Genomic DNA, 54,232 nt, shown 5'->3' on the forward strand with positions numbered 1-54,232 from the left:
TATTTTTAAAATTACTCTTTTTTTAAATAATAAAAAATATTTTTAAAACAATATAAAAAATAAGTTTTCGGCTAAGTAAAAAATAATTTGGGTTTAAAAAAAATATTTTGTGGGTTGATTATAAACCAATTCAATCATAAAATTAATGAAAAATTATGTTTTTAAAATAATTAATAAATCAATTTTTTTTAATCAACTAATAAAAAAAATTAGTTTAAGTAAAAAACCTATTTAAAATTGGATCATGTGAATAACTTAAATTTTATTATAAACCGGTTATAAATTGGTTCGATCCGGTTAATAACCAAATCCAAATTAATTTTAAAAAATAACCGGTTTGTTATTGAAATGGTTTTGGTTTAGAACCAAAACCATCAATTAGGTGTGGTGTGGTGTGGTTTCCAAACCATGCACACCCCTAACTAGATTTGATTTCATCCAGAAAAAACCAAAGAGGTCTATTATAGTAACAACAACTTTAACATAGATAATGTTATTTCTCCTCAACAATTTTTTTGATTTAAACAAAAAAATATTACCAGCACATATATTCTCATTCTTGAAAAGGCAATCATGTACTATACGTCGAAACTAACGGTTGTATGTGAAGATCAAGATGCGTGCTGGAACAATTAACTCACCTAACGCACTTCTGTCTGAAACTTATGTTTATTCAATTAGTTAATTGTTGTCAGTACTAAAAGTAAAAAAATATGCCGTCAGGAATAACTAATTCAATCAATAATGTCGATATTATTATACTTTCATTTAATGATATTTTGTAATTTCGTGAGATAAAAAAAATAACAACCTCATTTTTGAGAGATCACTTGATTGATGATTTATTTTTTAGTACTTAGTTCGAAACCCGGCATGAGAAAACAACAAAAAGTGTGCCGTGCAGCATTTCATTTCAATCTTTTGGTTTAGTTTCACTGAAAGAACACGTGGGTTAAGAGCCTCATTCGTGGACTTAGACAGAAAAGAAAGTTTAATAAACAAATAAATAATAATAATAAATGAATATTCGCATAGTGACAATAAGTAACAATAATAATAATAATCGAAGACTTAATCCTCTTACTCTCTCCAATCTCCATAGCTCACACTTTTTCTTCTCCCTCACAAACCAATAATCGGATCCTGAAATTCATTCCTTCCTCCATGAAATTACTGCTCAATTAGGGTAACTACTCTCTCTCACCTACTACCTAATTTCAATATTAGCTTCTGTTTTATTCTTAATCCTGAATATTTTCATGTTTTTCGTTCACTTTTATTATTGTAACCTTCAATTATTGGTAATGTTATTTTCTTCATTTTGGTGATGATTTGTTTGGGAAAGTGGATGAAAAAGGCAATTGATAGCGATGAATGAGATTTTAGTTGAAATCCATGCATTAGTTCTGTTCTGTGTAGAATCTAGATTCATTTCTATTTTTAGTTTTATTTTTTATTTAAAAATTTATTCTCTTTGTGGTTTGTTAAAGTACGTTATTGTTTATCAGGATTAGATTAATTGATCTTCAAATATGGTGAGGAAATCTATTTCACAGATTATTGAATTAATTTCTAATTTTGACTAAGTTGACCCTAATTTCGCCGGGGAGTGACAATTTTTTTTAAGCGTATGTTTGTCTGGTAAATCTTGTTTACTGCACAGAAATGGAATCTCGTTTAGTGATAAAAACGGTGTGTATTGCTTGGGATTTCTCATTGGTGTTATAATGAAACAAGATAGAATGCATGTTTTAACCAATTATTAGAATAAGGATGCATAGGAGATGCTTTTAGCTTTGATTGTTTTTTAAACCATTTTGTTTTATATTTGACAGCATAACCTGCCTTTGTGAAAATGGGAAAACCAAAAGGGAAAAAATCTGATGGAACCAAAAAAAAGATTGACAGTGGTACAAAATGCAATTCTAAACAACAGGTGAGTATAAGTTTTGAAGACTTTTTTCTTTTCTTGGGAGGTTTTCTTCTCTTACTTAGCTAATGCCTTTCACACTTGTCACTTGGTTGATGTATATCATAATATCAGACTGCAGAGAAAGATAATGAACATCCTGAATGGTTGCCTGATGGCTGGAATGTGGAATTCAGAACCCGAAAAAGTGGTCCGGCTAAGGGAACTGGATATAAGGTGGTTAACAGATTCTTTTAATTAGCTGTTTGGTATTATTATTATTATTGTTGTAGTTGTTGTTGACCATTAGCAACTTTAATTAGACCGGCTTTTTTTCCAGTTTTCTATAGTTAGTTCTTATCACTCTTTCCTTAAATACCAGCTTGTTGTCACTCAGAAAGCCACCATTTCACTAATGCATGGATGACCTGTTAAGTCTACATGCACAGTTCTAAAGTTTCTGGCCTTGAATCATGAATAATTTTGTGTACAATTGTCTGCAGAATAAACTTCTATCCTGCAAATCTGCAATCTTACTCATAATAATGTTCATGACTTTACCTTATGGTAACATACTATTATAAATTGTAGTTTTGTTCCTCCTATCTATGTGTATGGCCTGTGAACAGTTGCCATAAATTGGTGAGCTGGATTTTGGGACCTATCTTTAGTGACCACCATGCTCAATTAGTTTGCAATGGTTGTATTCATTGATAGAAGCTACACTCCTCAATAGATGTGAACATGTGATTTTTGTACTCCTTGGTGGTATTTATTTTCTCTTGATCTAATGTTGGACCAACTTTTCAGGCATATTAATTACATGATAGTGTTACTGTTTAGTACTCATTCTCTTCAATAATTAATTATATATTGGTTATTGTTGAAACGGGCAAAGAAAAAGTTACTTTTAAATGTTCTCAATGTCACGTATTTGTGAATATTAGCAATGTAACTTATCACTCACTGTAAAACTGTTTTCTTGTTACAGTGTTATATTGATCCATCAAATACACACAAATTCTACTCCAAACCCGAAGTATTGCGACATCTTGAAACTACAAAGGACAGCAACTGCTCTTCCAAGAAGACGAAAGGAACTGGAAAGCATCCCCCAAGCAAGGAGGAGGAGGAGGAGGAGGAGAAATGCTCTAGCAAGCATTCTCCAAGCAAGGGGGAGGAGAAGCGCACTAACAGTAACCGACATTCTCCAAGCAAGGAGGAAGACAAATGCATTAACATGCATTCTCCAAGCAAGGGGAAAGAGAAATACATCAACACACAGTCTGTAAGCAAGGACGGAGAGAAATGCACCAACACACACTCTCCAAGCAATGTTTGTACCTCTATACCTTTCATATCTCTATCTTTCTTTTTCTGTTTGTTATTAATGAACTTTAGTTTCACCATCAATTCGGCAAATCCTTTCTTATCACTGTTCATTACCCTATTCTATGTCATTTCATAATTAGAACTGTGTCTGGCACAAAGCCATAATATGTTTGGTCATGAGGGGGCAGCCCGGGAGCCGGGGGGGATCATCCACACTGGGCTTAAGAACAACCATACAAGTGAATTGGACACCACACTTTTACCCAAAACCTTAAGACATTAGGTTTATGGGTCATTTCACTTATAAAATGCTCAATCTCCACTTTTCTATCAATGTGGGACTTAACTCACCCTACACTTGCCACAACATAATCGCCCTAGAATTTAATTGCGGGTGTTTTGTTTACAATATTTGTTGTGAAGAAAGGATCAAGGCGCGGAAAGTAACCTGCGTGTACAAACATAATGAATAAAGTGTTACAGATTAAAACATGAAAAATGCGACCTCCCATGAAAATGGCTGCCTCAGCTTAAGACCTCACTTTTATGTGCTTGTGTCAATTTGCTTCAATCATGTTTCTTTTGCTCGATACTATATATTGTAAGTATTTCACGTTATAGGGTGTTTTTGTGTCTCAGTTTGCGTAAATTTTAATGTGTTGTGATTTATGTACATTTGGGTGCGCTATTAGTGCAATCCTAATGCATATGTTTTTGTTGGAAAAAAAATAAGCAGAAAGTTTATAAATAACATGCAGATTTCATGATATTGATTATTTGATGAGCTTCTATTTAATCCATTAACTATTATTAGAAGTTGCTAGTTGTCTTCATAAATTTGTTTTCAAGTATTTAACTTTTATAGTTTTGCTATGCTCTAGGTTACGGGTGAAAAGTCCACTGTGGAGGATCTACCACCTGGATGGATTAAAGAAGTAAAGATTCGGAAGCACAGAAGTGGCATAAAGAAAGATTGGGTATGAAGTTTCTTTTTATATTAGGTTGGGGTTCATGATTTGCTGTCCTCTCTCTTCCAAAAAGGAGGTCTTTATTTTATTTTTTTTGACGCAAAAGGAGGTCTTTATTAAGAAATAATAAAAAAAAAAGGATATTTACGTAATATAGCGAGTTGCAAATGCCCTTTGTGGTTTATAGTGTGATATGCTACATTTAATAGTTTTAAAAAGTTTTATGCTTAAACAAATTATGATTGGGTTGCACTTCCAACAGTTTTATATTGATCCAGTGAGTGGATATGTATTCCATTCCAAGAAGGATGTAACGCGTTATCTCGAATCTGGAGATATTAGCAGATGTGCCATGAAACCAAGTAGAAGACAACATCAAGATGAAGACAACTCAACTGTAAGACTTCTTTGCATATGAGTACTATCTCATTATTGCTGCTTTTATTGAGTCATATTAGTTCTAACTCCAAACTTGAAAGGTTACATTTTGTCAATTCTACTATATCTCTCATTAATCATCTTTCACATTTTCCATAAAATGATAATTAAATGGTTAAAAAGTTTGAAGATGAATTTATGGTCATACACACATCCTCCACTCCCCAAAAAACTTGCTTATTCCCAAAATGAAATTAATGACACATGATGGCCGTAAATCTAAATTTAAAGGACATTGATTTATGTTGCCTTTATTGCATGAGTACAACACATGTATATGAGCAAGTTAAAAAGGGAGAGAAGTCTATGGCTAAACTTGAAAGTTGGACAACACATGTATATGAGGGGAGTCTGGGGGATCATCCACATTGGGCCAAGCATAACCACACAAGTGAGTTGGACATCACATCTTTGCCCAAAACCTTAAGGCAATGGGTTTATAGGCCCTCTCACTTATATATTGCTCAACACGTACTTTTCCACAATGTTTTAAGAACCGGACCGGACCGGCCGGTTCAACCGGTTCAACCGGGAACCGGACACAGCAGCGGTCCGGGCTAGTGCTGAGAACCGGTAGTCTGCAGAACCGGAAAAAAACCGCTTGAAACCGGTACGAACCGGCCGGAACCGTTCGAACCGGTGAACCGGGGGCGGTTTGAAAAAACCGGCCGGTTCGGAATCTTTTGAAAATTTTAAAAAAAAAAAAAAAAAAATTCAATTTTTTTTTTCGTTTTCTTTAATTAATATTTTTCTGAAGGAAACAAATGAGTAGTAAGGAATTAATCCATAGTCTATATTGGAAAACCTATATTAAATACAATTTAATGCCTAGCCTATAATTTGAGTTTATTGGAAAACCTATTAAATACAATTGATACAATTTAATATAATTGATATACTTTTCTGATATGCATTGACCAACATTGTTTACATGTCTACCTTATTGATATGCATTAATATGCATTCATTGATATCTTGATATTTGCCTTAATTGTATAATATATTCTTAATTCTTAACAAACAATTTTAAGTTTATATGATTATGTAAAGTTTATATGATTTTGTCCAATTTAAAGTTTAACAATTTATATGAATTATGAATTTCGAATTTATGTATAATTATTTGGTATAAATTATGCATTTTGGATTTATAATTTCTTTATTTTAAGTTTCTAAATTTTCTATTTTGTTAATGTTACTTTATTAATTTGTTTATTAGTTGTGAAATAAGAAAGTTATATGAACGGTTCAATATAAACGGTTTAATAACGATTGAACCGGTCCGACCAGTTGACCCTTGAACCAGTAGCCACACCGGTTCGACCTCCGGTCCGGTTCTTAAAACATTGCTTTTCCATCCAATGTGGGGATTCTAACTCACTTTCCACAACAATAATCACCTATACTATCAGTCATGCATAATGATTACGAAAAATCAATTCAAGTTAGGAATATATACCAGTAGTTACATTTCGCGTACTAGTGTTGGAAAACTTTTGAGAAGTAGGGGTGAAATTCAAACGTTTAACGAGAGAATAGAGGAGCAAATTAGCAATTGAAAAAAATAATGGAGCATATTATTTTTTGTTGAAAAGTTTCCTTTCTTTTATGGCTTTAATGAGGAGAGATGCTAAATTGATGAAGTGGGTTGGGGGGGGGGGTGAGAGATGAGGGAATAATTTTATCAAACAAGCTATTCCTTGGTGACCCAAAAATGTCCAAAACGGCAAAAGTATTAAGAAACGCTGGGAGTAGTGTTTTGTACCAATGTAGTCCTTTATTTTTTTTATCACACACCATGTTAGCTATTTGAGTAATGCTAGCATCACACTCCTATAACACACTCCAATCATAATTTGACACTACATCCACTTTTTTAATTCATTTACCTGTTACCGGTTTGCTTTTTTTGAACCATTCATTTTATTTTTTAATTATTTTTTACTGTTAACCTTTCATCTTCTTTATCAACTACCCCTGAACTGGATTGTCTCTTTCATTGTTCTCCTCTGTTCAAAGGAAATTGTTGCTCTCGGACCTTCTTTTATTTTTCACGCCGCTCACACAAGTTTGAAAGGGTGTTTGCCGAAGTGACGGAGAAAGTTTTGACTTATTCCGGCAACGAAAATCTTAAATTTTCTGTTTCAAATTGTAACTGTTAACATATATCATAGTAAAATTAGAGTTTGATTTTGTTGTTGATTATACTGCAAAACGTTTTCCCAATTTGCTGTGAACTATTGGGATTTTTAGGTTGCTGCTATGCTGTATAGAATGAGGAGAAAATAAATCAGGAAAGTGAAATTAGAAAAACATTGTGTGTAAAATAAATAGAAACTTTATTGTTAGTGTAACAAAATCAAAAAGGAAGGTGAGATTGATTTTGTTCATATCCTGAATCTTCATACGAAGCAAGGAAAAGTTACACAGGAGGTTGACGGTGAACAAAAAAAAGGTCACGGGAGAAAGAAAAAAAAATCATTTTTTTAAAACTTAGCAACCCATTCAACCGGTTAACTGATCAAGAAATAAAAAAAGTAGATGATGTGGCTAATTATAAGTGGAGTGTGTCAAAAGTGTGTGTTAGAAGGTGTGACCATAGCATTACTCTAGTTATTTATGTTTACAAGCGTTTGCACTGTTGGACCAACCTACATCCCCCATCCCCTTTTGTTACATGTTTGTGTGGATGACAACAAAGAGAACACAATCTTAGATAAAATGAAAAAGATCATGTTAATTTTGCTGTTACTTTGATTGTTTAGAGATTGCAGCTATTATTTTGATTCAACTTAGATGCAAGATCAACTTGACAATGAAATTTGGTCCAACTTTGTTGACATTTTTAAAGATAACAGATCAAGTTGAAATGAAAAAAAAAGACCAACATGACACGAAAAAAGATAAAGAACTACCTTGATACTAAACATATAAGATAAAGGACCTCCATTGCAATTTTGTTTGAAAAAAATATAGGGATTCTACAATTACACCAGACTTGAGGCTAAAATTCAAGCATGATATGAATTTAATTTTTTAGTTACTTCCGGTGATTTCCTTTATTATGATATGCCTAACTGAATGATGTGCTTTACAGATTTTCATTGGCATTAGTTATTGCAAAAACAAGCATGCTATATAATGTGGATCTTCTGATCAATAATGTTTCATGCTTGCATTTTAGAATTTCAACTGTGAATAATTTCATTATTCTTCTTATGCTTTTGTTCAATTTAGCCATCACCTGCTGCCAAGAGACAGAAACCAAAGCAGTCTACTACACCCGTGCAAAAGAATTTTGTTGGTAAGAAACCATAAATTAAATACAATGTAGGGACTGCTTAATTCTTCAAGTTCAACCAACTTAGGGATGAAGAATATGCCATTTATACTTAATGCCCTCTTCTATGTATTTTAACTTTATACTGCAGCCGAAGAACTAGTTGAAAGCTTAGAATTGCCGGATGTTAACAACTCAAGGAAAGGGCAAGATGTGAATGTGCCATCTGGAACAATGGTTTCTCCTGATACGTCAGGTGAATCCTTGAAAGTGGGTCGTCGGTTTTCACAGAGACTAGCTGGGGTTGAACCTGTCAAATTGGCTGACAATGTGACAGTGACTAATGATCAGACTCTTCTAGTTCCAAAAAGAAATTTGAGAAAAAGCAGAACCACTTTAGCCGCTGATATGGAAAATAAATCACCTCAGCATTTCAATGGTGTCCCAGAAATTGAGCAACCAAAGGCAACAGACACAGGCAACACACTTTCTGAAGTAGTTTTCAAAGAACAACCACGTCAGCTAGGAAGAGATAAAATAGAAAAAAATAAACCAGAACTTCATACCAACTCAAACAAATCCAGTAAGAAGAAAGAGCCCCGCATTCCTTGTCGGGCGTCAAAACGACTGGCGGGATCTGAACCTGGGCTGATGAACTCCATATCCTGTGAAAAAACTTCCAAAAATAAAAGCAAAAGGTCCAAGGAAGTCATAGCTGAATTGCAGAAAAGGGAGGGTGCGCAAATTACCGAGCTTACAGATCATGCACCATTAAATGGAGAGTCAGGAAATAAAAGAATAAAATCTCCTAAAATCCTACCTGCTGGAGACAATCAACCAGAAAAACTTGAAGTGGATGACGAGAAATCAGAACCTCAGCTGTCCTTTGCATTCCACTACTCTTGGTCTGACCCATGTTTGGATTATGCAATCAATACCCTCACGGGCGTGTTGCCGCCAGTTGAGAATTCTGTTGATAATGGACCCTCTACAGTCCCTGAAACTGATATTAAAAAACCTGCATTTGACACTGTCACCAGAAGAAGCAGGGGCTGTCAAAAAAATTCAGATAATGGACCCGCTACCGTCCATGAAACTGATATTCAAAAAACATTGTTTGACAACCTTACCAGAAGAAGCAAGGACAGTCAAAACAATTTGCTTGACAATGTTATAACAAGCAGGGACAAAAACCCACCGGTGCCATCAAATAAATCCAAGAGAAAGAAAGAGGTCCAAGTCCCTATGCGGTTGTCAAAGCGACTTGCTGGCGTTGAACCGGAGGCAAGTCCTTCTGATAAAGCTCTTGAATATTCCAGTAGAAAACCATGCAAAGAAAAACCCACTGCAAATGTAGTTTTAACTAATGGAACATCTGACCATCTCTATGGTGGTGAAGAAACCAAGCTTTTGAAAACAGAAGTGCCAAGAGAATCATCAAGAAAAAGTAGTAAGCGACTCGCTGGCATTGAACCAGAGGCAAGTCCTTCTGATAAAGCTCTTGAATATTCCAGTAGAAAACCATGCAAAGAAAAGCCCACAGCAAATGTACTTTTAACTAATGGAACATCTGACTATCTCTATGGTGGTGAAGAATCCAAGCTTTTGAAAACACGAGTGCTAAGAGAATCATCAAGAAAAAGTGGTAAGTTATATGATGCCCAAACTGTTCAGAAAGAACCACAATTGCAGAAAGTTGAAGCTAAAAATATTAGTGATGGTAGTTCAAAGTCAGAGCTCACCTTGCCATTTGGTGAATCTTGGTCAGACCCATGCCTAGAATTTGCATTCAAGACTCTCACGGGTGCTTTGCCGGTTGATTCTACTGCAGAGATTTTTAAAGTAATGACTCCTGGTGTTGATAACCCGCCAAATAATGAGTTTTATGGGAGAGTGACAACCAACATGAATGGAAAAACTCATGACAACTCAAATCATTCCCGAAACATGAAAGAGTGTAATATGGATGGCCAGTCTTCAAAGCTACTGCTTGGGCAACCTGAGTTGAGGACTAGCTCCACATCTGGGAAAAATGTGCCTGAATTTACCAATGGAGAATCTCATCATCATGAAGACAACATAATAAGGAATTTGGAACCTGTGTTGAGGACTAGCTCCATATCTGGCAAAGATGTGCCTAATTTTATCACCGGAGAATCTCGTAGTCATGACAGCGATGACATATTTAGGAATTTGTTTGGAGAACCTCTATATGTTGAAGCTGAAAACACAACCCAACTTCTGCATGATTCTAGAACTAATGCATACTCACAAATACATGAAGAGCCATTAAAGAAAATTGACCAGGTTGCTGAGGGCGAATTATGTACATCGGTGCAACCACCACCTTTTCAAACTGAAACGTTAAACCATGACAATACTGGATTACAGTTCTGTGAGTCTTTTATGAATTCTTGGTCAGACCCATGCCTAGAATTTGCATTTAAGACTCTTACAGGTGCGATTCCAGTAGAGGACAATTTAGCAATTCCAGGGGGTATCCAGGAACCTGCTAACTGTCATGATGGAAGGGATGATGTATCAGCGTTGCCAGATTTTGGATCTTCCAATTTTTCACAAAGTGATTTCTCATTTCACTTTGATACAGGAGTGAAGTCCACACCAGGGCAGCAGTCATCAATGAGCTCTTCATTCCCATCTCTAGGCCTGCAAGGTTGTCCCGGAGTTGATCCACAACAACAATATTCCCAGTTCAATAATAATTTTCAAAGAAGGTAAACTCTTGCTTTTGTTGCTGATACCGGGATAACTGTTATTAATCTCTGATTGTAATTTTATAGACTACCAAATCATTTTCATTAAGAGCCCTTTTGTTTCCTGGTATTTGTGAATACATTCTAAAGATAAACTCTGGCTTGGTGTTTTGCAATGTGTTGAGAAGATCTAGTTTAGGTAAGCAAAATGCTAGGAGGTTTAGGAGTCAGTCCAATAACTGTTGTAAACTATGTTATCCTTTACTGCACTATCTAACTAACAACTGTAGTATTATTATGTATATCCATTGTTATTATATGGTTCAAGGTAGCTAGTAGTATCTTATCCCCCACCTGGAGGTGATGTTATGAAAGTAATGAGCTTCAGGCCTTGCTTTCAAGAAATGACTATACATTACCAGCTCATTTAAATGTTTTATCAGGACTACTTGTTGCTTGGCTCCGAAACATTATACAATTTGAGTGTTAAATGTGTTTTTATGGAGCAATTGTTCTAATTTTCTTGGAGTTATTAACACTATAACGCGGCAGGATGTGTTTGGTTTGAGAGAAAGAAAGAGGGAAGAAAGAAAAATACGGAAACCAATAAATGCATTTGGACTAATTATTCATGCATTCATGCTCAATGTTTTTGTAATAATCAACATTTCCCTTGAAGAATTTATACAATAAACTCTGAAAGATCCAAATCAGAGTAAACCCGCCTAATTTTTTAGTGATTAGTTTTACACTTTTACTTTGGATTTTTATTTTTTGAATTAATTAATTTATGGAAAATGCTAACGATTGCTCCCAGAACACTCTTTTAAGAACCATAAATAGTAACTTTTTATGAAAATTTTATGAAAAAATGTAAAGTCAATGCATTGAAAATGGAAATGTTAACTTTTTCAATAAAAATAGATTCTTTAATTTGAATTTTTAAAGAGTGTCCTAGACTCGTTAGCAAGCCCCTTAAATTTTATAAAATTGATCTTTTTCCTTAATGTTTTAATGTTACAACTATTGCTCAATGTTTTTATTATTTTTTTAATTATTTTTTTATTAATTTTATTATTATTTTCACTGTTGGGTACTTGGGTTTTTATCTCTTCATTTTTTTTATTATTTATTTTTCTATTACTATAATTTTTTAATATTTTCATATTTTGGGGTGTATATAAATTTATTTAATGTCACTTTTTTATTTATGTTTCTAAAATCATACACCAATAGAAAAAATGAAAAGAATACAAATTGAGAATTCCAACTCGATTGTGTCTCTCTGATTTATTTGTTTTTTTCCCTACAAAATAGTAAGTATTATTTATTTCAGGGCATTGACCCAAAATTAAAAAGATTTCGAGTCAATACTAATAGACTACCCAGTACCCATCCACCACGTAAGGAGAAAACAATAAATTAATGGGCTCCATGCACATGTTCTCGTTTTTTCTTTCATGTCTCACTCACACACACTGGCACATGCTCATCTAAACGAGATTTTATTTTATTTTTCTTTCCGTCTATTTATTTATATCAAAACATACAAAATTAAGTAACTTAAGAACTTTTTTTTGGTACATAGTAACTTAAGAATTTGATCTAATGATTTTGGAACACTAAATTCTTCATTATTCAGACTAAAGTGTCATCTTCTCACTTTAAATTTAGGAAAATGTTAAACAGTGCTCCCAGGGCATTAGTTAAGGATACAAATATAGAAGTTTTATCTCGTAAATTGTGCATTCAATGTTTTAATGATGTGAAAAGTTATTCTCTCTCATCATTAACTTTATTATTTGTTTCCTTTTTTAGTATGCTTAACTAGTGCCCCAGAGGCACGGTTTAGCATGACCCTTAAATTTATTATCAATAATAAAAATTTCTCACCTAAAATATTATTAATTATTATCAATAATAAAATTTCCTTTTTTTAGTTGTTAATGTTAAGGACCGCTAGTTGTCCCTTTTGTTGTGAATCTGATGGCTCATATAGGGACCGAAGTTCCCATTTTTTTCCTTCTTCAAAGTTGTGTCTGTTTTTTTCGGAGACCAAATTAGTCACAGAATTTTTCAGAGAGTAAATAAAATTTCAATAGCTTTTTCAATTACTAGAAGTGTATAACTTACAAAAGAAAAACTAGAAGAAATGTAATTAAAATAAGGTGTTAAAGAATTAGGATATTATTACTCTCCCCTAAATTACGAAACATATATTTTTACTCATATATTAATAAGGTTGTCTATTTTTCGATAATTTGTATGAGACATATATTTATACTCAAATATATTAATACTAGGACCTAATTATTTTGATGATTTCTATGAAACCTACAATATATATTACTTCCTACGTTCCTTCTTAAGTACTATCGTTTTAGAAGAATTTTTTTGTTTCTATTTAAGTGTTGTTTTGAAAGTTTAAGGTACAACTTGTCAATTATACTCTTACTTTCCCAATAATTCCACTTCACATTTTCCATAAAATTTAATGGAGAGAAAAAGAGTCTATATACTAAATTTATTTGAAAAGAGAAAGTAAACGAGAGATTTTTTTTTGTAACTCTAAATTTAGTGGAGTTTGATTCTATGGAAAGTTAAATCGATTACGGTCATTTTTGTATCAGTTTGGTGAATTATTGATTAAAATTGAGTTACCAAAATTGAGGTACCAGTTTGCTTCTGAGCCTCAACTTCAAAGCTTCGCACAGAACTCAATTTTGTTCAATAATTCACCAAACTTGTACCAAAATTATCGTAATCGAGTTAGCTTTCCACAGAATCAAACTCCACTAAATTTGGAGTTACATAGAGAGATTAATTACCGTTTTAGTGAAATAGGGGGTAAAATTCCGATTTATTTAAAATATGGGGTAAAACTGCATTTAAGCCTTTTTAATATTTGTGAAATTGTCAAATACAAAAATTATTGTAAGACAAAAGAAGTAATAAATTTTACATAAAAATAAATTACAATAATTACTTTTGCTACAAAATTAAATAGTTTTTACATGTAATACATCATGACAATGATCTTCTCCACAAAAAAAAAAAAAAAAAAACATGACATTGATGAGAGGGCCTGCCTCCCCCATGTAAATCCGTCCTTTTTTTTTTTGATAAGCAAATAATTGAATTATAAGGAGTATAAGGTGTACTCAACCCTTACAATTCGGAGAACCTCCATTATATACTATGGAGGCAGGCTAATGGATCAATACACCAATCAGAGAACGTAAAACAAGAATTGTTCCCTATACGACCTATAAACCAAAACCACGTAATAAAAATAATCTGATCCACTATGACTGACACATTAGCAACAACTCCTCTAAACATTGTGTTGTTTCGAGCACGCCATAAACTCCACGTGGTAGCTAACCAAATTAGATGGCGGCCTTTAGCATTTTTATTAGTCTTCACCAAAGCCCCAAAACTGTTGAAGTGGCTCCAAACCTCCTCAAAATTTATATAAGTCACTTTCATCCACTTAAAAATATTCTTCCAAACACGTAGTGAGAAAGAGCAATTAAAAAACAAATGATTAATGTCTTCCTCTTCTCTATAACAAAAAGCGCAACACCATTCACGATGATTAACAATAATCCCTTTCCTCACTAAAGCCATACGGGTCGGTAATCTTTCTAATAATAACTTCCATCCAAAAACATTTACTTTTGATGGAACATCATTCACCCATAACTGATTCAAAGCATGCACAACATTCTCATCTACTATAGTTGATTCAACACTATTTAGAAGGAATTGATATGCCGAATTCACAGAAAAATTACCGTTATGATCTGGTATCCATCTCATGCTATCCATTTTGTCCTGCTTAGGACTAATATCGGCCAACAAATACAATAACTCTTCTGCTTCTTCTGACTCGATTGAAGACAATGTTTCAGCCCAACAAATATTCCAAAACCATTTTCCATTATGTTCAAAACCTGTGTCTGCTACTAAACAATTTGGCATAGAAGTTTTAATATATAAAGCTGGATATAAATCCCTCAAACAATCAGGTCCATACCACTTGTCTTTCCAAAATCGAATTGCATTCCCTTGTCCCAGCACGTTACTTATATTTGATCGGAACCATTCGCCATTATCTTGTCTGCCTATCTTCAATAAATCACGCCACCAAATCGATTGTCCTCTACCTTCGCTAACCACCTGATCCAAGAAATTTGAATACAAAGAGCCATATCTATAAGCAAGCAACTTGGACCAACTAGAATTTGGTTCACAAATCCCTCTCCATTTCCATTTGCTAAGTAAGACTTGATTAAATAAATTAAGATTCTTGATGCCCAACCCTCCTTTTTCTTTAGGGAGACATATAGTATCCCAACTCACCCAACAAATCTTCTTGTTCTCCGAACTCCCTCCCCACAAAAATTTCCTTTGGATATTAACCAATTCTTTTAAAACACAAACCGGGGCTTTGAAAAAAGAGAAAAAATAAAGTGGTAAACTCGATAACACCGAATTTATGAGAGTAACTCTACCACCAATTGATAGATTACGACTATTCCAACTATTAAGACGATTTCTCATAGATTCCACAATAGGATTCCAAGTTATCTTTCTCCTTGGGTTGGCTCCAACTGGAATTCCTAAAAAGCGGAATGGAATGGAATCCACTTCACAGAGAAGGAAAGAAGATGCAGCTTCTAAAAAAGAATCTTCAAGATTGATACCGTACAATTTACTTTTAAAAAAATTGACTTTCAGACCTGACACTAACTCAAAGCTGCGCAACACAGTTTTTAAAGTCCATAGGTTGTCCCAATTACCCTCTCCTATCATAATAGTATCATCCGCAAATTGCAATGTGTGAAATAATAGTCAAATTATGCATGCATAAGTTAACTTGACTTTTCAATTTAATTAATTTTCCACATACGGCATCTCAATTTTATTTGATAATTAAGCTCACGCTGCCTATATAAACTAACTAACCCTCAATTCCCATTTCTACTCACAAATCTTGTTTTCTCATCTTGTGATCATTAGTGATTGTTTTATCTTTTCACTCTCCAAAAATGTCTCTCATAAAAATATCATTGTCTATGTTAGCTCTATGCTTGGTATCAGTACAAGCAGCAAGGTTTGACATAGTAAACCAATGCTCCTACACCGTATGGCCAGCGGCCACACCCAGCGGCGGAGGTCGGCAGTTGAACTCAGGCCAAACATGGCCCCTAGACATCCCAGCTGGAACTTCATCAGGCCGAGTTTGGGGCCGAACCGGTTGCAGATTCGACGGTTCTGGCCGTGGAAGTTGTCAAACCGGTGATTGTGGTGGCGCCCTAAGTTGTAGCTTATCCGGTCAACGTCCCCTCACTCTTGCTGAATTCACACTTAACGGTGGAAACAATTTGGATTACATAAACTTATCTGTAATTGATGGTTTTAATGTTCCAATGCAATTTAGTTCAACTTCTAATGGATGCAACGTAGTACTAAACTGCAGGGAATCATCATGCCCCGATGCTTATCAAAATCCCAATCAAAATGAAAAAGTGCATTCATGCCCCGGTGGTACCAACTATAAAGTTGTATTTTGCCCTTGATTAAATATTATTGAACCTAAATGTAATATTGTGTCTGCACTCTATGTGTAGTATATATGTACAACAATAATAAAATATTGCTTAATTTACTCGTGAAATTATAAATATATAATTTCTGGAGTAAGGCAATTGATATATATATGGAATAAATTGTTTTACTTATGATAAATGAAGCTTTCGTGGTATGTTTTGTTAAATAATATATAAATAATATATTATATTAAGGGTAGTTTAGTCTTTTAAACTCTAGTATTTATACCTTTCTATTGTTTTGTACTCTAAGACTTTTTGGTTGTTCCTAATGAAACCCTAGCCACTTTATGCTTTCCCTTTCTATGGATCCTCAACATTAACATGGTATCAGAGCCGGGTTAAGGACTGCAATGTGGGCATTTGACCCAGGACCACGCTAGGCGTGAGGGTGGGTGTTGAATATGTTGTTGTGTTGTTGGAGATTGTTTGAAGTCCCACAAATTAGTCATAGCCGAATAAAATTCTTGAATGCTCATATTATTTTGCTTAAGAGCTCTAATGTCACTTTCCAACTAATAACGTTCAGCAAAATTAGACTGCTTATACAGCCGTTCCAAATGGTCCCAAACCTCTTTAGCAGTATCATATTTTGCTAATTGCATACATATTGACTGACAAACAGAATTATTGATCCAAGTAATGATCTTCGAATTACTAGCCTCCCATGTATCTAACTCTTTTGCATACTTTGCTTCATCTTTTTTATCGGTGGGCTTAACAGATGTTCCATCAACATAACTCCACACCCTTTTTCCTTTCAAAAAATTTCTCATTACATAACTCCAATAAGGATAATTTGATCCTTTTAATTGGACACTAATAGATTGAAGAGAATCATCCTTATCACTAGCCATTGCAATAAACTATGAAAGAACCAAAGGAAACAAAAAAAATAATTTGCCAAGGAAAGGAAAAGAACACCAAATCACAAGTTTGCTCCCAGTATGCGTAACAAGCTAAGTAGCAACAAACAATTCCAAATTACACACTTAATACTAAATCAAAAAAGTGCCAAGGCTCGTAAACAAATTCACTCCCAAACAGCAACACGTGACAATTTCATTCAAGAGAAGTATTAATCCAAAAATAATTGAAGGATAGAAACAAACCAAACTCTTTGATAAGATATAAAATGATTAATGTTAGTGTTCGTTTAATTTTAAACAAATCAAGTGATTGAACTTAATTAAGTGATTAATGGATTTTTCTTAGGACAGATTTGTTAGGAGAACTCGGGTTCAGTTTCTGAACGATTCTTTTATAAACAACATTATTTATTGTTTTGTTCGGTAAAAATAATTAGTTGATCAATTGGTAGCTACTAAAAATATTATATTGTTGGTATTAGAGTTCGTATCTCAAATCTCCATTTCTCCATATTTATAGTGTACGACTCTAGTTACTAGACTACATAATTGAAATGAGAATACATAATTAAGAGTATTATAGAAAAACAAAATTAAGAGCAGATTAAAACTCTCTTGAAATCTCTCGTGAGTTCTATTCAAATAATAGTTGAAGCTACTCTCTTACTAAGCGTATGTTTGGAGCATATTCAAATAAATAAGTTTTTATGTATTATTCATAAGTATATTAAAGTAATTTATGAAAATCGGTTTATAAAAATATAATTTTTGTTGATTAAAAAAAATATAAATTTTGTTAGCGAAAATTTATAATTTAATATAAAAACTTATTTACTTGTATAAGTTATTTTCTATAAGCTATAAAAAATAAGTTAATTCAAACGAGCTCTAAATCTACCTTTCTTTTGTTGGAATTTAAATTTTTCCTTTTTTCTTCTTTCCACCTCTATTAAATTGACCACAATGACTTTACCTGTCCTGAGGAATTAACATTAAACTTTTTTTTTTTTGTGTGTGCCCAAATTAACATTGACTTACTGATACATGTTATTATTGAGTTTTTATCATCAAAGTTGTATTCTTTTATCATCAAAGTCGATTTTTGCATTTTAATAGAGCCGAGGAAACCCTATAGTCAAAAAATAGATTTTTTATTGAGCATTGTTTTAACTTACACGTAGGTACTGACTGGAATATTGGATATAAAATATCATCCGAAAGATTTATAAAACAGAAGAAAATTCAATATAGCTTTCTTTGTTTAATTATATAATCAAAGACATTAAAATCAAGTAATTAATAAATTTCACTAAAAGATAGACCATTCAGAAAAATTTGAGTTAAAATTTTAAATAGAACAATTTTTAATCAGACTTTATATATCTTAGGCCAACTCCAAATTTTCAAGTCCTCATTTTCCAAAAAATTGAAGGATTAACACAAAAAAAAAGTCAAGTTCAGTTTGGCAAGAAAAAGAATAACAAGATTGTTCAATTTAGTTTCCCACATGCATACGGCATCTTAGAATTTCATAATTAAGATCCTGTGACCTATATATAAACTAAGGCATAATTCCCACATTCTACTCACAAAACACAATTTCTTCTCTTGTGTGATCTTGTGAATTAGTTGTTTATTTCACACCAAGAAAATGTCTCACATAAAAATATCACTATTGTCAATGTTCACTCTCTGCTTGATTACTTCACAGGCAGCAAGGTTCGACATAGTAAACCGATGTTCCTACACCGTCTGGCCAGCAGCCATTCCCAGAGGCGGTGGCCGACAGTTGAACTCGGGCCAAACATGGCCCCTAGACATCCCAGCTGGAATCTCAGCAGCGCGAATTTGGGGCCGAACCGGTTGTAACTTTGACGGTTCAGGACGTGGTAGTTGTCAAACCGGTGATTGCGGTGGTGCCCTTAGTTGCAGCTTATCCGGAAAATCTCCGACCACCCTTGCTGAATTCACACTTAATGGCGGAAACAATAAGGACTACATTGATTTGTCTGTGATTGATGGTTTCAACATTCCAATGCAATTTAGCTCAACCTCTAATGGATGCAACAAAGTACTAACCTGCAGGGATTCTAATTGCCCTGATGCTTATCATCAACCCAATGATGTTAAAACGGTTTCATGCCCCGGTGGTACCAACTATAGAATCGTCTTTTGCCCTTGAAATATTATTGAACCTATATAGCTCGCGCTATTGTGTTTTCTACAGTGGAAGTAAGCGAGGGCGTCAAATATGAATCTGATCTAAATAGTATCGTCTGCACTACGATGTACAACAATAATGCTTAGTTTATGCGTGGAATTATTCATAAATAATTTCTGACGAATACAATATATGGAATAAATTGTGTTACTTATGATTAAAACTATTAATACTATATAGTTCAAGTTATTTCATATTTGCACCATATAACATTGTCTTGTTCAGTTTGTTTCCGATCATCCGATGCTTGGCATTTGCGCTCCCTACGTTGTCAAGCAAATTTTGTAGTAATTAGTAGTTGACTAAAAATAACTGATAAAAATATGATTTTAAAAAATAATTAATGTAGGATTCATGTAATATGAATCACAATAAAAAAGGGAGAGGGTTGTGTGGATTTCGGATCTTAATTATGTTGAGGAGGCAACTCGAACATTTGTTTGGGGGTCTTTCCTGTGGGGACTACTTGGAGTCTTGGATCCAACATCTCCCGGATTATGAGATTTGGATCCTTGCTTAAATTTGGGATAGCTCCATATTAAGTTATCGCCTTTTCTTGGCAACTGGCGAGAAACAAGGTCCTAACTTTGGAAGAATCTTCTCCAAATATGATCATACAAAGAGGACCACGGAGCAACACGTATCTTTTTCGTCTTGTTCTAAAGTGGGCAAAACTTTTATTTATTACTTGTGATTTTGTTAAACAAACTTGGTATGGGATTTTTGTGTGGCAGCTAATTGCGATGCCTCTAAATACGTTTCATTTCTTCAGGTTATAATTCTCGACTTAAAAAACACATTTCTCTAAGTTTGGCATGTGGTGGTGGCATTTTGTTATAATATTCGAATATCATTGTTTTAAGTCTTTCAAATAACCTATTTGGAAGGCTCAAAACGATAATTTTCTTAAGTATGGTCGTTTGTGTTAAGCAAATAATGGTGACAAATATTCAATGTAGTTCATCTTTTGAAAATGACTATTGGGATTTGGGTGAGTCTCACGAGGGAATAGAATAATTGCATGCTTTGTTGATGCATTAATGATATTAGCCGTCCGATCTGAATCAGTGACTGATATTTATTGGCGGCAAATTAATCACAGTCATTCAATCTAAAATATATCGTTGTGGTTCAAATTAGTGGAAAATTGTGTCAAAATTAACGCAAATCTTAATCTGTCTCATGAGACTCGTTGGAGTGGTTGTCAAACCATTCTTATGCTTTGATTAGATAGGATATGTTGCTTCACTTTTGTCTTGGCCTCCCACTATCAGTATCTAGTGTTGGTATGTTGCTTATACTAGCTAGTACTAGTCTTGGGCTCCCGCTATCTCTTTAAAATAGTTTGAAGGCACATTTATCATTTTTAGAAAATTAATTTTATAGTAATAATTAAAAATGGAGAACAAAAACAATATTTTATTAAAAGTTTTTAAGTTAGTAAGATTCACCTTTGAACTAGATAAATGTCTAGCATCCTTAAAAAAAAAAAAAACATTTCGTCTAGCATCAATATTTAATAAATAAATAAATAAATATATAACTAAACTAGAAAATAAGTAGTATTAATAATTTGTGGCAACAAATTTATGATGGTTTTACATGAAGAAGTCTTCTTCAACCGATTCATTCATAAAAAATATTGATATTCAAACATGTCTTGAAGGTGAGCTCCTCCTAATCTATCTTTCAATCTTGGCTATGTGCCCTTGGATCCATCTATGAATTTTAAGTATGTATCATCATTGAAGATTTATTCGTTGCGTCACGTCACTAAATTTTCTTTGAGTCACAAAACTTATACTAGTACTAGTCCTTGTTAAAATAGAAAAACTAGTAGCACTATAGACACTAAGCTTGACTAACGAACGTATCACGTACGTACGAATTGGATCGGACAAAATGTGAGATAAAGTTGATTCTTTATTCTATAATCAAATGCGGCTTCTAGACTCTAGAGTAATGCATGATAAAGTCTAAACTGTTCAGTTTGCAAAGACTATATGCACATTTCTTAGACTTTTCAATTTTCCACCGTCTCATTAACGTTATCTAGCCTTATTTAAACTCAGGCTCCACATACTCCCCTTACACACAATAAAAAAATACTAGAACGTAGTATACTCTCTTGTCAAAATGACCCCTCTCATAAAAACCTTCTTGTTTTCTCTCGTCACTCTCTCCTTCACCTATACACAAGCAGCAACATTCGACATCACAAACAGATGCGGCTACACCGTATGGGCCGCTGCCGTACCGGGCGGTGGTAAACAATTGACCACGGGTCAAACATGGACCATCAACGTCCCTGCAGGTACCAAAGCTGCTCGTATTTGGGCCCGAACTGGATGCAGTTTCGATGGTTCAGGTCGCGGTCGATGCCAAACTGGTGACTGTGGCGGACTACTTAATTGTCAAGCTTATGGTACACCTCCAAACACACTGGCGGAATATGCTTTAAACCAATACATGAATTTGGACTTTTTTGACATTTCTCTCGTGGATGGATTCAACGTTCCAATGGATTTTAGTCCAACGTCTAATGGTTGTACACGTGGCATACAATGTAAGGCTGATGTTAATGGACAATGTCCTAGTCAGCTTAAAACACAAGGGGGTTGTAACAATCCATGTACGGTTTTTAAAACCGATAATTACTGTTGTAATTCTGGTAATTGTGGGCCCACCGATTATTCAAAATATTTTAAGGGTAAGTGTCCTGATGCTTATAGTTACCCAAAGGATGATGCCACAAGTACATTCACTTGCAATGGTGGAACCAATTACAAGGTTGTCTTTTGCCCATGAAGTGATGAACATGAACCATACACTAAATATAGAGAATAAATTGAAAAAGGGAAAGGTGCATGATGTGTGTGCACTTTAATTGTGAGCTTATCTATATATGATGAACAAATCTAAATGATGTATGTTTGAGATCATTATAAATAAATTTTCATGAAATTCAAAGGTAAACACATCATCGCAATTTTATTGAATTCAAAATTTCTTGAACTATGAATATTAAAATAGATTTCTGTCACTGTCAACATTTCGTCTAGCATCAATGTTTACTAAATAAATAACTAAACTACAAAATAAGTGTACTAGTATTAATAATTTGTGGCAACAAGTTTTTATGATGGTTTTAGATGAAGAAGTTTTCTTCAACCGATTCATTCTTTAAAAAATATTGATATTCAAACATGTCTTGAACCTTTTAAGGTGAGCTCCTCCTATCTTTCAATCTTGGCTCTGTTCTCTTGGATCCATCTATGAATTTATAAGTATGTATCATTGAAGATTTAATCGTCTTCAAACTTTCTTTGCGTCACGTCACTAAATTTTCTTTGAGTCACAAAACTTATACTAGTTCTCTAGTCTTTGCTAAAATAGAAAAACTTATAGTACCGACACTAAGCTTGACTAACGAACGTATCACATACGTAGTATAAGTCATTGAATAAAACTTTCAAAGGATTTAATAACATTTATGGCGCTGTACCGTAAGCACGTATAGTAATCATTAATCAAGAAAACTGTCAAACTCAAACTCAAGGTTGTCAGAACCGGACCGGTTATCGAAGCGGCGAGCTCACCGGTTCAAGGTCCAATTGGTCGGACCTGGTTCAATCGGGGTCGAACTATTTTTAATTAAATATATATTTTAATTAATATATAAATAAAAATATATGAATAATTGCTCAATATTTCATAATTTCACACATTAAAAAGATAAAATATCACAAGTCAAAATAAAATAAAATTTATAATTCAAACCAAATGAAAAACAGATGAAAAACAAAAACATTTCCTATTCCTACGACGTCTTTGTTTTGTTTCAGATTTTTTTAAATAAAAAAAAAGTTAAAATGACGTTGTTTTGCCTTGTTTTTTTTATAAAAAAAAAATCTGCAAAACCGCTTAAACCGCCCGGCCGGTTCGCCGGTTCGACCCCTGTTCACGCGTTTTTTTGCCGGTCAGTTTACTATCCATTTTTTGCTCAAAATCGAACCGTTTTCATGACCTGTTCACGGTCCAACCGGTCCGACCGGCCGGTCCGGTCCGGTTTTGATAACCTTGGTCAAACTAGTAAAAATAAAAAATCAAATTAGTCATACATTTTTGACACGTTTTTAAATAGGTTTATGAGATTATGAATATTTCATTTTGAGTATGTTAAACCGTTAAATTTTTATGGGTCATGATAAACAGTGTCTCCGAGACACTAGTTAAACATAATAATAAAGAAAATAAATGTCAAAATTAATTATGGAAAGATACGACGATGATGAACATTCATCATAATTTCTAGATTTCTTTTTTGGAGAATGTTAACTTGTGCCCTTAAGGCACATGTTAAGAAAGCAAAAATAGAAATTATTAAATGCTAATTTGTGCATTTTGACTTTTGAAGCATTAAATTTCTTATATCATTAAATGTTGAATTTCTATTTTGGTATATCTTAACATGTGCCCTAAGGGCACATGTTAACAAGACCCTTCTTTTTTTCATTTCAATTGAAAAATATTAAAACAAATAAATTTATCTTATGTGGTCTCTCACATCATCGTTTTTTTGAATAAAAACTTATATTAATGTTTTAATGTTTTGAATAAAAATAAATTATTGATATGAAAAAAAATATATTGCTTTTTTTTTATTTTAATGCTAGAATATTGATAGCTCGATCAATGTTTTAAATGCTACAACTATTGATCAATGTTTTTATATATGTTATACTTAAATTTCATTGTAAATTTACACTAAATAATTTGGTGAAAACCTCTTCTCTTACCCTACAATGGATTGTGTCTCCATGCTTTATTTTGTTATGTTTTTTACGAGTTGAGATCCTCTTCATTTCTTATGTTTTCCATTTTTTATGTTACCAAAGTTTTAAAATATTTTGGGGTGTATAAATGACATTTGGACTCACTTGATGTCACATTTTTGCATTTATATTCCCAAAACCAAGGTTATCAAAACCGGACCGGCCGGTCGGACCGGTCGGACCGTGAACCGGTCATGAAAACGGTTCGGTTTTGAGTAAAAAACGGACAGGAAACCGACCGGCAAAAAAACACTTGAACCCGGGTCGAACCAGGTTGAACCGGTGAACCGGTCGGGCGGTTCAAGCGGTGTTGCAGATTTTTTAATTTTTTTTAAAAAAAATAGGGCAAAACGACATCGTTTTAATTTTTTTTTTAAAAAAAAATCTGAAACAAAACAACGTCGTCGTAAGAATAGGAAAGATTTTTGTTTTTCATCTATTTTTCATTTGGTTTGAATTATAAATTTTATTTTATTTTAACTTGTGATATTTTATCTTTTTAATGTGTGAAATTATGAAATATTGAGCAATTATTCATATATATTTATTTATATATTAATTAAAATATATATTTAGTTAAAAACGGTTCGACCCCGATTGAACCTGGTCCGACCAATTGAACCTTGAACCGGTGAGCTCGCCGGTTCGATGACCGGTCCGGTTCTGACAACCTTGCCCAAAACTATATAATAATGGAGAAAATGGAAAGAATTGGAAATTGAGAGGATCCTAACTCGTTTTTTACGGAAGAAATGTTATTGATTTCACGGCATTGACCCAAAAATAAAAAGATTTCAAGTCAATAATACAAAATTACAAATTAATGGGTTCCGTGCACATGGTTTTCCTTTCATGTCTTCAATTAATTTGAATTGTCTGATTATAAATGAACGGATGAGATTTATAATAGTGTTAAATTATCAAAATCTAAATTGTGTAATAAGAATTGTTGAATTGCATGTGAATGGCCGAGATTCACCACTGCGGCAAACAGTGAGTATTTGCAATAACGATGAATCTAGGTTTGTCTTTATCCCACACACTCACACATGCTCAATTGTTTCTTTTTTATGTTATTTAAATGATATTATTTTTATGAGTTTTTTATGTTTTTTCTTTCATGTTATTTAAAATTACCGACTTGTAAGATAAGAAATGTCATTAGTTATAAACTTTAATCACGTTTTATTTTTAATCAATGTAAGACCTAATTTATCCGGTAATAATCAAGAACAAAGACTCAATTTAGTCTCTCACAAACAAAAAATGACATTTTTATATATGAAACAAATTAGTCTATGTGTTTTGTCTATATAGAAGTATCATATATTAATATTGATATTATTTTTTGAGAGAGACTCAATTGGATCGCGGGAAAAATGAGATCAAATTGATTCTTTTCTACAATGGCTTCTAGAGTAATGCATGATAAAGTCTTGGCGTCCAATTTACGAAGACATTTCTAGTTAGACTTTTCAATTTTCCACCGTCTCGTTAACGTTAACTGGCCTTATATAAACTCAGACTCCACACTCCCCCTACTCACAAAACAATACTAACACATTACACACTCTTTTCAAAATGACTCCTCTCATAAAAACCTTTCTATTTTCTTTTTTTCTCATCACTCTCTCCTTCCCCTATACACAGGCAGCACAATTCGACATCAAAAATAATTGTAGGGACACCGTATGGGCTGCCGCTGTGCCAGGTGGCGGTAGGCAACTAAACTCGGGAGAAATGTGGACCATCAACGTAGCTGCAGGTACCAAAGCGGCCCGTATTTGGGCCCGAACTGGTTGCAGCTTCGACAGTTCAGGCAACGGTCATTGTGAAACCGGTGACTGCGGCGGATTACTAAATTGCCAAGCTTACGGTACACCCCCTAACACACTAGCGGAATACGCTTTAAACCAATACATGAATTTAGACTTTTTTGACATTTCTCTTGTAAATGGATTCAACGTTCCTATGGATTTTAGTCCAACGTCTAATGGTTGTACACGTGGCATTCAATGTACCGCTGATGTTAACGGACAGTGTCCTAGTGAACTTAAAACACAAGGGGGTTGTAACAACCCATGTACGGTTTTTAAAACCGATAATTACTGTTGTAATTCTGGTAATTGTGGACCCACTGATTATTCAAAATATTTTAAGGGTAAGTGTCCTGATGCTTATAGTTACCCAAAGGATGATGCCACAAGTACATTCACTTGCAATGGTGGAACCAATTACAAGGTTGTCTTTTGCCCATGAAGTGATGAACATGAACCATGAATGCGTACACTAAATATAGAGAATAAATTGAAAAAGGGAAAGGTGCATGATGTGTGTGCACTTTAATTGTGAGCTTATCTATATATGATGAACAAATCTAAATGATGTATGTTTGAGATCATTATAAATAAATTTTCATGAAATTAAGAAAAAAACGATAAATCTTCTTACGTGATCATAACTAGTTGATTAAATTTGTACTATATATAGCGTAACATTATTAGCATTGTGTTTCGGGCCTTTCTGCTACTTGTTTGATACGTAGGCGGCGGTGATATGGTTAGAGTTGGGCATATGCTCTGTCAAGTGTCAACAATGGGGAAAAAAATGTCTACATACAACTTACCTAAACAATATAATCAAATTGTGTAAAAAAAAAAAAAAAAGCCAAATAAATAGATATTTGCAAATGATACTCATAATTTTCATTTTGAAAACACAAGAAGAAAACTTATATTAGAGATTGGGCCTTATCAACATGGGTCTGTACAAAGTTTACATTAGGAATGGAAAATTGCTCTTTAGGCCCATCTTGTTGCTCTCAGGCCCCCCTTAAATCCCAAAATACCCCTAGTTTTGGACAGAATCATCTGGATTCTACAATCCGAGTGAGTTTTATTTCGGAATTTATATTCCGAAAATGGTGAACCATCTGGATTCTGCTATGGATATATATATATATATATATATATAGATACAACACCAAGAGCAACAAATGTAGCTTTGGTAACCATCCTCTTCCATTCCTTGGTTGCAAAACGATGAACCATATACAATTGGTTCTGCTTCTGAAAATGATTAATATGCATTCTGTCTGTCTAATACCCTATAACTTTCGAACAAAGAATTAAGAGACTATAGAAACAAAAATAGCATGACACCTATTCAAACCCATCCATTTGATAAAATCGAGCAGAAGAAGGAGATGAACAGTTTTGTTCCAAGGAAGAAGAAGGTGAACAGTATCATTCGGATTGTAACTCTCGAAATACAATTTTTCCCCTGTATGTTGCATGATTTCGGAATTTACATTCCAATCTTCCATAATTTCAGATTTCATAATCCGAATCTCTTGTTAATCAGAATTGATATTAAGTCTTGCACTCTTGCCTAAATCAAACAGAATTGAAATTACTGATCTTCATAAACACACTCTTGTTTGTATGGATACTCAAACACAGTCTTAGAACCACAACTCATATTCTTGAGAGTTCTATGGATTATATGAAGATAAGTGACGGAAATCATCATGACATCAGTGATGTCTGGTGGTTTGAATTTTCTTTTTTCACTAGATAAGTTTACAAAAAAAATCCAGTAAACTAAATTGTCTAAATAAAAAAATGTGTTAGTACCGTAAATATTATGCGGGGTGAACTGAATTCGAAAATGTTAAAAGTAAGGTTGAAAAAAAAAATATTTGACCCAAGGAAATGAAAAAAATTAAATGTACAAAATTAAATGTAAAAAAGGATAAAATTGGAATATTTTGTAGTTTGTAAGCATGGGAGTATAATTATAGGGGTTGAAGGGAAAATTTTCCAAACAAAATTATTATATGAAATTAAAATGACATTTCAACACAAGGTATGTAAAAGATGTTGTGGACTCAACAAAAGAGTCACATTACATCAACAAAACGAAAGGGACTTAACCAACAAACCAAAAGATAAGAGCACAGAACCTTAAACCAATACAAACCAAAATCTCAAAACCATATCGCAATACAAACCCAGAACCTCAATTATTTAGTTTGACAGTAATCTAAAACCTCAATTATTCAGAAAAGACAAATAGTAATCAGCAGGAAACTAATTAAGCCTGATTATAGACAGGTTCGATCAGTTCCAGCCTAGCAATAACCAAATTAATTTCTGATTATATGGTCAGAAATTGTATTTATGTGGTCAGAAATTTTATAGTAGTAAATTCACACTTCACAGAGTTTGTTATAGTAGGAAATTTCGATCATTGATACGTAATCAATCTAATCGGTTCTTAATATATACATGTGGTGAGCTAGGAAAAAGTACAATTAATTACTGCGTAACACTGATGTTAGTTGCCATAATGTTATAATAACCACTGTATATTAATTCAAGTTTAAGCCTTTTCATATTTGTTTTTAACAAAAATTAAAATAAAAAGTTTTTTCATATTTTGACAACTTTGATAATGTGACATGTCTCGTTGTCGAATACTATAAGGATATCTCTCATGTGTCTCCTTCAAGACTTGGGCCCCCTGGCTTATTGTGCTGCAATGCAAGCTATCCTTTTACGTGTTTGTTTTGAGCTCTCTAATCGTATCCAAGTGGGCAAAATGATTCACAACTATAGTTTATGAGGATTAACATTATCTCATTAATGGCTCATTACATCAATAAAAAAAATAAAAGATGAATTATTTTCTAATCTCCCTATAAACTAAAATTAGGAAATAAAAATTAGGAGAATGTTAACATGTGCATCAAAAGCACATGTTAAGGAAGCAAAAATAGAAAGTATTAAATGTTGAAACATTAAATTTTAACTTTTCAAGCATTAAATTTTTGTATCATTAAAAGTTAAATTTCTATATTAAGATACCTTAACATGTGTCCTATATGCACATGTTAACAACACCCTAAAAATTATCTATCCCAGTAAAAGATGCATTAGTTATTTTCCCTCTAAATATGATGTTATTTTGAGCATTCCAAAGACTTCAAGTTTTTGAGCATTCCAAAGTCCTTTTGCATTTTTTCTACTTCACCAAAGCCCTAAAATCATTTAAATGACTCCAAATTTCTTCAAATTGAATCATATCATATCAACATTTAACCACTTGTAAATTTTCTTTCACACTTTAGATGTGAAAGAACATTCAATAATAAACAGTGAATGTCTTTTTCTCTAAAACAAAATGTACAACACCATTCACGATGATTAACTATAAAACTTTTGCTCGACAAAGTCATACGAATTGATAATCTCTCTAATAATAATAATCTACATCCAAAAATGATCATTTTGAAGAAGCATCATTTACCCAAAGATGATTTAAAACATTCACCATATTCTCATCAATTGCCTTAATAACCTACACAGTTTTGAAGAACATACTTTTACCCAAAACTTTAAAGCTTATTATTGTTGAACTTGATGAGTCTGCTATAATAATGAGTTTGGCTAAATTAAGATGGGTACAATCATTAGGTGTTGAAAAGGTTCTGGATCAAAATGACATAAAAAATTGTCCCAAATTATTTGACTACTCAATTTTTAATGCAGTATTTTACAAATATACTCTTTACTCTCTCCGTCCCACAGTAAGTAGTCCAATTGACTGTTTCACGTATGTCAATACATAATTTTGTTCGTTAATATATTTAACAGAAATACTAAATGGTATGAGACGAAATTCGACAACATGTGTGGCACAATCTTCACCGTTTAACAAACTATTCCATTTACCACCTGGACATGTATTCCGCCAAAGCCGAATTTAACAATCTACAAAATCATGTCAAATCAGCTTTTGCATTTCTTCGTAACTATTGTCGTACTCAATAGCAGTCCTCTATATTTAATTAGTTAATATTATAAATTTTTTGATATTTTAGAAATATTCATTGAAACAAATTCAACATACAATATATAATTGATAACTTATAACAATAATAACTTTAAAATTAATGTATTAAATACATTTAATATTTTATAAACACTAACAATATAAAACTTTTATGATAGGATCACAATATTTTGAGTTGAGGTTCAAAATTTTAAGGCATGATGCTGTCGTTTACCCTGCATCTGCACCCTATAGAAGTCGGGCCTAACTGTGATATAAAATGAAACTTAAAACAAAAACGGAGGAGTATTAGTATAATTAATGCATGATAGTATAAGGTCAAAGAAAACAATTAATCCCACATGATTCACGATACACTTTCTAAATATAGATAAAAGAACTATTTTTTTTGAAATGCCTAAAATATTTGCATTATGAGATTGAGTCTTAGGATGGCCTGGCGTGGAATCGAAATCCATATTCATTCAATCATAACAAAAGTGTGTCCTCTTATTTAATTTTTTATAAGCAAAAATTTATTATAAGGAAGTATAAGAGTACTCAAATCTTACAACAAAAAACACTAAACTAAGTACTTAGAATATAAGACATTAAATTTAAACACTAAAAAAGAAAAGAAGTACAACTCCTACGCCCATACCGACTAGTGAACTACAACCAAAAATGAAATTTGATTGTCTCCAATAATGATGAAACATCTGATATATTACCGTAAAGATTACTTTAATGCGAAAATCCCAAATATTTTAAATAATTGTCAACCGTACCAAATACTGGACACCACATTTCGCTAACTCTTATTTATCTCTTTAAAATCCTTCAATTTCAAACTTAAAAAAGTTAGGAACAAACAATTTATCTTTTCTTTTTAAGGAAAAAGAACTAAAAAGCTTCTTCATGAATCATGACGCGCTATTTAACGGGAGCTTACATGGCGATCCTATCTAGAAGCTAAAAATGGGGCCCATATCCAAAACATAATTAATGGTACTACATTATTAATTAATTAACGAAAATGAAATGCGCGCGCCAAACTTAACAAATCAAACGGATTATTATAAAAAGAAATAAATTAAAACATTCCTCATCCCAATGCTCCTTATCCAAAATTTATTTTTCAATATAAAATTTTGCAATAATATATATATTCTATTCACAAATTAGTACTCCTTCGTTTTTTTTTTTTTAATTTTGATAATCCTCTAATTCCTAGGGTAAAGTGTCCTAATAGTCCAGAGTTCGGCCGCGAGGTAAGTAAAGTCTGATAAAAAAATTGTTCCACCCAGGAATCAAACCTGAGTTCTCCCAAAATTCGTCCTTTTTGGTGAAGCGCATTTACCACTTGAGATCAATGACTTGGTTACTCCCTCCGGTCCTTAATATAGGAGAAACTTTCCTTTTTAGATTCATTGGGAATTCAATGTATCTATTCTTTATTTGTAGACACAACATATAAAAATTATTTGTCGGAAAAAACAAATTTTTTACTATTAGATTAATTTATGCCATATAGTTGCTCGCACAAAAAAAATCTTAATTTAAGAATCTTAATTTAAGAAATTAATTAAACTCAACAAAATTAGTTGTGAGCAACACTCAACAATTTAAAACAAATCTAGTTTTACAGAAGTAGTATTAATTTAAGTATTTAACAGTATAAAAGACAAACTCAAATTCCCAATCTCTCGCTTTTTCCTCATCTCCTTTAAGAATCCCACTCCTCTCTCTATCTCTCTGATTCCAAAAATATGGCGTCACCGTCGCAAAAGATACTTGTTACCGGTGGTGCCGGTTTCATCGGCACTCACACCGTCGTTCAGCTTCTCAACGATGGTTATAATGTTACCATCATTGATAATTTTGACAATTCTGTTATGGAAGCGGTCGACCGTGTCCGTGAACTTGTCGGTTCAAATCTTTCTCCGAATCTCGAATTCACAGAGGTTCGTTCGTTCTCATTTCATTCATAATAATCTCTTCAATTTCGTTATTATTGTTACAATCTCAATTATTATCGTTTTGATTTCAGGGTGATCTCAGGAATAAGGATGATTTGGAGAAACTTTTCTCACAAACTACGTAAGAATACAAACGAAAATATTGTATTAGATTAATTTAATTTATATGTTTAGTTAGTGTGTTTATTTTTTAATTATTAATTAATTGATTTTGATGAAATAGATTCGATGCTGTGATTCATTTTGCTGGATTAAAAGCAGTTGCAGAAAGTGTTGCAAATCCACGTCGCTATTTTGATAATAATCTTGTTGGCACTATCAATCTCTATGAAGTTATGTCCAAGTATAATTGTAAAAAGGTTCGATCCTTCTATTTTCATCATCATTTGGCAATGTATAATTCAAAATCTATAATCACTTATAATTCAAAAGCTATTGTTTATGATTTTGTTTGTGTGACAAGTCAGATAAACTTTTCAGGATAGCTTATGAAAACGACTTATAAATTACTATATATAACTTTATTTTATTCTTTTTATAGAAAAATGGTTTATACATAACCACGTATGTACTATATGATAAGTGTCATACTGTTGAATTTTTAGATTTGTGGTCCAAAAATATGGAGTGTTTAGATTCCGTTCATTGTAATAATCGTGGATGATTGGTTGTAATTGGATGGAAGTTGATTTCGTGAAGTTAGAATATCAACGGTCTAATCTTTATCTAACTGTCGAGGTCTCTTGACCGAATGATTTTCCTATAACATGTTTGTGCTTCTTTGCAGATGGTTTTCTCATCATCTGCAACTGTTTATGGCCAACCTGAAAAGATACCTTGTGAGGAGGATTTCAATTTACAAGCCATGAATCCATATGGACGAACCAAGGTAACCGTTGGTTTGTTTCGGGATTGCTTCTTTCATTCATTCTTGTATTTTCTTTTAATGATTTTGTGCCAGTGGTTTTCAATTAGTATTACTGTGATAATAGTATTCACAATTGTATTAAGTATAAATTCACTGAATTACAGTGCCTGTTTTTTAGGTTCTAATGAATTGTCTTTGTTTGCTCTTTCATGCTTCACGTTGCAGCTTTTCCTAGAAGAAATTGCGCGAGATATTCAGAAAGCTGAGCCAGAATGGAGGATCATTTTACTGAGATACTTCAATCCAGTTGGGGCCCATGAAAGTGGTAGACTCGGTGAAGATCCCAAGGGCATCCCAAATAATCTCATGCCTTATATACAGCGTGTAGCTGTTGAAAGATTACCCGAGCTCAATGTATACGGTCATGATTATCCTACGAGAGATGGTTCTGCGGTTCGTACAAGCCACACATGCTGCAACTTTTTCTTTACATCATCATATAACAATGACTCTTTTTATAAAAAACTTAAAAAAAATAAAATCATATATTCCTCCCAATGGAGGAGTTGATTCTCCTAAAATTATTAGTAATAACTAATAAGAAAGTAAGGCATTTCAAAAATTGGTTAGAAAATTGAGTACATCTTAATACATCTGTATTTGTTATGTTTGTTCATGAAATATAAATCTTTAATTTTTTCTATCAACCAATAATATACATACTTTATTAGCTTTAAAATTGTGACAGCCAGACAAATTATTGGGTGATAAGGAAAATAACAGAAGAGATATATTCCTCACTACTGCAAAAATGCTAAACCTCATTCTGTTTTCTTAAAATAAGATTCGGGACTATATCCATGTGATGGACTTAGCAGATGGTCACATTGCTGCCGTGAGAAAGCTTTTCACAGCAGATGACATAGGTGAGTTATTCTTTATCTCCCCTTATTCATCCATACAGACAAACTTGCATTTTTCTAACGTTAGCCGTGTACTGGAATTTTAACAAGTGTTTTTGCATTTGTTGATTGATTGTCTTGCATCGGGTGTGATAAAGTAAAATGGGACAAATTGGTTTTCAGGTTGTGCTGCTTACAACTTGGGAACTGGTTGTGGTACATCGGTGCTTGAAATGGTTGATGCATTTGAGAAAGCTTCTGGCAAGGTAATTGTATACCTGCTTGATATACAAGTATATTTATGTGCAGTACTGCACACAAAAAAGGAAATAATCAATTATCTTATTTTATTGGATATTATATCTTCAGAAAATTCCAGTGAAATTGTGTCCACGAAGACCGGGAGATGCTACGGAGGTTTATGCATCTACAGAGAAAGCTGAGAAAGAACTTGGTTGGAAGTAAGTACTTGATTTGATCGTTTTGTAGTACATAACAATCATAGTTAAGTAAAATTCTTAATCATCCAGGTTTTTAACTAAGTTTTTGTTGACCAAAAAAGATAAGGTTCTCAAAACAAAACGATTGGCACGCTATGATTCATTGTACTCGCATATCTGATAAACAACTTTCGATTTTACGCTGTAATTCTTGTTTGGTTATAAATAATTCGGACCTTTTCTTCTTCAGGGCCAAATATGGTGTAGCGGAGATGTGCAGAGATCAGTGGAATTGGGCAAAGAATAACCCATGGGGTTACTCAGGGCAGCCTTGAATCAGCTTGACAAAGATAGTGCTCATCTATCTACCAATATTTTCGATGCAAATAGGTTTCCCATTGTTGAAGAAGATTTGATGCCTTGTGATTTACTTTGGCGCTTAATAATCTATAGAATAAAGTTTTGGTTGCTATTTCATAAACGATAAAGACTACACATTTGATTACACAAAAGTAATTATATTCTTTTTGATATAGATATATATAAAAGTAACAACAACATCTAAGTTTGAGAAAGACAACCAAAATTTTAACATTATCTTGAAACTGTAATTTTGTTTGCTTTTGAAGTACAGGATATATTTGAAATTAAAGTGATCATGAAACTGATAATGTGATAAGTTTGAAAGTGACCAAAATTTTAACATTATCTGGGTTCAATTGGCCAAGTGCAGTTAAATCATAAGTAAATTGCTATCTTTGAAAGTGACCTCGTCCGGAGGGGAAATGGTTGAAAACAGAAAGGGGTAATTTTGCTTGATTTTCTGCAACGACTATTTGATATATGAGAGTAAATATAAAATTAAGTCTCAGTCACTTTTTTATGTATTACCTTTTGGTTTGTAGAGAAAGATCTGATAATTCGAATTTCAATTGAGAGATAGGTAAGTCATGGTCGTTTTAATTAAGACTCTATTCCGCGCAGAATTGAACAATTCCTAGCCAAAGTCCACACTCCCACAAGACTAACTCACTCTAGCTGCACATAAAGTATTAAAGTCATAAACATAAACCTATTGCACTCCTCAGAGCAACTCATAAACCTGTTGGAATGCTCTCATATTTTGCAGATTGTAAAATAAATACTTACACTTTTCATGGCGATCAAATTATCATTAGTGTTCAATGATTTAAATGTGAAAGCGAATATTATGGTGAAAAACCACAATATGTAACAACCTATAGATGATGAATGAATTGAAATGATTTCATTGATTGGGAAAGAATACAAGTTGAGCTTATATATGCGCTCAAAACTCAAAAGATAGATACACTGTAACTGAAAATAACTAAATACATTGCATATAACAACTGCAACTGGAATAAATTAATACCCCTTTCAAGGTGGAGAGTATACAAACTTTGGAAAAAAAATTGTTTCACTGCTTCAATTTTACTTTACCCGTACAAACTACTCAATATTCTAATTTTACCCTTTTTATTTAACTTTTACATTTAATTATTTCACTATTCTTTTCAACTTTTTCCAAAACAAGTGACTTCACCCCAAATCAAATGTTCCGGTTTGTTAATTTATTCGAATTTCAGTTTTCGAAATTGTACACCAATACACTTTATATTAATGTTCCAATTTGTGAATTTTTATGAATTTCAATTTTGTAAACCGGAACATTCGTTTAAAGTGTTCTTGTTTCCTAATTTTTTCGAATTTCAATTTTAAAAATCGTAAGTTTTAAGTTTCGTAGGAAAACTTTTATTAAGTTTTTTGGTTTGTTAATCTATTTTCTTTTCTTAGAGCATATCCAATAAGGGTGTCTAAGAGAGTTTCATAAACTAATGATCCAGTATCTTAACTTTTTTATCATTAGAGTTTCATGACGTGACGCAGAGGGTATCAAAATTGATGATACCGGTACCTTAAATAAGGTACCGTATCATCAATTTAATGTTATTATTATTTTTATTTTTGGCATATAAATCTAACTTAATAGCTTCCATATATCTCAAAACATTATCCTTTGTCATTAATATATGATATTCAAAAATTGGTATCACCATTAAAGTAAAATATGTATGAGTTACATAAATATTATATGACATTGTAGAGACCACTTATTAGTAATGTATGATACCAAAAGTGATATCACCATTGGAGATGCTCTTAATAGCTATGCAATGACCTGCCACAAGAGATCCACCAAAACATGGCCTAATCACATCCATCAGATTAATCTTACAATCCAGAATGTGCCACGTGTCCTTTATTTTAGTTTCTTAAAAAAATTATAAAACAAATGTATTTTGATACAACTCGGATACACTTATGACAGAAAATTGCTATGATGCTTTTCATACACTGCACTATGTACTCCTAGCAAAATACTCCTAAGATTGAGCTAAACAAATTAATACTCATAGTAAAAACTCCTATATTCACGTTTAGACATAATTGACAGCAATTATATCAGTCAACTTGGCACACTAATTACAATCCATTTCTTCCTAAAATAATGCACTCTGTCATTACCTTCCTTGTCCAGGGTGAGTGTGTGTATATTTGTTGAGGGTATAGGAGGGAAAATTTTCAAACTTTGTTTTCTTCATTTTATTAAACGCACACAGTCCTTTGACCACAATTATATTAAGGAGAATGTTAACTTGTGCCCTTAAGGCACATGTTAAGGAAGCAAAAATAGAAATTATTAAATGCTAATTTGTGCATTTTGACTTTTGAAGCATTAAATTTCTTGTATCATTAAATGTTGAATTTCTATTTTGGTATATCTTAACATGTGCCTTAAGGGCACATGTTAACAAGACCCTTATATTAATTATGGGATACAAACAATCATGGCATAACATTGGGGGATTAAGCCTTGTAGCGGTAACAAATCTCAATGCAGCAAAATACTAGTACTAATCAGATTATTTCTCTACACAATAATAAGGAAACTTACCACTGTTTAAGCGATTTATCAAACTGCAATCATGCATACCAGTTGTACCTACACACTGCTGCTATATATATATATATATATATATATATATATATATATATATATATATATTTCTCTATTATATTCAACAGTGTTCTTATTTTCTTCTCATTTTTCACTCTCTCTTTCCCTTTCTCTCTCTCTTCAAACCCTAGAATCTTCAATCTCAAATCTGAACCTTTTTTTTCATCTTTGATTTTCGTTTTTCGTTAGCATTTTCTTAATGGATTTTCGTAATCGTTGTTTGCCGGTTAGAATGGTTGCACAGTCGTTACAGATTCGCGATTCTGTTGCGAATGTTGACTGTGGTGGTGGTGGTGGTGTTGTTGTTCCGAAGGTTTCCGGGAAGAAGAATGAGGTGAACTCGACGGTGAACTTTAGTGGAAAGAAAACCGATTCAACAGAAACTTCACCATTGCAGAATCGAAGACGGAGCTCGAGAATCCAATCTCTGCTGAAAAAAACTGACGAGAATCAGCGTCGCCGGAAAGAAAAATCTGTTGTGGTTGTAGCTCCGCCGAAGTCGAACAAGCGTGTTAAGAAAAGTCCCGGCGAGCTGAGTGTGACTAAGGAAGGTGTTTCCGAGAACGAAACGAAGAAGAAGGAGAAGAAATCTGCATCGTGTGTGAAACGTGAGCTGATGGAAGTTCGGAATCAGAAAATAACGGCGGAGTCGGAAAATGCGGTTGCTGAAAATGCAGCTAGTGGTGCATTAGCTGACAAGAGATTAACTGCTAAGGTGAAGGAGACGATTAGGGTATTTAACAAACACTATCTTCATTTGGCTCAGGTTAGTTCCTTTTCTCTGTTGACATAGGACCTGTTTGGATAAAAGATTAAGTGATTATGATTCGCTATTTCTATAACAAAAGATAGAATAAACAACTTATGATTTATGTTTGGAATGTACAGGAGGAGGAAGAGAGATCTGCTAAAGCGAAAGCAGAAGCTAAGAAAAAAGAATCAGCTAAGGACGACACTCAACCTAAAGAAAAAAAAATTTCCAAGCGACCTGATCTGAAGGCCTTAACAAAGATGTTGAAGAATAATGAGATACTGTATCATGAGAAGAGAATTGGCAATATTCCAGGTATTGAGGTTGGCTATCAGTTTTATTCTCGTGCTGAAATGGTTGCAATTGGTTTTCATAGCCACTGGTTAAACGGTATTGATTGTATGGGCAAAAATTATACAAAAGTGTACAACGACTACCAATTCCCAATTGCTGTGGCCATTGTTTTGTCAGGCATGTATGAGGATGATGTGGATAATGCCGAGGATGTTGTGTACACTGGTCAAGGTGGGCATGATCTGAATGGTGATAAGCGTCAAATACAAGATCAAAAATTGGAGCGGGGTAATTTAGCACTCAAGAACTGCTCGGAGCAAAATGTACCAGTTAGGGTGATTCGAGGTCATGGCTCTACTAGCAGTTACAGTCGGAAAGTGTATACATATGATGGCCTTTACAAGGTTGTCAATTATTGGACGGAGAAGGGAATATCGGGCTACACTGTTTATAAGTTTCGGCTTAGGAGGATGGATGGACAGCCTACATTAACAACACAACAGGTTTATTTCACATGTGGACGTGTACCTCAGACTGTAGCAGAACTACGAGGGTTGGTATGTGAGGATATCACTGAAGGTCAGGAACATGTGCCCATTCCAGTTACAAATTTGGTTGACGACTCCCCTGTTCCACCCACAGGTTTCAAATATTTAAAGTCTCTGAAGGTTGCAAAAAGTGTTAAGATTCCTGCCAATGCCTCTGGGTGCAAATGCAAAGGCAAGTGTATTGATCCAACAACTTGTGAATGTGCAAAGCGCAATGGCTCTGAATTCCCCTATGTATCTAGGGATGGTGACAGATTAATTGAAGCTAAAGATGTTGTGTTTGAATGTGGTCCCAATTGTGGTTGTGATCCTGGTTGTTTGAACCGAACTTCTCAAAAAGGACTTCGATATCGTCTCGAGGTTTTCCGTACTGCAAAGAAAGGATGGGGTGTTAGATCTTGGGATTTTATACCTTCTGGTGCACCAGTTTGTGAGTACACAGGAATACTTGGTAGAGCAGGTGATATGGACAGTGTGTTGGAAAACAACTACATTTTTGAGATAGATTGCTTGCAAACAATCAAGGGACTTGGTGTAAGAGAGAGGCGGTCACAAAATGTAGCATATGCTGCAAATCTGTTGGACAACTATGATGGCCAAGATTCTGAAGCACCAGAGTTTTGTATTGATGCGGGATCCACTGGAAATATTGCTAGGTTTATAAACCATTGTTGTGACCCTAATTTATTTGTACAATGTGTTTTGAGTACACACCATGATTTGCGATTGGCTCGAGTTGTGCTGTTTGCTGCTGACAACATACCCCCTTTACAGGAGCTGACATATGACTATGGCTGTGCGCTTGACAGTGTATTGGACTCTGATGGGAAGGTAAAGCAAATGGCATGCTATTGTGGAGCTTCCGGCTGCAGGAAGCGGTTGTTCTAAATTTCTCGTCCCTTTTGGAGATATAAGTAGTGTAGTAGGTGTTGTGTCAAAGTGGGTACTCATCCAAAAAGTCCCACATCTAGTAGTTGAAAGAAAAAAGAGGTAAGACTTGAATATACATAGCTAATATGCTGTGTGTTTTTTCCATCCTTTACTCTAATTTTGTCTCTATTATGAATTAGTTGATTGGTAGGAGCATCATTCAATTTAGAACATTATTACTCGAATGAATTTGTTCTGGTGTGGTGCGTATCAATTTTAATACAGAGAGATGGCATATTGTGAATTGTGATTTGCTTTGGCGCTTAATAATCTATAGAATATAGTTTTGGTTGCTTTTTCATATACAATAAAGGCTACACATTTGATTACACAAAAGTAATTATATTCTTTTTGATATAGAATTATAGATATACAAAAGTAACAATTACATTTAAGTTTGAAAGACAGCCAAATTTTTAACATATTTTTAACTTTAATTTTGTTTGCTTTTGAAGTACAGGATATATTTGAAATTAAAGTGATCATGAAACTGATAATGTGATAAGTATGAAAGTGACCAAAATTTTAACATTATTTGGGTTCAATTGGCCAAGTGCAGTTAAATCATAAGTAAATGCTATCTTTGAAAGTGACCTAGTCCGGAGGGGAAATGGTTGAAAACAGAAAGGGGTAATTTTGCTTGATTTTCTGCAATGACTGTTTGATATATAAGAGATAGTAAATATAAATTTAAGTCTCAATGGCTTTTTTATGTATTAACCTTTCGGTTCGCAGAGAAAGATCTGGTATTTCGATAAACATAAACCTATTGCATTCCTCAGATCAACGCCATAAACCTGCTGGAATGCTCTCATATTTTGCAGGTTGTAAAATAAATACCAACACTTTTCATGTCGATCAAATTATCATTGATTTAAATGTGGAATTGTTTGCCTTATTTTCCTTTTTTCATTTTGTTTATGAAAGCATATTATGGTGAAAAACCACAATATGTTAAATGTAACAACCTATTAGAGATGATGAAATGAATTGAAATGATTTCATTGATTGAGAAACGTTGAGCTTATAGCTCAAAAGATAGATACAACTGTAACTGAAAATAACTAAATATAATTACATATAACAACTCCTGCAACTGGTATAAATTAATATAGAAAACTAATTAATCTAGTACTCCTTACAGGATGGAAAATATTGTTCTAATATTTCCAGCTTGAACATAAACTTGGAGTAAAGATGTAATAGGAGTGCTTTAGTGAAAATGTTTGCAAATTGAGATTGACTAATAACATGAACCAACTATATGAACTGGATTTGCACCAACTCCGAGATGAATGATAGTCAATATCAATGTACTTATATCGTTCATGAAGTTCAGGATTTGTTGCAAAATGAACAATGTATTACATATGAGATTCTTTTTTGACAACCTACCCATTCTTGTGCGCTTGCAAATTTATCAAAATACCCATGTCCGCTACCTCCCCCAAAGACATCCTACCAAAAACAATTTTATAACGGCATTTAAAAATTTCTCAATTTCATCATAGTAAATTAAATTCAATCTCAATTTCAAAATGAACAAGTAACCTCTTGAGCCATAACCTTTTGGCAAAACTGTTTCTATTTGATAATTTTTCTGAATTGTTAGCCTTTAAGTAATGTTAAATATATATATTTTTTATAAGCAAGTTATTTTAAATTATGTCTGTTGTGTCCCGTAAGCTTAATCCAGTTGGCAGAAACATTGTTTTATATATGTTGGAATTTCTAGCCAACTAGACTGCTTGACAAAAAATAAAATAAAATTATGTATGTTGTTTTTTAAATTTGTCTTTTTAGTTTTCACACAATAATGTCGTAAAAGTGTTATGATCTAATCCCAAATCTAGTTGATTATTCAAGCTACTTTTTTATGTTGAAGAGGTTAATGATGTTGGGCAAATACATTTTTAGTTTTACTTATATTTAATTTTAGATGGAGTGTAACATAAATGATTAATTTGAAAAGAAAATATAAAGGATGGATCGTAGAATAGCATGCAACCACTTTGGTCATGAATGTGCAAGGCATTGCCACTATAGCCCTTAAATATCTCGAAATTGCAAACACGTCATCCATAGCTCTTTTGTTTGCAATTTTTTGACTAAAATGATCTGCAAAAAATAGATTTGATGAATAAATTGAGCGTAAAAAATATATATTTGAAAATTAAAATGACTAATAAAATATATCATCGTGGATATGTTTACAATTTCAACATAACTCATGAATTAACAAAAATAATGATCTTGGAGGTGAATAACCTAGTGGTTAGGAATTCCAACTTAAAGGTGAATAAGTAGAATGTTTGGGATTCGAAATTCCCGACTCCTGCAGAGATAATGCAATGTCTCTACCAACTTAGTTAAGCTCACAAGCACAAAAAAAATTGTTTTTTATTGTAGATATGTTGAATTGAGAATAGCTTTTTCTTTTTAATATTTTCCTGCCACCCGTAATTCACACTCACACTACACCACACCACAGTTGACATTTGGAATTTCCAGCCGAAAACTAAAATTTCCACAAGCCTGATGATTGGATTTTAAATTCCTTCCAGCAACGTGGAAATTACACACACTGACTCACTATCAAGCATTGCAATTAATCCATCCACCATCCTCTCCTCAACTCGCTTCTTAACTCTCCATCGTTAATACTTTGTTTCTTGATGAGTTATCATCATGACTGTGTTATTAGAACTCACTGTATTATCAACAGAAGGCCTAAACAATTACACTTCATGTCTCAACCCCACCATAAGACCCTTCATCACACTCACCAAATTCCCACTCACCACCACAACTACACCTATTATGGCACGGGATAATAACATGTTCCGCATCCCACTTGATCCTACCTTCTTTCACAACGCATCTTCGTATCTATACCTTCAAATATTCACCAAGCGAAGAATCATGGGACAGACCCAACTTGGGTGGTGTTTTATTCCGGCATCAGATATTGCGTTGCTTAGACCGGGTTCGGTCCAGTACCTGAGTTACCGGCTACGAGAAAGAGACGGTACAAGGGGACAAGTCATCATCAACATCTCTGTCAGATTGGAGATAACAACGTTGTTGTCATCAAACATGGACTCGTGTAATACTGTCATTGGAATACCAATGAGAGCCGTTCGGAGAACTTAGTGCATGGATTTGTCAAAATCACGGTGAATCTGTACTTGTACAGATATGATAAAAACAACGATGATGATGTGAGACCATTATAAATCTGGAAGATCAGAATGGTTGAAGTGGTTTTGTGGGGACGGTGTCATCCTATTCCTTGTTTGTTTGTCCTTCATCTTGGACACTGACGTGCGTGTGTTGTTTTCCAAATTTAAGAAAGTGGGCGAAGCCACTTGTTTTGTGGTTTGTTTTGATGTAACATCACTTTCTCTTTTCTTTTTTAAGCTTATGAATCTCATTGCATGTGATGTGAGATAAGTTAGTAATCTACGTCAACATTTTGTGCTTTTGATAAGTTTTAATAAGGGCTCGTTTGACTCGGTTTTTTTTAGAGCTTATGCAGCAGCTTATGTAATAAAAATTAAGTTTTATGCTATTTTATAAGTTCTAGTGAAAATTGTAATTTTATAAGCTATTTTATCATAAACTACCTTGACAAACTTATAATAATATATAAAAATTGCATAAGCTGTTTACATAAGCTCTAAAGAAAGCCGGGCCAAACTATATTTATGTCTATTTAGTACTATTAGATTACAGACAGCAACAACCATTCAAAAGGGTAACAACGCATGTGAAGCAGATAATTTCCAGCCTATAATTTTGAATGGGAACAGTGGGTCTCAATTTTGGCAATTATAGGGCAAATATATGGATTAAATAACCTGAAGTTTACAGCGAGTATACATGCATAACAAAACAAAAGTGTGTTGAAATATCAACTCCTAATTTTTTGACTACTAACTAATCACTTTAAATGAGCTAAACTCAAATAGTCAATGTAAATCTTACTGTAGACCAAGTTTATTAATTTAAATGAGATGGTTTTTAATAGTAATTTTCATCTTTCAAACTAATTGAACTGTCTTCTAATTTAGCAGAGCAAAATAATGCTGAAGATTTGAGTACTTAACTCGTCATAAGTTCAAATATAGCTCATATTGTTCTAAACAAATCAAATAACCTATAAACAATTGGCATTTATTAATTGACAAATAGCAAACAATAACAACGATTATCAGATAAACATTTTCTTAAAAAAATAGCAGTAACAGCAGTAAAAAAACAATAAACAATGTTCCTTAATCCCGATCCACCGATTTATTATGTCATAAATAAATGCACAGATTACCGATACATATGACTATCGTTTGCTCCTGTGATTACGAGGCTATGGAAACTTCAATTACAAATATACAAGCAGCAAGGGATAATGCATCCCTTCTTACACAGATAAATAAAAATGCTTTTAATTTCTTTTTTTCGTGTATGAATGCATGTTGTTGTACAAAACGTTAGAACTTACAGATTGGCAAGCGCAAAAAGTGTGCCCCTCCAAAGTTCTAACTGACTTCAGCATTGGCCTCTACTCCCAACCAAAACTTCTCTCTTTCTCTCATTGTCTTCTCTTGAATAACGCTAATAGGCCTAAGGCAGCAACAACTGCAGCTCCAGCTGCAACGGCATGATAGGCCGAGGCCCATGCTTCTGAATTAGCATATTCCGAATTTAAACTTGATTTTGTTCCATAACCACATGTTCCAGAGTAATCTAAGTGCAATCTCAATCCCTACAAAATTCACCAATTCAAGCTCCTGAGAAATTTGCTGATATGTACAAATACTACAACAGATGTGGATCAAAGGTCCAATTCCAATTAATTTAGCAAGCTTTAAGTTAGAGGTATTATGTATCAAATCTTATTTATTAGTATGTGGCTACACTTGCATTGTTGTGACGTTTATTGTTTAATAAAATTGAATTTAAGCACCAGCAGTACCTATAAGATACATGCATTTTATATTCTTTCCACATTGAGGTTTTACTCTTCCAATTTTAATATTGTAATCCCATATAAAAAAATAGGAAAAAAAAAATACTTGTTAGTATGTTGCTTCTAAATCCATATTTTCTTCAAAACAAATTAATAGCCCCCAGAAAAATAAATTCCATTTAACGCTATGCCAGCAACAAATCCACAAAAAATACCTTCAAACCAGCCATTTTTGCATGGTCCACGGCTGCTGCGAGATCACTATCTGAAGCCAATACAACTTTATCATGCTCTTCATCTTCATACTACAAACAAATTTATCAGTTTGCATTAGAAAAAGGAGGAAAAATATTATTGACAAAACCTTTAACCTTGTCAATATAAATGCAACATCTGCAGTCATACCAAAATTTGGGGCTGGTTCTTCGGGTCAATGTCATCGCCTACTCTCTGAATGATGCAAGTTATAACTTCTGTCAAGCTCCGAGTATCTGAAGTTGCATGTAAACACACAAACTACTTAACTGACAATATTTTACTCAAGACATGATTAAATTAAATACAACTTACAAGTACAGATTACACAAGACCCATATTCTTTATTTAATTTTTTTATAGAAGAAATTTATGTAATGTGAATGGTAACATATAATGGTTGACTTACCGCAGGTGAATCTATGCAGTCTACCCTTCTTATCTTGTAATTTGAAGGAAAATGTGGTCTGCATGCTTGATCCATTATACGGAATGGATCTCCCTGTTTCTCCTCCTTCGGAAATCAATTTCAAGGAATTTTCACTGGCAATGTCATAAATAATGTGTAAGTGCGTTAAAAATATTAGAAATGATTTTTCCTAGAAACATCAGTGCACATATCTAACCTTTGTGAATCTTCTTCCTCGTCATTTGGAGTGAAGGCCATGGCCGAATCCCAAAACTTTTGTATCATGGTGTTGGCAGCTTCATTGTTCATATTGGCAGTATTCCCAGCCTAATTAATGAAGAAAAATGATACTGTCATTGCAAATGCATCCCAGGAAAATATGACAGGAAGCTGAAACAAATTAACAATTTTGGTATCATAACGTCCGCCTATGCAACATTAACATCATCAGCAATGCTCCAAACCCTGTTAGCGAATATTATTGTTCATTTGAGAGAAACAGTTGAATATTTGCCTTCTAAGTTGCACATTGCAAGCAGAAGGCAAAAGAAATTTCCATTAACTTTCAACTTTTAAATTATTTTGCATGAACTTCCAGTTATTTTTTTTATAAACCAGGGAATTCTCCAAGCGCAACTGCAAAATCATTCCCTCGAGGTAATTGAGATCCAGTTAACGGGTTGACCTCTCCCAACAAATGTTTTTCCATACGCAAGTAGAAAATAAGGACTCGGGAGCTTTTATTGACAATAACTTGATTGTAGCAAATAAAAAATTAAGAGATTAAATTCGGGCAAAAACTTATTGAGAGGACAAATTCACAACATTGACCAATAACTAGGCATTAATATTTTAGGTTCATATGCCGACTCTCTTTCTCTTTTTAAGCCCAAATTCAAGATTTCTAGAAAATTGGATAAATTAAAATTAGTTAACATCTATTATTCTTTTGTTGCTAATGATAATCAAGATTTCGGATTCTAATATTTCCAATATTGATATGCTTGAGCAGATAGGTGAATATAAAAGGTGGCAATATTTTTCCAGGTTTAAGACCAAAATGCACACTGCTGAGTCACACATCCTTAACTTGCATACATATTAAGATATTAATATTATTAGTCATAGAAAGTAATAGTCATAGCTTAGCAACATTAGAAGTACCAATTTTTTTTAATTAGAAGTAACAATTAAGGACGAGATAAGTTTACAATTATTTGTTATAATTAAAGCATAAACAAAGCCACATACCTGACTAGCTGTAGCCACAGCAGCATGAGTGATACTAATCACATCAACCGTAGCAACAACAATGCCATCTGTTTTCATAAAACCAAAATCAGAAAAACATTAATGCAAGGAACATGTTCTCCATTTCATGCTAGTATATTACCTCTATCAACCACGGGAAGATTTAAAAACTTTCCATTATGCATTATGTGAAGTGCATCAACAATTGGTGTATCAATTATTGCACATTCCGGATTTGCAGTCATGACCTGTAGATTGTGTTGAATATATGTCAGATAAAAGGGAGAAGAAAAGGCAGGAAAAATATGATCCCAAACAAAACTAGATCTAGATATACCGTCTCAACAAGAGTTGACGATGGGGAGAGATTTTGTGCTATTACTCGCATCAAGATATCCTTTGAACTGAAATTTGTATGCACAATATAGTCCATCAAAATTATTCCCACGATATTTAATGACATTAAAAAACTAAAGCCTGTCTGTTTCGAGAATATTTTGTTTTAATTTTTTGCTTTCATGTTTAACTAAAAAAGTTGTTTAACTTTATATTTTGAATGATTTGTAAAGCGTCAATATAATTTACTTTACTGTTTTTTGTGTAAATTTTAAAATTAATAAAAATATAACATTGTTATAAGCTACAAATATACTCAGAATATACATAACTTGATATTTCAATGAGGGGGAGGGAGTGGCAATTGTAAAAAAGGTTTGACGTTTCAAAAAAAAGTAAATGGGTGGCGTGTTCATAATAACACACTTACGTAAGGATACCGCAAGGTTTGTTATCAACTGTTACAACAGCAGCACTTGCACGAAGTTCAAGCATCTTTTTCGTTGTTGACAAAACCGAATCTGTTGGTGAAACTGTAACAACCCTGTAAAGTGCCATCTTCTGGATTAACTTTGGATGATTACTCCAAACACGTAAACAAAACAAAACATGTAATTTTTCTTCAGCTTAAACACAAAGGTATTACCTACTTTGAATTCTCAGGAATGATTGTAGACAATGATGGCTTAAATATCTGCTCCCGAAGAGTATCAATGAATGATGAATTGGAGCCTGCACAAAACCAAATTAGCATGAAACAAAAATTGTCCGATAGGTAAAATGGGAGCCTAACTTAAAACACCGTCCTCCAATGTTTTCCTAATTAGAAATAAGAGAGTAAGATGTGCAAAAGGAAATTACTCTACAAACCAGAGGGAGATGCTCCACAGTGTTTTTCGAAACCTTCAACAGCTGCTGCAATTGCCTTTCCTTTCTCTGCAGCCCTTTCCATACGGGCAATGGCATCATATAAACACTTAGCTATGTCAAGGATAGCAACCACTTCTCCATTCTCCACCACAGGTAAATGTCTGAATCTCCCTGCAAAACATAAATCAGCCTTGTAATCAACGCGACACAAAAACAGGCAAAAAGCATATAGCACGAAGTGATGAGCCTTGCAAGTTGCAACATTTACTACCAACCTTGCACCATCTTTTGGAGTGCTTCAACGGCAAGAGTATCGGTAAGGACAAATACCGGATTCCTTGTCATAACCATGGAACAAGGTGTGTCTTCAAGATTAACCTCACGGGCAATAACTCTTGTTGTTATATCCTTTAACCACACAAAAATAGGATAGCAAGTTATGCATGCTAAAAGTGCAGCAATCCAATTCCAATGATTTCCCTTTTTCCTTGTTGTTAGCAGGTAATAAAAGGAAGTTCGAGTCATACCTTGTCTGTGAGGATTCCACAGAGCAAAGCATTAGAATCAGTTAATAATAGAGCATCTACTCTGCGAACAGCCATCCGACGGCAAGCTTCATAGACAGTTGTTGTTTCAGGCACTGTCAATGCCTTTGAAAGTCGCAATGATTTCACAGTTCGCTCTCCCCTGATCCAATTCCGAACAAACAAAGCTATCAGTGCATGAAAACAATATTGTTGACGAAGCAAATGCGGGAAAACATGGCAATATGTTATAGTGTAGTGCCGTAGGTTGTTATTACTCCCTTAATAAATTCAAGAATACTCAGCCATTTAGACTTGTTTTATATATTGATCTGAGTGAATATTAATTAGAGAAATGATTCATTCTCTCATTTTCATATGCATTTTTTTTATTATTCATTATAAAATCCTTAGAGCGTCAGCACTTATAGGTTTCCTTCTACATGCATAATGAAGTCATGATCACATCAATTTAGAATCCTTCTGCGTTACTGTGTGAATCCATCATCATCGCCGTTCAATGATTCAAGTTAATAGAACCTTTCAATGTTTTTCTTTATCAAGACAGAAATATATTACAAAGCAACACTATAAGGTACATGTATCCCAACTACATTGACACGTCAGAATCTAATAATCAGTACACAGTTAATTTATTAAAAGGATCATCTCCTGAACCTATAGTTTAGGAGTTGTAATCTTGTTCTTTTGAGGATTACCATGATATAGGTATGAAGTTTTCACTGCCGGTAGCGATAACTAATCTCCGTCAAGGAACATGTGGGACACACAAGATGGATTTTCTCCTCCCGGCCGAAATTTTTTCAAACGCAAGAGTCAAGAATCGAACCTATGACCACCTGCTTAAGGAGTCCAAGACCCTTACCATTTGTACTAATTCATTGTTGGTGTTTGCGAGTCGTAATCTATTGCAATAGTATAACCTTTCGATATAGCTATCACAGTTATATTATTTTAGAAATAATCAAATTGAGTGAATTTAAAAACTTGTTTGAACCGTGATTTTTCACATTAATTATTCGCGTAATTGTAATGAATCAACTAGATAAAGCGACAATTGTTTGAATTTCACATTTTTTGAGGAAATGCAAAAAACCTAAATCAACACAAAACATGAAGAAAAAAAATCGGTAATTAGAAGAGAAAAATTAGCGATTGAGGAAGAGAGCGTACGTGGTGGTGCGCATAGGAGGAAATGGTTTACGAAAAGTGGAATCCGGTGGTGAATAATCGGAGGCTTTCTTCTTTGACCGGGTAGGGCTACTCAAAAACGAACCACTCTTTCGGGAAGAGCCACCGAGACTAGACATTTTCTATGTTGTATATAATCTGAAAAATACAGATCAAATGTTAGGGTTATGAAACTATGATTGAAACAAATTCAGAAGCAAAAAAAATATATGAAGCTTACCGAAAGGGGGAAGAGTTGAAATAGTTATGGAAATGCGAAGGCGCGTTGTTAATCAGGAATTGTAGTGGTCGGGAAAGTGATCGGAGAAAACCGGTGACCAGCCGGCGAGGAGAGAAAGAGAAAGAGAGATAGGGAGAGGGAGAGAGTGGAGATTGCATTTTGCGGGAATGGTTAGAAAAAAAGGCGGGATGATGGGAGAGGAGAACTTGAAGCCGATTCCAATGGTTTCAATCACACTGTTGCACGTCACCGCTTCTTTTCCTCATTACTCCTTTTTTTTTTTTTCGTTTTTTTATTTATTATTTTTTGTGAAGCCGACTCACACATCTAAATGTTGAAAAATGTAAAATTGAGATTTGAACCTCGATCAAGTTAATAATATTTCTGGTAATTACACTTATTGGACTGTTTTGTTTTATTGTATTTCTATTTGTTTATTACTTTATTTTCATTTTTTTATTTGTTTATTTTTGGTTTATTGGATTTTATTTTACTCACACACACAAATCAATCATGCTTGACTGTAGTTTTGGTGGTAACAAATTATCATCAAATTTTATTTAACTCTTTGTCTTAAAAATCAAAGAATTAATATAAAAAATAAATTATAAATTTTTATTGTCAAGTAGATTATTAACTAGAAATTTCACTTGCAAATAAACGAAGTGTTTGTGGTTCGTACTACAACAACACCTACTTACATATATTATATAATGTCTCTATCAACTTACGGAAAGTCCTTAACTATAGCTTTACCTATTGTTCAACTTAAAATCGTTTTGTTAAAAACCAAAGGAAGGTAGAGGAATACAATCGCCCCAAATAGATTAAACTTAAAATAATAAAAATTGCAAAAATAAAATATTTATTCTATTATTTCACTCCATATTTTTGTTTCATTGTGCTCCGTTCCATTTTATACTACTAATTCAGATATAAGTTTTGTCTTAATTTTAATCAATTGGTCACCAACTGTCTAATCTACTTCAGGAGTCGGTTTTAATATCAAATAATTACCATCATCTTTCGATCGCGGACAAGTACTGGACCAACTAACTATTGAAACCATTTTTCCGACTATTTTCTCCCTCATAAGCATAAAACCAGAGAAAAACCATGGTACCCATTTCCTCATAACCTCACCGCCACCCTCTCCGAAAATTTCTCATCTCACTACCCACTTTCTCACCACACCCCTGGAAATTCCATTTTTGCCCTTGGTCAAAAAATTCGGAACGCGTTTTCCGAATTTTTTTAGTTCAAATTTGGAAAAAATTTGGAAAACACATTCCGAAGTTGTTTTTGAAGGCAAAAAAAATTCAGAAAACGCGTTCCGAATTTTTTGACCAAGGGCAAAAATGGAATTTCCAGGGGTGTGGTGAGAAAGTGGGTAGGTGGGATGATAGAGAGTTGAAGCTCTATCAAGCTATACTAAGCTAAACCTATAAACATGTGAATAAGTCCCAACTTGGCCTTCGGTGTGTGGAAAACCAGCTGAACCACCATGTGAGAGTAGCACCTCTCAATGCTAAAATACTTTCAATTATTTTCTCTGCATCTGATAATCTCTGATTCCTGTAGTTGAAAGATTTTTCAGAGCAAATAATCCACCAATAAGCATCTTCACTTCCATCAAAATTAGAAAGTTTTGTCTCTAATCTTGAAGGAGGGAGTGTTTCTGGTGACTGTGAGGAGATATATGAGTTTGGTGATGGAGTGGGTGTTGGTGGTTTGTGAATGATGTGAGTAGGAAATGAAGGAGGGACTGTTGGTGTGGGATTTTGGTTATGGTGAGAGGGAAGGTCAACATGATGATAGATGAGAGTGGAGGTATTGGGTGGCTGATGGTGGTAGAAAGGTTGTTGGATGGTATTGGCTTGTTGCTGCAAGGTGTTGGTGGTGTTGTGGATAATTATGGGAGGCGATAGGTTTGTGTGTTGGTAGGAATTGTAGTAGCCGGAATATCCATAAGCATAAGGATTGGAAGTTGTATCTGATGGGTATGGGTAGGTTGTAGATTGAGATGGAGTGGTTGTGTTGATGGGAGAAAATGGAGAAATAGATGAAGGGTAATATGGTGAAGGTACAGTTGAATAATATGGGTGAGGGAATGGAGATTCTGCCATGGGAGGATTAGAGTAGAAAAATGAAAGCACCAAAGCACCAAATGATAGAGAGTTGAGGCTCTATCAAGCTATACTAAGCTAAACCTGAAAAAACAATAAAGAAAATAAGTAAAATAAACATAAAATAAAAGACTTCATTTTCATTCATTAGGTTAAAATATGAAAGAACACTATATATATAGACTCCTAATGGGCCTAAGGGCATAAAGCCCATTTAACAACTCAATAACATAAATGACCAACTAATAATATAAATAATATATATCATTACTATCTAAATTACTTAATTAAATACTACCTAATAATTAATTAATTAACTACTAACTATTCTTCTATCATGGGATGAGAAATTTCCCTTTGATTTTTACGAGAACAAACTCTTAGGATCTGTTTGGTTTGAGGTAGATGGAGGAGAGCGGAGGTGAGAGAGTAATTTTGACCAAAAAATATTTTTTTTTATTAAATCCATTTTTTAAAAAAAGAACTTGTTTTTTTGGAAACAAAATTATCTTTTTTTAAAAAAATTGGTAAAGGGAATATTTTTTTTTTGTTTTTTTTTAAGAATAAAAAAAATTAAAAATGATTTAATAATTTTTTTTACAAGATTTACCTCTAATCTCCTCTCCTCTTCATCTACCTCGAACCAAACGATGAATATTTTTTTATTTGTCAAGTAGCCTTGTGACTAGAAAATTTATCTTAAAAGTGAATAAGTGGATCGTCCTTGTTTCAAACTCAAGGTTCTGTAAATATAGTGTGATGTTCCTACCAACTGAGTTAAGCTCATCGAGAGATATGATGGATATTTTTTGTTATGTTTTTGATAAAATAAAAAAAATACAACTGAATCCCCATCACGAGAGAGGGATCTGAGCCGTCGAAATCATACCACCGTACAAAAAGTGGACACGTGTCATCCAGACGATAGTCTATTTTGTGTGTTAAGTTTGTGTTTCCCGAAACAAACCCTCAAATCAAAGGTAAACGTCTCTTCCTCTACACTCCTCCTAAATAAACGGTTCTAGATCCTTCTCCATTACACAACCACACTACTCCTGCTTCTTTCTTCCCTTTACTCATTTTCAACTATTTTCGTTCGGTGCTCGTTTTGTAACTGCAAAAAGGTGGAAAAAAATGGCTGATTGGGGTCCAGTGATCATAGCAGTGGTGCTATTCGTGCTTTTGAGTCCAGGTCTGCTTTTTCAAATACCGGCGAGAGGAAGAGTAATCGAGTTTGGAAACATGCAAACAAGTGGTGCTTCCATTCTTGTTCATGCCATCATTTACTTTGGACTCATCACTATTCTCCTTGTTGCCATTGGTGTTCACATCTACACTGGGTAAATGTAAAATTTCTGTTTATACTGGAGGGGATCTACAATCTTAGATCGGTGTATTTTCTTTTATTATTATTGTTTTTAAGTTTTTATGTTCTGTTTTATGTCTATGTACTTTATCTGTAGTATGTGCTTAGTACTTTTAACAAATCCCCATTTTCCCCTCCATAAATGAAAGAAAGGATAAGGATGTGATTTTGTTTTGTGTTGTGAAGATATGATCCTTCTTGATTCTCTATGCGTTGTTGTGATGGTGATTTTTGCCTTAACTTATTGTTGGCTTAAATGCATCATCACTTTGCTTTATCACTTTTTTCTAACTTTTTTGAACAATCGTCTTTGTTAAATGAGAATACAAAATCAGACAAGGAAAAGGTAGGTAATCCCTTTGCTTTATCAAAATTGATTTTAGTGATCCCTTTACAAGAAAAGGTTTCACGCTGTAGTATATTCTAATCTTTTTGTGTGGGGGCCCGTAGCATGGACCGCATGATTCAGTCTAACAGACTCTAGTAGGTAAAACAAAACCGTGCCTCTTTGTTTTGTCAGAGGAGAAGCTGCAACTTCATTTGATTCACCATGTGGTCGAGGTGATTCACAAACACACACACACCAATTGAGTAATTACCAAATGCCTCTGAAATTGCAAAAAAATCAAATACCCCATGAAATTATTGAAATGGCCAAATAATTCCTTGAAATTGTGTGACGTGTGTTAAATTACTCTTTACCTCTGTTTACTCAGTTGGTGGTAATGACATATAGGCGTTAACTGTATATGCGACACCTGCCAATGTGACTCCACGTCACATGAGATTGTGTAATGAATACAAGAACTATAGGAAATCAAAGTCCCATCCAATCCAATGGACATATTCTGTCGATAATTACGTTATTGAAGTGTTATAGGTGTTAAATTTATAGGTCAATTACAATAATTTCTTTGTCAACGAAT

At 33.6% G+C, this 54,232-nt stretch overlaps 9 protein-coding genes across 10 annotated transcripts; 8 read left to right on the top strand and 1 right to left on the bottom strand.

The window, feature by feature from the left end:
- The first annotated feature begins 947 nt into the window (after positions 1 to 947).
- On the top strand, positions 948 to 10,972 carry LOC123915981 (methyl-CpG-binding domain-containing protein 13). The gene is made up of 8 exons (XM_045967293.1): positions 948 to 1,186; positions 1,836 to 1,936; positions 2,045 to 2,146; positions 2,901 to 3,245; positions 4,123 to 4,218; positions 4,472 to 4,606; positions 7,885 to 7,951; positions 8,079 to 10,972. The coding sequence occupies exons 2-8, from the start codon at positions 1,856 to 1,858 to the stop codon at positions 10,664 to 10,666; spliced, it is 3,414 nt and encodes a 1,137-aa protein (XP_045823249.1). The 5' UTR covers positions 948 to 1,186; positions 1,836 to 1,855; the 3' UTR covers positions 10,667 to 10,972.
- Positions 10,973 to 15,613: 4,641 nt separating this feature from the next.
- On the top strand, positions 15,614 to 16,455 carry LOC123915982 (thaumatin-like protein). The gene has a single exon (XM_045967294.1). The coding sequence runs from the start codon at positions 15,696 to 15,698 to the stop codon at positions 16,224 to 16,226; it is 531 nt and encodes a 176-aa protein (XP_045823250.1). The 5' UTR covers positions 15,614 to 15,695; the 3' UTR covers positions 16,227 to 16,455.
- A 2,244-nt stretch (positions 16,456 to 18,699) lies between these two features.
- Positions 18,700 to 19,543, top strand: LOC123915983 (thaumatin-like protein). Its single transcript, XM_045967295.1, has 2 exons — positions 18,700 to 19,318; positions 19,386 to 19,543. Exon 1 carries the CDS (start codon positions 18,777 to 18,779, stop codon positions 19,305 to 19,307), a length of 531 nt encoding a protein of 176 aa, XP_045823251.1. The 5' UTR covers positions 18,700 to 18,776; the 3' UTR covers positions 19,308 to 19,318; positions 19,386 to 19,543.
- Positions 19,544 to 21,442: 1,899 nt separating this feature from the next.
- LOC123915985 (protein P21-like) lies at positions 21,443 to 26,616 on the top strand. Its single transcript, XM_045967297.1, has 2 exons — positions 21,443 to 22,164; positions 26,451 to 26,616. The coding sequence occupies exon 1, from the start codon at positions 21,483 to 21,485 to the stop codon at positions 22,152 to 22,154; it is 672 nt and encodes a 223-aa protein (XP_045823253.1). The 5' UTR covers positions 21,443 to 21,482; the 3' UTR covers positions 22,155 to 22,164; positions 26,451 to 26,616.
- On the top strand, positions 25,732 to 26,616 carry LOC123915984 (protein P21-like). Its single transcript, XM_045967296.1, has one exon. It carries the CDS (start codon positions 25,763 to 25,765, stop codon positions 26,438 to 26,440), a length of 678 nt encoding a protein of 225 aa, XP_045823252.1. The 5' UTR covers positions 25,732 to 25,762; the 3' UTR covers positions 26,441 to 26,616.
- Positions 26,617 to 31,622: 5,006 nt separating this feature from the next.
- LOC123915986 (bifunctional UDP-glucose 4-epimerase and UDP-xylose 4-epimerase 1) lies at positions 31,623 to 34,686 on the top strand. Its single transcript, XM_045967299.1, has 9 exons — positions 31,623 to 31,980; positions 32,067 to 32,116; positions 32,219 to 32,354; positions 32,783 to 32,884; positions 33,089 to 33,316; positions 33,708 to 33,789; positions 33,949 to 34,031; positions 34,135 to 34,226; positions 34,456 to 34,686. The coding sequence occupies exons 1-9, from the start codon at positions 31,786 to 31,788 to the stop codon at positions 34,538 to 34,540; spliced, it is 1,053 nt and encodes a 350-aa protein (XP_045823255.1). The 5' UTR covers positions 31,623 to 31,785; the 3' UTR covers positions 34,541 to 34,686.
- Positions 34,687 to 37,275: 2,589 nt separating this feature from the next.
- On the top strand, positions 37,276 to 40,012 carry LOC123915987 (histone-lysine N-methyltransferase, H3 lysine-9 specific SUVH4-like). The gene is made up of 2 exons (XM_045967300.1): positions 37,276 to 38,011; positions 38,134 to 40,012. Exons 1-2 carry the CDS (start codon positions 37,445 to 37,447, stop codon positions 39,724 to 39,726), a joined length of 2,160 nt encoding a protein of 719 aa, XP_045823256.1. The 5' UTR covers positions 37,276 to 37,444; the 3' UTR covers positions 39,727 to 40,012.
- Positions 40,013 to 41,406: 1,394 nt separating this feature from the next.
- LOC123915988 (CBS domain-containing protein CBSCBSPB1-like) lies at positions 41,407 to 50,089 on the bottom strand. 2 transcript variants are annotated; one of them, XR_006812031.1, is made up of 16 exons: positions 49,815 to 50,089; positions 49,577 to 49,732; positions 48,386 to 48,545; positions 48,134 to 48,266; positions 47,859 to 48,029; positions 47,639 to 47,720; positions 47,419 to 47,532; positions 46,990 to 47,056; positions 46,795 to 46,900; positions 46,653 to 46,720; positions 45,619 to 45,728; positions 45,402 to 45,535; positions 45,143 to 45,228; positions 44,953 to 45,042; positions 44,270 to 44,533; positions 41,407 to 41,886 (listed from the first exon to the last, which is right to left on the bottom strand). XR_006812031.1 is itself a non-coding variant. In XM_045967301.1 (15 exons), the coding sequence occupies exons 2-15, from the start codon at positions 49,711 to 49,713 to the stop codon at positions 44,360 to 44,362; spliced, it is 1,632 nt and encodes a 543-aa protein (XP_045823257.1). In that variant the 5' UTR covers positions 49,714 to 49,732; positions 49,815 to 50,089; the 3' UTR covers positions 43,911 to 44,359. The 2 variants fall into 2 exon arrangements, 1 of the variants encoding a protein (XP_045823257.1); XM_045967301.1 differs by lacking the exon at positions 41,407 to 41,886 and having other exon boundaries at positions 43,911 to 44,533.
- A 2,820-nt stretch (positions 50,090 to 52,909) lies between these two features.
- On the top strand, positions 52,910 to 53,491 carry LOC123915989. Its single transcript, XM_045967302.1, has one exon. The coding sequence runs from the start codon at positions 53,075 to 53,077 to the stop codon at positions 53,282 to 53,284; it is 210 nt and encodes a 69-aa protein (XP_045823258.1). The 5' UTR covers positions 52,910 to 53,074; the 3' UTR covers positions 53,285 to 53,491.
- The last annotated feature ends 741 nt before the right edge of the window (positions 53,492 to 54,232 follow it).

The sequence above is a fragment of the Trifolium pratense genome, linkage group LG3 (genome assembly GCF_020283565.1).
Source record: "Trifolium pratense cultivar HEN17-A07 linkage group LG3, ARS_RC_1.1, whole genome shotgun sequence".
Taxonomy (NCBI): Eukaryota; Viridiplantae; Streptophyta; class Magnoliopsida; order Fabales; family Fabaceae; genus Trifolium; species Trifolium pratense.

Excerpts from the sequence above, each read along its gene's own strand:
- LOC123915988 (XM_045967301.1), bottom strand. The coding sequence starts at position 49,713 with ATGTCTAGTCTCGGTGGCTCTTCCCGAAAGAGTGGTTCGTTTTTGAGT. Across the intron at positions 48,546-49,576 it reads CCTCCTATGCGCACCACCAC|GGGAGAGCGAACTGTGAAAT; the intron begins GTACGCTCTCTT and ends GAATTGGATCAG. Across the intron at positions 48,267-48,385 it reads GTGGAATCCTCACAGACAAG|GATATAACAACAAGAGTTAT; the intron begins GTATGACTCGAA and ends GTGTGGTTAAAG.
- LOC123915981 (XM_045967293.1), top strand. The coding sequence starts at position 1,856 with ATGGGAAAACCAAAAGGGAAAAAATCTGATGGAACCAAAAAAAAGATT. Across the intron at positions 3,246-4,122 it reads ACACACACTCTCCAAGCAAT|GTTACGGGTGAAAAGTCCAC; the intron begins GTTTGTACCTCT and ends GCTATGCTCTAG. Across the intron at positions 7,952-8,078 it reads CGTGCAAAAGAATTTTGTTG|CCGAAGAACTAGTTGAAAGC; the intron begins GTAAGAAACCAT and ends TTTATACTGCAG.
- LOC123915983 (XM_045967295.1), top strand. The coding sequence starts at position 18,777 with ATGTCTCACATAAAAATATCACTATTGTCAATGTTCACTCTCTGCTTG.
- LOC123915982 (XM_045967294.1), top strand. The coding sequence starts at position 15,696 with ATGTCTCTCATAAAAATATCATTGTCTATGTTAGCTCTATGCTTGGTA.
- LOC123915987 (XM_045967300.1), top strand. The coding sequence starts at position 37,445 with ATGGATTTTCGTAATCGTTGTTTGCCGGTTAGAATGGTTGCACAGTCG. Across the intron at positions 38,012-38,133 it reads ACTATCTTCATTTGGCTCAG|GAGGAGGAAGAGAGATCTGC; the intron begins GTTAGTTCCTTT and ends TGGAATGTACAG.
- LOC123915985 (XM_045967297.1), top strand. The coding sequence starts at position 21,483 with ATGACCCCTCTCATAAAAACCTTCTTGTTTTCTCTCGTCACTCTCTCC.
- LOC123915986 (XM_045967299.1), top strand. The coding sequence starts at position 31,786 with ATGGCGTCACCGTCGCAAAAGATACTTGTTACCGGTGGTGCCGGTTTC. Across the intron at positions 32,355-32,782 it reads CCAAGTATAATTGTAAAAAG|ATGGTTTTCTCATCATCTGC; the intron begins GTTCGATCCTTC and ends GCTTCTTTGCAG. Across the intron at positions 34,032-34,134 it reads TTGAGAAAGCTTCTGGCAAG|AAAATTCCAGTGAAATTGTG; the intron begins GTAATTGTATAC and ends TTATATCTTCAG.
- LOC123915984 (XM_045967296.1), top strand. The coding sequence starts at position 25,763 with ATGACTCCTCTCATAAAAACCTTTCTATTTTCTTTTTTTCTCATCACT.
- LOC123915989 (XM_045967302.1), top strand. The coding sequence starts at position 53,075 with ATGGCTGATTGGGGTCCAGTGATCATAGCAGTGGTGCTATTCGTGCTT.